The sequence below is a fragment of the Saccopteryx leptura genome, chromosome 4, assembly GCF_036850995.1.
Source record: "Saccopteryx leptura isolate mSacLep1 chromosome 4, mSacLep1_pri_phased_curated, whole genome shotgun sequence".
In the NCBI taxonomy this organism is placed as follows: Eukaryota; Metazoa; Chordata; class Mammalia; order Chiroptera; family Emballonuridae; genus Saccopteryx; species Saccopteryx leptura.
In genome coordinates, this window is record NC_089506.1 from 59,738,052 (window position 1) to 59,810,140 (window position 72,089).

Sequence of the window (72,089 nt, forward strand, 5' to 3'; positions counted from 1 at the left end):
TTCTCAAGTACACCTGGTGAGTTATTGGCCTTGGTTTTTCTCTGAAATACTCTTTCTCCTATTAATTTCAACACATCTGAACTTATTTTGTTCAAAACACGTTTTCGATGAAATCTACCATCTCAATAGTGTTTAAAATTTTAACTTCAAAATTGAATTGCTCACCTCTTGTCTAATTCTTAGATCCACCCTTTTTCACAGCTCATTTTAATAACACATTATTGATCTTTAATAACACAACTTTAGATCTTCTCTATTGTAGTAGACTGGTTATTTTGATTTTCAAGAGTTCATACCAGCAAATTTTATGTCTGAATTAAGCCAAACTAGAAAAAATTATGTATCAAGATTGTAACTTTTAGGATGATTGTTTAAAAACTTATAATTTTCTAAGATATTCTCTAGTACAGTGGTCCCCAATCCCCGGGCCGCGGACTGGTACCGGTCCATAGGCCATTTGGTACCAGTCCGCAGAGAAAGAATAAATAACTTACATTATTTCTGTTTTATTTATATTTAAGTCTGAACGATGTTTTATTTTTAAAAAATGACCAGATTGCATCTGTTACATCCGTCTCAGACTCACACTTAACGCTTGTCTCGGTCACGTGATACACTTATGCATCCCACCCTAAAGGCCGGACATTATATCGGTCCGAGGCCCAAAAAAGGTTGGGGCCACTGCTCTAGTAATTGTACTGTAAGGTGAATTTGAAGAAAGAATTCAATGATACCATTGTGATTTCACTATTTGGATGATTTCCAAGTCAGAGATCATTACATTTTTTATTATGTCTTTTTTATGTGGAATGACACAAATGTTCTCCTTAGTTTCAATACTGTAATTTTCTCTTTTCTCTCAAGTAAGTGATTTTGTTTTGGAATTGTGGTAGTTTGAATAATCTTTTCCAAAGATGTCTAAATCTAATTTCTCAAGCCTGTATATAATACCTGATAAATCAGAGGGGATTTTGAAGCTGTGGTTAAAAATTTTGAGATGGGAAGATCCTGTATTATCCTAGTGAGCCCTAAATATAATCAGATGTGTCCTTATAAGAGATAGAGAGAAACTTAACCACAAAAAAGGAGAAAGAGTCCTAACCACACAAACAAAGGGATACAGAAAGACTTGGAGATTCTCTACCGCTGGCTTTGAAGATCAAAAAAAAAAAAAAAAAAAAAAAAAAAAAGGCTAAGAAAGGAATGACTACAGCTCTGGAAACTGGAAGTTGCAAGGGAACAGATTCTTCCTTAGAGCCTCCAAGAGTAATACAGCCCAATCTTTGGTTTTAGACTAGAGCCCATTTTTGCACTTTTGATCCCTATAACTCTAAGACAATAGCTTTGTATTATTTTTTAAACCATTACGTTTGAGGTCAAGTGTTATATCAGAAATAGAAAAGTAATGAACATGGTAAATCATAACTATCTATGCTAACATTTTTGCTTTTATTTTGAAAGTATTAGAATCAAATCATTATAATTTTAATCAGTATATTTGGTTGGTCTTATTGGCATGCATTTTATTAATAGACATATTTTTTATTTTTTTATTTTTATTTTTTTGTATTTTTCTGAACCTGGAAACGGGGAGGCAGTCAGACAGACTCCAGCATGCGCCCAACCAGGATCCACCAGGCATGCTCACCAGGGAGCGATGCTCTGCCCATCTTGGGGCGTCGCTCTGCCGCAATCAGAGTCATTCTAGCGCCTGAGGCAGAGGCCACAAAGCCATCCTCAGAGCCTGGGCAAACTTTGCTCCAGTGGAGCCTTGGCTGCGGGAGGGGAAGAGAGAGACAGAGAGGAAGGAGAGGGGGAGGGGTGGAGAAGCAGATGGGCTCTTCTCCTGTGTGCCCTGGTGGGGAATCAAACCTGGGATTCCTGCACGCCAGGCCGACGCCCTACCACTGAGCCAACTGGCCAGGGCATTTCCATTTTATCTCATTTTTTTTCCTTTTATTTATTACTTCTTATTTTCTGCATTTACCTGATAGTATTTTGTTGTATTGTGTGCATTATGAAAGGTCAGCCAAAGGCATTCAAAAATTTTATTTGCTTTCTTTGATTTCCTTTCTTATCATTTTCAGTTTAAGTATCTGGAACTTTGTAATGCATTTTCTAAACTATGATAGTTCTTAGTGACCTTTAAAAGTATCACAAAAAGGGGATTTTTATCTCCCTGTGGTCTGAGGCACTGCCTGGTAATAAGTTAAGGACTTAAGAAGATACTCTAAATCATACAATCTCTAGTATCGTTAATGACACTAAAGCCATAGCGCACTAAATATACTGTAATACATTCAGCACAACACAAGCTTCTCAGCAGGTTTCATGATCCATATATTTTCTCCTCCAAAATAATACTGTAGAGAAAGATTATCTAAACACTCATTCATCATGGACTTTTGTACTGTTAAAGAAATATTTCATACTTCTGAAGCATGGCTATGAGCTTGTGCTCATATAAAAGAGATTTAAAAATTCCTCATAAACTTAAAAAAACTTAACACATATCCACAATAAATGTCATAACTATGTGTAAGATTCTTATCTCTATTTTTAGTTTAATCTTAAATAGATGAAATTCAAAACTAAATAAAACTGTTTTCATGCATAATATGGGTATGACACCACATGTACTTCTATCACCCTTATTGCTTTGATTCATTATGTCTCAAACACTTGTAGTCAACACTTTTAAATGAAGTAGAGACCCAATGCTGACAATTTTTCTAAGTTGATGCTATATTAACAAAATCTGAATGAAAATTGAGAAGCCAATATTATATATCTTGAAATTACTGTTTATTAATTACTTAAAAATCATGTTTTCACAATTTTTATCTGTGGGCAGGTACTCATAGATCTAGGAAAAATGCTTAGTGGGGCTATGTACCTGAGAAACTGATGTCAACGGCAAGCACTTGACAGTCTTGCCCAACGTCTGCCTTCTTTGTACAATACAAAGAACCTGAATTTGTTTGAATTTTGTCTTCTTATCCAGTTCTCATGAAAATCATTACTTTTCTTGTCTGTAATGTTTTTTTGCCAAACATTACTAGAAATTCATTTTCTACTTAGAACGTAAATTGTTATTTCCTATTTGTCTTTAAACATGTAGTATTTCATGATATTTGTGCATTGTATTTATTGATATTTTTATTTAGTACTCAGTATTAATCATTCTTTGAGAAAGTAAAAAAAAATTAAAACCTAAAATCCTCATTTTTAATTTGATTAGTCTATCAATGTGTTCATTATTGTCTTCCCTATGCATTGATCCCAGTTACTGGAATTCTCATTTTTGGTCTTCATTACAAAAAATCTCTGGAAAAGCAGTCAATTTTCCAATTGTTTCCCTGAGTTACAACAAAGGTATACTAATTCAATGCCACTGCCAAAACTATCACTTAAGCTAAATAACCATTTTTTTTTAAAAAGTAAAGTTTATTTAACTTCATTTTTTACATAAAAAAAGAAAAATAATATGAATAATTCTACTAGAAAAATAATATTAAATTATTTTGGATATTTCAGTCCCCTATTATCCACTTCATAATTTTTCTTTTAAGAATACTAATTGGCAATGTGATTTCTGTAGATCTGTAATTTACATTTTTTTTTCTCACAATGAGACATTACAACACAGAAAGTAAGAATTACAATGAAGAGTAATTCAGGTTCTAATTAAAAATCAACTTTATGATGGATTGGAAATGAAATAAAACGTTTGGAAAAAAAAAATTGGAAATTTCTTTTAAGCAACAAAAATTGGAAGTTTGTGTTCCACAAACAAAATGCAAATCATGTTTTCCTTAAGGTGTAAAGATTTCTAGCACCTGAACTGTAATGGGTACATAAGAGATGGTCAATAAACATGCAGATTAATTAAATAAATAATCAAACAGGTTTATGACAGAACAGCTGGATGGCTGCCTGAATGAAAGAACTATTCCTTTTAACTCCATAATTTTGATGGCAATTTTAACCTAAATTTCTAAACGGATGAGAGCTTAATACACTCAACAAAATGGTTGAGAATAAAATACAATGGATGTCTACAGATCTTGGTAAATGTAAATGGGACTTACTCTTTCATCTGAAAATAACAAGTTAACCTAAAAAGAAACATTGACAGTTGAAAAAGAAAACAAGAAATCGAAATTGGACAAAGGAAACCAGTTGTGGCCTGACCAGGCTGTGGCGCAATGGTTAGATCGTTGGACTGGTACACAGAGGTCAAAGCCCCGAGGTCACCGGCTTGAGCACGGGCTCATCTGCTTTGAGCAAGGCTCACTAGCTTGAGCCCAAGGTCGCTCATTTGAGCAAGGGGTCACTCAGTCTGCTATAGTCCCCTGGTCAAGGCACATACTAGAAAGCAGTCAATGAACCACTAAGGTGCTGCAACAATGAATTGATGCTTTTCATCTGTCTCCCTTTCTGTCTGTCTATCCTACCTGCCCCTCTCTCTGTCTCTCTCTCTTTCTCTGTCACAAAAAAATAAATAAAAATGAAAATAAAACCAGTGTGCTTTTATAAAACTTTATAATGCACATTAATTGTGGTAAAAGTAGGTTCTGTTAAAAATCACAAAATATTTTCTGATAACATTTACAGTTGACCTTGAACAATGTGGGGCTGAGAGGTGTCAACCCCTTTGTAGTTGAAAATCCATGTATAACTTTTGATTTCTCCAAAACTTATGTTGTCCCTTATTATCCTCATGTCACTGGTTCCAGGACCCAGTGGATACTAAAATCATTTAATTCTCAAGTCTCCTTTATAAAATGGGTTAGATAAATATATACAGTCAAGATTCAACATCCACAGACTCCTAACCATGGATCAAAAATAGTACATGCATTGATTAAAAAAATATATATCACGTTAAGTGTACTTGTACAGTTAAAACCCATTTGTTCATGGGTCAATTGTATTATCTTGATAAAAGTTAGATATTCTGTTTGAAACAAAATTATAATAGGAAAAATATAAAATATGTCTTATTTCTCTAGATAATGTCACCCCAATAAATTCAATAAGGAAAAAAGAAAAGAAAAGGCATTAAATAACAATAAAAACACCATTATAAGTGGAGAAAAAAATATTACAGAAAAATCTAAAAACTTTGTTTTGATGTCTTAAAACACAAAGAAAGATAAATAGAACTATATGAAAATATAAAACACATATGCACATAAAATATGCAAGTGTATATGTCATTTGGTATATACATCCATGCCATAAAGCTGGCAAGATAAAAAAAAATATTTAATATCTAATTAGCATTTCAGAAGACATATGTTTTCCTTAGCATAGTCTTTTTTTTTAATTTTTTTTAATTTATTCATTTTATAGAGGAGAGAGAGAGAGAGAGAGGGAGAGAGAGAGAGAGAGAGAAAGGGGGGAGGAGCAGGAAGCTTCAACTCCCATATGTGCCTTAGACCAGGCAAGTACAGGGTATTGAACCAGCGACCTCAGCATTTCCAGGTTGACTCTTTATCCACTGCACTACCACAGGTCAGGCAGCATAGTCTTTTAAAGGTAAACTTCAAAAGACAACAACCTAGCCTGACCAGGCGGTGGTGCAGTGGATGGAGCATCGGACTGGGATGCGGAGGATTGAGGTTCAAGACTCAGAGGTCACTGACTTGAACTTGGGCTCATCCTGTTTGAGCAAGGCTCACCAGCTTGGACCCAAGGTCACTGGCTTGAGCAAGGGGTCACCCTGTCTGCTGTAGCACCCTGTCAAGGCATATATGAGAAAGCAATCAATGAACAACTAAAGTGCCACAACGGAAAAACTGATAATTGATGTTTCTCATCTCTCTCCGTTCCTGTCTGTCTGTCCCTATCTATCCCTCTCTCTAACTCTCTGTCTCTGAAAAGAAAAAAAAAAAAAAGAAAACAACCCAATCATTAGTTAGTACCAACATGAAGTTATGTAATTTTAAATAGCAGTTATTTACCAGATCCAGTTAAAGAGAAAACTAGATTTCATTGGGTTTGAATTCTAAGTAGGAAAACAGCATATAGCTTTGAAAAAGAATATAATACTTACAGAAAAAGAAATAAAATCTCAATCAATTAACCCTTTGAGTAATGAGTTTTTTTAAACTGTTTAAAATGACTGCTGACATAAAATGATCAGTAAGAAGAGCTATATAAAGCATAAAGAAAAAAACACATAGCAAATAAAAATATAGCGATTAAAAATACAAATACTTTTTTAATATGGGAAGATGGACTGAACTGGCTTTTCTTAATCTCACTAGTTATATTTATATGGTCACATTACATACAAAATGAATATAAGAAGACTCTGCAAGGTAGAGAAAAGAAGTCAGTCTAGCTAGAAACATTAGGATCTGAGGAATGACACTGTGATAAATTTCTTGGGCTTTCTGTTTATCTCATATATCTCAACCTTAGAGCTGAAGGAAATGACAACATGTTAATTCCAACAGCTGTAAATAATAAAAATTCCAACAAAATATTTTTTTATCCAAAAGATTAGAAAAGAAATGGCCTAGAAAAACAACAACAAAAAAATATTTTGATAACTACCACTCTACTCTATCCAAAAACCACAGAAATAACTACTGTTTCACCCCATATCCATACCAGCAGAGGGGATGAAGGAGACAAGACTTCACTCTTTTGATGCTGTAACAAGGTGCTCACACCCTTTGCTGTTCTAACCTCAGAAAAACCTGAGTAGGGACCAAGAATATGTATTGCCAATATAATATGACAAGACAGCATAAGGAGCATGGAATAACACCTTCATCAAGCAGTGCAGAGATACTGCTTCTACTTCCTGTTGGAGTAGAGTCAGAAGAGACCTAGTGGAGAGGCAAGACTTTCACCACTGGCCAATCGAAACAAAGCAACACAAAGTACAATAAAAGTGGAGACCACATAAGGAGTTCAATCTCTTATCTCTGCTCAGCATAACAAGGATTCCTTCTCTTCTTTGGTTTCAACTGAGAAGGAGTAAAGAACCTTTACTGCCTTGACCAGTTAGCTCACTGAGGTAGAGCATCCTCCTGATATCCCAAGGTTGCAGGTTTGATCCCCAGTCAGGGCACACACAAGAGTCAATCAATGAATAGATGGATGGGTGGAATGACAAACTGATGTCTTGCTCGCTCTCTTCCTTTCTCTCTCTAAAAATAAATAAATAAATAATAAATAAAGATATTAGAAACAAAAATAAAATACTTTAAAAAAAACCTGGACTTCTCATTCTTCCCTCTTTCATTGCTGGAGAGAAAATAATAATAAATATTTTTGTTTACTTTTTCCTGAGTAAAACACAGTGACTTACAGTCTCATGTTGTGTCCGTCAGGTATACTCAAGTGGCTTTGGAGACCACAGTTAGAGACAATGGAGATGTTCTATGAATAATTTTGTTGTGGTTTTGGTGAGCAGTACCCAACTTTTACTTAATAACAAATAATTATAAAATGAATTATTGAAAAGTCTGAAAAAGTACATTTGTATGCAAAAATGCCAACAAAAATATTAAGGGTTTAATCTTTTGTTTTTATTTCCATAGCCCTGCATTAGAAAATTGTTACTAAAGCACAGTAAAAATAACAAAGCAGAAATTGAAGCCATGATCAAGTAGTACAGTCTGTACTTTGAGAAGAAATGACTACTTAAGGAAAAGAAGAAAAGCAGTGTATTTACATGTCTTTTAGGAATAAGATTATCATATTCTACATGAATATGAATTAAACACAAGCAATGTGTACATGATCCAACACAATACAGATGATTAAAACTGAATAAAGTTAAGTCCGCAGTTTTCCAACTTCATAAAAATTAACATACTAAACAGGAAATTTAAGGAGAAATTAATTATACATAAAAATGATTTCCTCAATGTTTACTAAACATGGGCTGCTATATTAAAATAGTATAGACTGGGTGGTTTAAACAACAGAAGGCTGGAAGTTCAAGGTCAAGGTACTAAAAAAAGAAGATAAAGGTATTGACAGATTTGGTTCTTGGTGAGAACTCAGTTTCCGGCTTGCACAGTCGCAGTCTTTCCTGACTATATTTTCTGTTGTAGTGGGACTCTGAATTTTCTTCCTCTCCTTATATGGACATCAATGCCATCATCAGGGGACTCCCAACCATATGAACTTATCTAAACCTCATTACATCCCAACTGCCTCACCTCCAAACAGTGTCTCATTGGGGTTAGAAGATTAACACATGGATTTGGAGGTCACCCAAATATTGAGTTCATAACATTTAGAAAGCACTTGTAAAAACTAAAGTGTAAGGATATGATCACAAAATAGTTAATATCACTTAAAAAAAACCCAATAATGACTAAAGAAAGAAAAAATTAATTTTATTTCTTTACCATAAACTTTTTGCTGAGTTTGAAATACAAATGATTATGTTATTTCTGTTTGTATATTTTGTTTTCCCTAGTAGAAAATATCACAACGTGTTCATGATTATCAAAATACCAGAGCGTAAGGGTGTGTTTTGTTTTACATATTTTTTGTTTTTGTTTGCCTTCTAAATTACTGCAACAAATGTGGTATATATAACCACAATATGTATATTATGCAATTTTAGACATACATAATTTGCATAGTAAGTATTTCTTTGTTTTTTATATTTAATTTATATTCTTAGTATTTACTTTCATAATATTAACTATCTTGCTTTATTACTGCAGTATTTACATTTTTAGTTTGCTTATATTTTAGAATGTCTAGGGTAATGTTTTTCCTGAGTGCAACAATTTTTAAATTAATCAAATTGAGATTATAAAAATTCTTGACTCCTAAATTCCAGACTCCACTATAGTAACAATATCAATATTTTCACTGATTTAGATTAAATGTCAGAATCACAGGACAATAGGGCTAGGAAGATAATGTATAGGATTTTGGATCTAAGTAACACAATTTTCTTCCCTTGTTGTTAACTTCCTTTCTAATTCAATTAAAAACTGCCTATTCCAGCATGGTTGGAACCAAAAGATATTGCATAACAAAAATATTTTCTTTCAAATGCACTAAGTAGTATTCATTTGGGGACTTCTAAGAAAGGTAATATAAAGAATCAGTTTTTAGCCCTGGCCGGTTGGCTCAGTGGTAGAGCATCGGCCTGGCGTGCAGAAGTCCCGGGTTCGATTCCCAGCCAGGGCACACAGGAGAACTGCCCATCTGCTTCTCTACCCCTCTCCCTCTCCTTCCTCTCTGTCTCTCTCTTCCCCTCCCACAGCCAAGGCTCCACTAGAGCAAAGATGGCCTAGGCGCTGGGGATGGCTCCTTGGCCTCTGCCTCAAGTGCTAGAGTGGCTCTGGTCGCAACAGAGCAATGCCCCAGAGGGGCAGAGCATCGCCCCCTGATGGGCAGAGCCTCGCCCCCTGGTGGGCGTGCCGGGTGGATCCCGGTCGGGTGCATGCGGGAGTCTGTCTGACTGTCTCTCCCTGTTTCCAGCTTCAGAAAAATAAATAAATAAATAAATAAATAAATAAATAAATAATAAAAAATAAATAAATAAATAAAGTATCAGTTTTTAAGCAAATGCATAATTTTTATTCTTGTCATTGCATTAGGAAAGACCAAAAATATTCTTAAACATTTTATCTTTGGAATTTATAATTCTTAACAGATAAGGTTGTTCATACAACTTACATGGAATTTATCACATATGTTTATCTTCAGTGTCCATATATGAAAAGACATTCTCCTGTCTTAAAATAACAAAAATTCTTTCATTAATTTGTTAAATTTTCATGTTTTTGTTATTCAAAATGTATTTTAATTTTCCATCAATACTGCTATAATTTAGAACTTCTCTAAGTCACACTCCATTTTGTTCTTCTCTAATTTATTGCTACAGTTAGTTTCTTTGTTTTTATTCTTGCCATCTTGCACTACCATACTGTTGTCTTTCAGCTTTAATAAAGCATTACTACCTTGAGGGCAGAAACAAGAGTCTTTAGATACATGAATGCTGAAGGTATCAATGAAAATTAGGTGCAGCCTAAATAAAATAATTAGTGCCCAGAATGGAAGTTGGGAATAAAACAAACCAAACAAATGAACAACAACAGTGAAAGGAAAACCCATTGGCCACCCATTTGTTATTAGCCTCCAAGTCTAATGATGCTGATAAAAGCTATAGATGCAACTTTTTAGAAGACATTTCATTGAGTAACCCATTCAATTAGTGATGTACAGATAGCTAAAACAGTAAATTGAATACAACTTATATTGTGTTCGTAAAGTCATGGTGCACTTTTGACCGGTCACAGGAAAGCAACAAAAGATGATAGAAATGTAAAATCTGCACCAAATAAAAGGAAAACTCTCCCAGTTTTATACCTATTCAGTGCAGTTCGGTGTGGGCTCATGCGCAGATTTTTTAGGGCTCCTTAGGTAGCTATCCTGTATAGCCTCTACAGACTCATCACTGACTAATGGCCTTCCAGAACAGGGTTTCTCCACCAAACTGCCGGTTTCCTTCAACTGCTTATCCCACTGAGTAATGTTATTCCTATGTGGTGGCGCTTTGTTATAAATGCGCTGATATTCACGTTGCACTTTGGTCATGGATTTAAATTTAGTGAGCCACAGAACACACTGAACTTTCCTCTGTACCGTCCACATCTCGACTGGCATGGCCGTGGGCTGCTTCGCTGTATACATGATGTTATGTCATCATCTGCTCATGCACACATGCTGCTCATCATCCTACAGAAACTAGGAGGGTTTTCCTTTTATTTGGTGCAGATTTCACATTTCTATAGTCTTTTATTGCTTTCCTGTGACCAGTCAAAAGTGCACCATGACTTTACGGACACATTGTATATTTCATCTAAAAACTCAACTCATTACTGAACAGCTCCCAAATGATAGGATTTGTATAGTAATTAAGAGAGAAATTATAAAGAATATGGATAAATATTAATAAATTTAGCACAGAAACGTCAATAAGCAAGCTGATTCAATGCAAAATACCAGTATCAGAAATTGGGATGCAATTTCTGAAAGTATAAGAAAAAAATATTGTTAAAATTCTGTTTAAAAAGCAGTTATTCTTCCATATCTTATTGCCATTCCTCATAACTAATTATCTTATCTCAACCAGGCAGAAGATTTGAAATTAATTTCTCACAGAGAGTGAATTAAGAAGGACCCAGAACAGGTGGAATTAAGGCAAAGCTGAAAGTGTTTTTTTGGAGAAAGGAATTAAGTGAAACATTGAACTCCTTAAGTCCTCTCCTCTCACTCAAATCCTAGAATCCTGAAAAGTATGGCTACAATCTTAAAATCTCTAATCAGAAAACTAGAAGAGGCAGCTTAAGTCTAAACTACAAGTAATAGCAAATAGAGAAAAAAGGTAAACAAATTCTTAAATATAAGTATCAGAGTGTTATTTAGGACTATACACAATGGATGAAAACTGCCTTTTACCAAGGAATGTGATGACATTTCTGAAAATTGGGGATATAAAAAAATTCCTATAAAGATCCAACAAAAAATAGTTTAAAAAGAAAATAAATGGTAATGAAAGGTACAAGTTACTTAAATAGTGCTTGAGAAGGAGGGAGGGAGGGAGAGAGAGAGAATTTTTATAACAGCAGTAATGATTGCAAAAACAGTGACTGTAAATAAAAACTATTTACACTGAAGTATTTTTAAATGTGCAGCTGTGCAGTTTCTTGTTTAGACAAAGTACTTGATATTATTTGGTGTTGCTTAATATATCCAGAATTCAATTGTTTTAAACTATATTTGCAATCACGCTTTCTTCACTTAGAAAGACTCAAATTAAAATGGACACAGGGCCATGTATAGTAACATAAGATTACCCTTGTAAATTTATCTTTAAATTGCAGATATGGCTCTAGTAGCTCCGCATCGAGATGAAATTGTTCCCTGCTAAAACCACCTGAGGATGAAATTAAACACATGTTAACTGGGTTATGCCTGTGGGAAGTCTCTGAAGAGCCTGTTTGTGTTGGAAATGTATGAATTGCTTTTCTACCTCCTGAGGTGCAACATGATGACTGACCTCCACAGAAGAAATACAAAGTGCTTTATAACTTCCCCAGAAAAAAGGGAGTACCTAATAAAGTAAAATAAATAAAAACTCACCTTTCAAAGAAGAAATTTCTTAAATAAATAATTTTTCAGTTATTTAAGCCATTAACTATTAATAAGAAGGCATGTTTTTTATAGAAAGGTTTGTCCCTGTTTCCACATTTATTTTTCCCCAGAATTTTTAAATCTTGGAAGACATTTGCCTAACCCATACAGCTTTGAACAATAATACATCAAATTGTTAAATAAGAAAAACATACCACAGATGAAAGGCAAAAGTTAATCAAAAATGTTTGTTTACAGTGAGAAAAATATTAAACAAAAATAACAAAATATAGTATGCTAAAGCTCATAATGCTCACTATATAAAATTTTCAATTTTGTTTGGGTGCTAAAATGGTATATTCTCCTTTATGTAATTCATAGAAGTACTGGGTATATTACTTTTAAACTAAATCCTGTTATAGAAAAATCAAGAAAAAAATTAATCAAATGAATAGTTCCAGCACTTTATCTCCCTAGTTCATCTGAATATCACATTATTTATATAATAAATATTGGGAGCATAATTCATCATAATGGACTAAAAATTAATAGAAAAGCCTAATGAATACTTAATGACTATAATCATATATAATATTTTGAGTTACAGATTTTTACATAATTGGTGATAAAATTATATTAAATTTGGACTTAAAAATTCAAAGAACCAAAAGATTTTAAAAATTACAAGAATTGATCTTTGACTACTGCCCAAATTAAATGATATATGATGAAAAAACACAGTACATTTTCCATGTGGGCCATGGTCAAAACATTGGAAGAAACTAAAAGAGAATGAAAAAACAGACTAACAATGTACTTCACCTGAAAACTTAAAAATGATGACAGGACATTTGAATTGCACTGTGTTCAGTTATCAGAAGATAACACACCTTTATGTATATCTTTACTGTTACAAACATCATATAATGTCCATGATGGCAGAGGCAGCCTTTTTCACTGCTATACCTCCAGAACTAAGAACGATGCTAAGAAGTAACTATGTACTCAAAACTTTATTTATTGGAAGAATGAATGATATAGACTATAAACTTTAGCCATATCAACACAAAATAGTTGAGACTAACAGAGGCATCTGACAATTTAAGAATAAAACCCAGAGTCAAGAAAGATTTGACAAATGTCAAAAACTTAAGACTAAAACTGACTATGAAAGATTTAAGCAAGAGTGACACCTGATTCTTAGAAGTAAGAGTTCAAGTCCATGGTGAATCAAGAAGCAAGGTTGACTTAGTAGTTAATTAACTACCAGGAACACTTATAATAATGTAATTAAAATTAAAAAGTTTAAATGCAGTCCAAAGACCTTGTAATAGTTATATAGATGCTTCAGCAGAAATGTGATTCATGATTCTAAGTAGATCGCATGTTTTCCAAAAGCTTTACAAAGGGGCACATGATGCCTTTTATTGGTGAAGATCAGCAACTTACATTCTCCTTGACAGAATGGGAGGACTTCTAGCTGGACTCAAAAAAGGTGAAACCCAGGTTAAATACTAATGGAGAGTAGAGGACTAAGGTTTTCTGAGAGAAATAAAATTTGTTTTCCAGTAAGATAAAATTTTGTGAGGAAGCTAAAAATATTGGAAAGTATAAAGCATATTCAACATCAGAGACTAAAGTACCAGATTAGAGGAGATAAAGAAGTTATATATTTTTAAATCATTCATTGATCTTTCAAGCCCCCAAATTCAGCAAAATTTTATTAAGCCAAGTTTGAAAATCTCACGGAAAAGGAAGACGGAACAACTACTGACCTGTTTTTACCCATAATTCTGAGTATCTGTCTTCTCCAAAGCTACTTATTTGAAATAAAACTTTTAATTAAAAAAAGTCCAGGAGTGTTTTTTCTATCATAATAAAATAATTCTCTACTAAATCAAGAAGCATTTTATAAGTTATTTTAATACTTGTTTCTATGCAGATTGGTAAAGCATTTTTATGACAATTTAGACTGTCAGAATATAAAAATTTTGGAAAAACCATAGAACTCTGAATGGATCTATCATATTTTAAAAGACAAAGGCTGATATATAAATAGATTGCATTGTTGAATAAACCTAGCTTTATATACTCAAGGATATTTCACAACACAAAATTATAATATTAGTGTATTTAAATTGTTTTCTTTAATTATGTAATATATTATAAAACAAAAATAAAACCATAATTACACAAGGTCTTTTGCTGAATGTCTATTTTAAAAGCTACAGAGGTTTTTGTATGTTTTAATCAGAACAAATAAAATTACAGTTTTCATGTAAATTTACACTTATACAAAAAAATGTATTTGCTTGAGACACTATTTTGTCACATTTCAGTACTAAGTCCTGTTTGAGCAACATAGAGAGATTTAAAAAAAATAGAAAGCACTTTCACCCAAACACCCACCCACAGGATCTGGGGAGAAAAAAGGGAATAGATCTCTATATCAAAAGTTAACATTTTTTTAAAGGGCCTGATAATTTTGATTCTTTGTGTTATATGGTCTCTGTAACATCTACTTGACTGTGTTATTTTAATATAAGAACTACCATAGGCAATATGTCAAAAATACATGTGGCTTAGAGGGTATAGTTTATGTTAAATATTTTTATAACACATACACAAAACAAAATAAAAGATGCAGAAGGAAACTCTGTGAGGTGATGAATATGATACAGTCTTGATGGTGATGATGGTTTCACAGGTGCATACTTGTTCCTAAACTCACTTACATTAAATATATACAGGTCTTACATGTTAATCATATTTTAATAAAGAAGTTGAAAAAGTATAGTAAGTTAGGTGTGGCTCTGTTCCAATAAAACATTATTTACAAAAGCAGACAATGGGTTGGATTTTATCTATGGTCTGTAGTTTATTGACTCCAGATCTATATGAGTATGTCAAATAGATTGAATATTCACTAAGTAGTACTTAGTATTTTGTAAAGGAAAACAGCATTATTAATAGAATAGTAAAGGTAGGTTTCAATTTGATGATGAGATGGACCAAAGCTTTAAAAATGGGGAGCATTTGGTTAGGAAAAGAAGAGGAGAAAGAGTTAGGTCATGAGACAAACTAACAAAAAGGTGGTGATAAGGATCAAACCACACAATCTGGCCCAGCTGCCAATGAAAATTTGATGAAGAATAAGGGATATAAGAGTCAGTTTTGATTATTTCTTTCTACTGGAAAGAATGAAATGTGTCATCTCTGCCATAATGAATTTCTGGAACTTTAACAGTAACACTGCTTTTTAGAGTTCTTTCTCCCTCATCTCAATAACATTTCCTCTGGAAACTACAGCCCACATTACAGTGTCAATTGCAGTCTAAACAGGAAGAGGGACTGCCCCAATCATGGCGGAAGGCTTAGTGGCTGGCTTCTCAGGGGCTATCACGGCATCATTAATAATTTATTTTATTCTCAGGTCTTAATCTGGAATTCTATCTTTATAGAAAAAGGAAAAAAAAGATAACAAACCTCTACAGCAAAGACAAAAGAGTGTTTGTTTGGCTCATGTAACAGAAAAGAGCTGGCTAGAATACAATCTTCACATTAGATCAGCAACAAACAGAGCTATTGCAGCCCAGTCAGACCAGGGAAAAGTCACTCCCGGGTAATAAACGACTGACAACAATGTAATTTTTGGAGGAAGTAAACTTTTCTAATACAGTTGAGAAAATTCTTATCCTTAAAATCTAAGCAACTGCAGAGACATGATAATGGTAAACAGTAAATTCTCTGAAACAAGAAGCTGGCATGACCAAGTCTTGAACTGTGTTAAGAATTTTGTGAAAAGCACAGGAATGATCAGCAGAAAAATGGATGAAGAGGACAATCTGGAAAAGACCAAAAGGAGACAGTTTTCTTAATCATATGGGTCTTTGGGGTTTCACAAGGCCCTGATCAAGACAGCCTTAACATTTCCTTCAGCATGATTAAATTTAGACAGGCTTTTTCCTGATTCTAGGCCCTGATTTCCCTTTTCTTAGTGTATTGTCTTTGCTAAACTTGTAAATTCTTTTCCTTCTTTGAGCTGTAAATTCTTTTAAAATTACCTTGCCAGTTTTAGAATCCAGGATGTATTTCTCAAGGACCTGGGAGTCATTTCTTAGAAATGTAAACAAGAAAGAAGATATAATCCTTATCTTCCAACTTCTAAAACTACCTCCTATCATGAAGGCAGAAGAAAGTTTACTTTTCCATTGGGAAAAGCCAGCAGCACAAACAGATGGTCTATGACTTTGTAGCCTAGTTCTTTATATCTCTCTCACCAACTTTGTTAGAGCAAGTTGAGTTTGGACTGTGTCTGGTCTCCATTTATGTCCTACTGCCATAACCTCAAAAAAGTCTTCCTTAACTGTATAACATTGTCTAGTAAAATTTTCTTTGATAGTCCTTTGTAAGAAGTAAAAAAAAAAAAGGCTGTCAGTCCTCTTTATATTAAATAGTAATAATAATTCAACCAGAAAAATTGTTGAGGTAATAACTGATGTATAATTACTGCAGGTTTTTTTCCTTATTTATCCCAGTCTCCCAGGATGGAAATTGCTGGCTCCACCACCTAAGAAAGAATTAATGCTGAATGCCCCAATGCAGAATTCACATGAAAAACAAACTCTTCTTATCTTTTGTTTTCTCAAACCCTGAACTATCCAAGAAGGTTTAACTAGGAGTAAAGTGTGGGGAGAGGGTAGGGGAATGAATTCACTTGAGAGGAGAAGCAGAAGTAGAGAAGGAAAGAAAGGAAGGTTGAAGGTTCCCCCACAGCAGGGAAAAATGCAGTTCTGAGTCTGAGTAAGAATGATGAGTAGACCTGGGGAATTCTCCTGTCCCCCAAGAAAGTGACAAGATCCAGCATGCTATGGACAGATGGAAGACCAATGAAAAAACAACACAAAAAACCTTTTCACTCCAGAATGCCTAGTAATGCCAAATAATCTTGTGAGCCCAACCCAGTACAGAAGCAAGAGAGCACAGACATCTTCCAGGCAGTATATGACCTTACACAATGCACATTTTTGGTATAAAAATAAGTACCAACAATCAAAGAAAACAATTTCTATTTATTTTTCTTCCTAAGATGTTTGCACAGTACTAAAAAATGGAAGAAGCCTCAATCCCTAAAGTTGTATTTTTCACATTCCTGGCAGAATAATGGTTCAGATTTAGATTTAATATTAATTTTTTAAAAATATGAAGTAAAATAACATGTCTATACAACTCAGTTCCTGAATTCAGGTGTATACTCACTATGATGATAATAGTTTCAACATATTGAAATTTTACTTTAAGCTCACTTTTATGTAAATTAATATGTCTAATCTCTACCAGAAAGTTGAAGTAAGTAATACTATACAGATTTTACAAATAATGAAAATGAGGAATAGAAAAGTTAACTGACTTGTTTGTCCACTGACACACAAATTACTATATACAACGGTATTTAATCTATGAATGACTGTCATTTTATCCCACAGGCTTAGGTTTTCATACTTAAATATGAATTGCTTTTATTAAAAATACCAAGATAAGACCACAAATAAGAATACATTTATATGCCTCTATATTTTTATTCACACACACACACACACACACAGCTACACAGTCTGTAGCTCTAGATAGGAAATATCCATTACACTAATGAAGAGATTCAGAGCAAAAAGGAGGGAGAAATAGAGCTGTCAATATTCCAGAATATATATCACAAACACTCTACTTTAGGTATAACAATAATTAAGAAAGAAAATGAGAGGGAGGATAAGAGAAAGCAAGGGAGTAAAGAAAGAAATGAGAGAGATGAAGTACACTATAACATAAGTCATGTCCTTTCTTCATTCTTTCCACTTCTCTTCTGTTGAGCTAAAAAAGGAGTCAATGAAAAATGGCAACAAATTCTGGCACCAGGCTGGATCTGTTCGGGTATCCTTTGCTTTCAGAGCATAGAATGGTAGAAGAGAGTATGAAGATGTGTTTTATATTCTGAGAGGTTCAGCTTCCAAAAGCATCTCAGTTTCTTAGAGCCCCAAATTGCCCATAACCAACAGCCAAAGATTTGTCATCTAGGTAATAGTGAGATGACTATATATCGTGAGCTAGCTGAACTAGGGAATGTTTCAATGCCTGATTCAGAATAAATAATATAGACTAGATATACAATGTAGACATCAAAATTGTTAAAGATTTTGCTTACCTCGGTTCAGTCATCCATTCAAATAACAGACTGCAGCCAAAAAATCAAGCAAAGGCTTAGAATAAGAACAGCAGCAATTGAAGAATTAGTAAAGATCTTCAAGACAAAAGATAAGTCATTAGTGACCACAGCTAAAAGCATCCATACCTTCATACTCCTAACTACTGTGTACATATGCGAAAATTGAATAGTAAAGAAGGTTATAGGAAAAAAAAAGATTTATTTTAAATAAAAAATGTGTTAGAGAAGCACCCAATGGATAACCTGGACTACCAGAAAAATGAACAAGTGGGTCCTGGAGCAAATGAAACCTGAAACATCAATGGAAGCAAAAATGGCAAAACTGAATCTGAATCTGCCTTACTTCAGGCACAACATGAGAAGGCAGAGTTCTTTGAAAAAGGCAATAATACTAGAAAAAATAGAAGACAGCAGAAAAAGAAGACCAAATATGAGATAGATTAACTCAATAAAAGACTCATAAGTATGAGTCTTTAGGAGCTGATCAGAGTGTTGAGGATAGGACATGATGTACATCACTCATACAAAAAGTCACCAGGAGTCAGAGTCAACTCAGCAGCATGTAACACACATAACAGATAAATCTCAGATCAGAAATCCCCCTCAGTTACATAATACTGAGGATCAAGAATGAGATGTATCCTGACCAGGCGGTGGTTCAGTGGAGAAAGCGCTAATCTGGGATGTTTAAGATCCAGGTTTGAAAACCCGAGGTTGCTGGTGTGATCATGGCTCAACCAGCTTGAGGATCGTGCCACCAGCTTGAGCAGGAAGTTGCCAACTTGAGGGTCAGATCACAGGCATGATCCCACAGTAGCTGTCTTGAGCCCAAAGGTTGTTTAAGCAAGGTGTTGCTGACTCAACTGGAGCCACTTACCCCATATCAAGGCACATATGAGAAACCAGTCAATGAACAACTAAGGTGCCACAACAAAGAGTTGATGCTTTTCATATCTTTTCCTTCTTGTCTGTCTGTTCCTGTCTGTCCCTCTCTCTCTGTTTCTCTTCTCTCACTCTTGCTCAAAATAAGTAAATAAATAAATAAAAAAGAAGATGCACTCTAACAAAAAATGATTTTATTTATTCTCTATCTTCTGCAAAAGTCAGAAGTGACTTGCTAAAGCTAAAATTAGTGAGGCTGTGTTTTCTGCCCAGACTGTCCATCAAATTCCAGGGATTAAAACTAAATTATATATAGTCATGTTTCCCAGAAAATAAACTGATAGCTCTTAATCAAGTGAAAATAGCCTTGATAAAATTTTCTGGGGTCAAAGATTGGGAAATGCTTAAAAATACATATCACCTTTTTAAATTATGGCCTTCCAATAAATTAAAATTAAATGAAGAAAAGTGGAAAAGGTGCCCTTTAGAATTTTATTGCATTTATTTAAGATATTTACATAAAAAACATTTACTACATTTAATTTATCTGATATACTTGGTCTTATTTAAATGTAGTTTTTCAGAGGTAATTTTATTTGCAAACCTATCAAGGCATCAGAATATTAGAGGGGAAAAAAAGAAAAATATGGGACTTAAAAAATTATTAATGTAAGATTATTATATCATTGCCCAAGTTATTTTTTAAGTAAAATAGCTGGTATTCAAGGAATAGAAATAGAATAATTTCTAAAATATTTTCCTACATTTTTCACTGTATGAATATGCTATGAAAATATGCAGAATTAGGATGACAATTAGAGACAGAGAAGTGCCCTATGGTAAGAGCCCTAAGCAAATGAAAGTCCAGGGGCCTCTCTGACCGGCTACTGGAAACAGCACATGCTGAAAACAACACAACAGCAGTATAAGATTTAGTAACAAGAACTGTTTAGGCTGTCAGAACACAGTTTAGGAGTAAGCATGTTCCTGATTCTTTACTTTTCCCCCTGAAAACTTCTGCTGTCTGTTTCTTTGAGTTATTTGTACTTGCTAATAAATATCTGAGTAAGACAGGGGATGGGGCTTCAGTCCTTCGATATGCTGTCCATGACTCTTGCCTCCTCTCGGCCCCTTAGAGCATGTCATCTGGTCTCTGAGTAGTTCATTGTCACTGCAGCATTTCACTGTTTCAAAATTATTCTTGTAATAATTACATCTATGCAACATATAAATAACTATATATTATGTGAGTGTATGTTTGTGTGAATGTGTACAAGGTAAATGGTTATTGTTAATATTTTAACTTAAAATATGTTTAAAATGTGAAAAGTAAAGTTAAAATCATCTAATTTTTTATTTAGCATAACTTGCAGAGATTTTAACACATGTATTGAAAAATAATTCTGATTTGAGTAACAGTAAAAATATGAAATATTAAGGCAGGGAGATTCAGATCAGATTCACTCTAGCAACAAATATTGCTTCACAGGGAACATGGAGAGATCACCCTCCTATACAAAAACACTTGCTAGTTATTTCAAGATAAGAATATGGTTATCATTTTATGCATCTTCTAAGTATAAGACCATTGAATAAAAGCTACATTTATTAATGATGGAGTCTGGGTTAACATATAATTAAATATGATAAATACAGTATATTTAATTATAAAAAATATAAATATATGAAATGTGCAATTTCTGTAAATAGGAGGATAACTTAAATACAAAAAGACAGAAATTCTAAATTAACCTCAATCTATTCTTTGGATAATTCTGAGGAGTAAATCAAGTGACTTAAAAGTGATTTTTATCAAGCCTAATTTTACGAGGCCAGTATGTTACCTTGATATGAAAATCAAATAAAGACAGAAAAACTAAAACTACAGACCAGTATCTCTCATGAATTTAGATGGAAAAATCCTTTCACAAAATTTTAGCCGTTGAGTCCAAGAACACCATACATACTGTACATCCTAATTGTGCTATTTTTAGGCATATACCCCAGAGTAGGGGGGGGGCATATTTTCAGACAAAACCTTGTATATGAACACTCACAGCAACTTTATCCATAACACCCAAAACTTCAATATTTGAATGGTTAAACACAATGTGATGTACGCATACAATGGACTATGACTCAACAATATCATTGAGAAACAATCTGTTGATAGAAACAAAAACTTACATTGACCTTAAAGGACATTTGTTGAGTGAATAAAAGCCTATCTCAAAAGGACATATAGTGCATAAGTATTTATACATAGAACATTCAGTAGATAACTAATATGTTGTAATGGACAACATATTAGTGGTTGTTAGAAGTAAGAGATGTAGAGGGTTAGTAAAGCCAAGTCTGACAGTGATGGTACAGTGCTGAGTTTGATTCCGGTGGCAGTTACAGTGATAAAGTTGCATAGAAATACATATACACGCAGAATGCACACACAAAGTGCATACATAGCTGCTGAAATCTGAACAATATTTATATCAAGGTTAATTTGGTGGTTTTGATATTGTACTATCATAACACAAGATACTAGAACTGAAAGAGACTCTGTGAAGGGTGCACCGAGTCTCTCTTCAATTCCTTACACCTTCCTATGAATGCATAATTCTTCCAAATAAAATGATTTTTAATCAATTTTAAGTAATACAAACACAGAGTAAATTTCAACATATTTATCTTTATATAGTTGTTTGGTCATAGTAAAATATATTTTTTAAAATGCTTTAGTATGAATAAATAAAATATACTATCTACAGACATGTCAGTATTTGTAAACATTTCTAAACTGATGACAGCCTCCCACATGCAATAAGCATCAATAGGAGGATTATTTTATCAGACAATGGACTCACTACATATCTTATATATCAGTTTTTCATTAAAAAATTGTGTTTCTTTAGTCTTAATGAGAATTATTTAAGAAGTAGTAAAGAATTATAATTTTATAGAAAATATGGTTTTTGGTGTATATGTGGAGGAGAGTAAGAAATATGTGAATACAGAACTGGTATTATTAAATTTAAAGTATAATGTCAATAGTGGCAATGTATAAATATTATTCAATTTCTTTAATGAAATCTCATGTATGAAAAATGTGTTAAAAAGCTACATATTTCATTGACTGCTGTATGTTAAAAAAAATGCCTGAAGCTGACCCAGTGACTAAAATATTTTATTCTTTTAAAAGAATAAACATCACATGAGTTATTGCAACATATTTCCTTCTTCTGTTGCTAATAAAAGTATTCGTTTTTGTTTTAGCAGCACCAAGAAAATATTTAATTGGTTATTGAGATATTTTAATTAAATAAATTCTGTATCCAAAGAATGTGCAAAAAGTAAATGATTATTTTATGTATCAAAATGAGTACAAATGTATATGTGTACACTCAATTAGTACTCTATTGTCCTATAAGTATGAAATGTCTATCTAAGTTGCAATAAATAATAAGAATTGTGAACAATTTTCTTAGGGTAGAAAAACTTAATTGAATCTATAGCCTAGCACCATAATAGATAATTTCTTAGTTTTTTACTTGCAGATCTGGTCTAATGGAATATGTCTGAGATTAACAGTTTCTTCACATGCTGATTAAAATTAAACAAGAAAACAATGCTTTGGCCATTGCTTTATGTTTCTAGATTTTAAAAAAAATCTTTTAAATTCAGTTGGACCCTCAATGTTTCATTATAATTTTTCTACCACTCTATGAAAAACAAACAAACAAATCTTTGAGTCTAGTGACATAATTTAATGTTACTTCTATCTGTAGTTATCTTGCTCTTCATGTTGATATCAGAAAGATCAAGCCAACTTTCTCAAGACAATAGAATTACATATAAACTACTGTATTAGGTAGAAATTAGTGGTTCAGTGTCTGAAGATGCACTGTCTGGCTCTCCATCCTAGTTCTGCCATTGATCAAATCTGAGGTGGCATTAATTACTCATGCTCTCTACCTCATTTTCTTATCTGACTAGTAATATTTTCTATTTGCATATCATGACCAATGCATTGAGTTTTGACATTATTAACAAAAATTTAAGGTTTCTATAAAACCCTATGTTAAAGGACAGATGAAAATTCATACTTCCCTGTATTTAAATAACCACAGAAGATTAAGGATACCACTTCAATCTGAGTCTTCTTTTCTGTTGAAGTTTTCTGTCCATTTTTCTTCTATTTATATATATTTTTTCTCCTTCACTTACAGATGTCTGTGACATGGAACAAAATGCTGAAGCATTTTGAGAAAGGTATACATTAGTGCACTCACTAAACATTTTTATCTCAATGTGCTATATTTGACAAGGAACTGAAGAAAAGACATCAAAAAAGAACTGGTCACTTAATTAGCAAAAATCAAAGGGACAGAGACAGGCCAAGAATTCTATAACTTCAAGTGTTGGAAGAGATAACTCTGTCATCTTTCTCATCCCTAACAAGCTAAAAATGAAGCAGAAAAAAACCCTTTAATAAAAACAGATACAGATTAAAACCCATCTTTCTGTTGAGAATTAAGTCAAGAGAATGATAAATATACTCGACATCAAAAGCTATAAGATGGCTTAAAGAAAAAGTCTATCAAGTGTGGGAAATCAAGTAAATCATTTTAATTGGACCAAATTGTGTAGTGAAAGTCAACAAGGTGAGGCTATGCAAGAAAGCCAGGTAAATTTAAAGTAGCTTCAATTAATTTGAGAACAAATAAATATTATTAGATTAAGTTTACAGTTTCAGGAAGGAATAGATCTAATATTCAATGACAGGTAGTTTGAATCTTGTGAAGTTTCGAAAGAAGAAAACATAACATGCTAATAGAAAAGAAAAAGAGAATTGTGTTTTACCTAATTTCTCATCAACAACACAATATTACAAAATAACATAATAAATACAAAATTCTGAGCAAAATAAATTCTGGGTCTAGAAATTGGTACTGCATCATAATATGCAATTATAGGATAAAATAAAGATATTTTCAGCTATAGAAAGGCAAAGAAAGTTTATTTAATCATCTTAGTTGCCACTTTAGGAAACTTAAAAAAATTGGGGAAATTAAATCTAAAGTATGCAGAAAAAATAAATAATAAGTATAGCAAAAATGAATGAAATTTAAATAGGAAGTCAATAAAGAAAATTAGTAAAACCAAAATATGGTTCTTTGCAAAACAGTAAATTAGATAAGTTTTTAGTCAGGCTAACTAAGAAAAAAAGAAAGAGGATACAAATTATTAATACCAGAAATCAAAGAGCAAACATCACTGGATATTCTATAGACATTAAAAGGATAATAAAGGAACCTGACCTGTGGTGGTGCAGTGGAAAAAGCGTCAACCTGGAATGCTGAGGTCGCCAATTTGAACCCCTGAGCTTGCCCAGTCAAGGCACATATAGGAAGCAACTACTACTAGTTGATGCTTTCTGCTTCTCCCCACCCCCCTCCCTAAAAATAAATAAATAAATAAATAAATAAATAAATAAAATCTATTAAAAAAAGACAATAAAAGAATATTCTGACAATAATATGGCCACAAATTTAATAACCTTAAAGAAATAGATCATTTTTTTAGAAGACACAATTTGCCAAAATTCACACTAGAAAGAAACAGATAATCTGAGTCGGCCCATTTATCTCGATGAAATAAATGGAATCAATAATTAACCTTCCAAAAATAGAATATACCAGGCCTACTCTGTTTACTGGTGAATTCTACTGAATATTTAATGATGAAATTATACCATTCTCTTTATATTTTTTTCAGAATGTAGAAGAAAATACTAATTCATTCTATCTGGCCAGAATTACACCTAACATCAAAACCAGACAAAAATATTACAAGAAAAATAACCTACATATTAATATGTTTTATGAATATAGAGGCAATAATATTCAACAAAATATTCAATAAAATTGGACCAAACAATGCATAAAAAGGAATTAAACACCAAAACTCAGGTAAATATCTAAAACAGTAGCAGCATTTCAGCAGGAGTCCCATAGATATGACACATCTAAGTAAGAATAAATTCATGACACTGTACTACTTTCTCAATGCGCGAAAAAATAATATTTTCACACTTAAATTAAGAACACATTAGGCTACCAGATAAATATACATACACGTGTATATTTTTGAATCAGAGACACTATGTTTTTCACCTTATAGTGATCAAAAACTTTTCCTAACTCAGTATTCTGTATTTTATTTTTGAATGAGTGAATATGAGTGAGTAAATAAGAAGAAAAAATTTTAATTTCTACTTAATATTTGATCTCTCATTTGGAGCAAAATGACAGTATCAATATTTCTTTTGGTTAATTTAAGCATGTCTGCAGTTAAGTCTAAACAAAATAATTCATTGAAAATCTTAAATTTGATGCAATATGGTAAATTATGCTGAAAAAATTTAAACCTTTAATAATGTTGAAATATAAATTTATTTAATTAGAATATATCATAACAATAGATAGAGTTTAAAGTTTATGATAAATGGTAACAAGTTTTTATTTATTTTTATTTATAAAACTAAAAGTACAGACCTTTTGAATAAGTAAAATTAATTTGAGTTAAAGTGATAATTCTATAAATAAACAACTAAAGCAATTAATTATGTACCCCACTAAAGGTGCCTTATGAAAGTGAACTAAAAATATGAAAGCATAAAAATGTTTATAGTTAAACCACAATAACCTTATAAAATACACATTGATAATGAAAAATTAACATCTGCTTTGTAAATTTTAATATGGATCATATATGTATATTTGTATTATACTTTAAATTTTAACATGTTATCAAAACATATTTTAAAAATTGTTTCTTATAAGATATATATTAGTAATTATGTAAAAAACAAAAGAAACACTGCAGAAACTTATTTTAGAAGATTTATACCATAATTTTAAATTCTTTCATTTCTGATTCTAATTTAAACTCTCTGTAAAGAATAAGTTAATTAGTAATAAAAATCTCAAAGTGAAACATTTTTTTTTTCTAAGTAAGTGGAAGGGAGAGAGAGAGACAGACTCCCACATGCTGCCTGACTGGGTTCCACCGAACAACCCCTTTCTGAGGCTACTCTCTGCCCATCTAGGCCCATGCTGCAATTAAGTTATTTTTAGTGTCTGAGGTGGAGGCTTCATGGAGCCATCCTCAGGACTTGGGCCAATGTGCTGAAACTAATTGAGCCAGGTCTGTGGGAGACAAAGAGAGAGAGAGAGATGAGGGAGTGGGAGGAGTGGAGCAGCAAATGGTTGTTTCTCCTTTGTGCCTTGACTGGGAATCGAACCTGGGATATCCATGCTGAGCTGACACTCTACCACTGAACCAACTGGCCAGGGCCCAAAGTAAAACATTTCAAATTCCACAGGACACAATTTAATTTTACTTTGATATTCTAGTTATCACTGTTTTCAATATAACAAAAGATATTTTTGAAAGAATTATCTAAATGTAATTATAAAATCTCATTTTTTGTTTTAAAAAATGTCAGAATTTGAAGTATTTCTTTCTTATCATTCTTTATTTCTCCAGATTAAAATAACATTGAATTTATTGGGGTGACATTTGTTAATAAAATTATACAGGTTTCAGGTGCACAATTCCATAATACATTATCTGTGTATTGTTTTGTATGTTCACCACCTCAAGTCAAGTCTCCCTCCATTACATCTATCCCCTCTTTACCTTCTTCCACCCTCTGGTCCCTTTTCCCTTCTGCAATCCCCACACTTCTCTGTGTCTATCGGTTTCTTTTTTTCTTTACTTTATTTACCTTTCATCAATGCTTTCAATTAATCCTTTTCTCCAGACAACAACAATAGTATGCCTCACTGTATTCCTAGAAACATGCCCACATACCTAAGGAGAAAACTTTTTCTGTTTACTTATCATGATCAGTGCATTGAATTATGACATTTATAACAATTTAAGATTCATATACAATCCTTGTTATAGGACAGATCAAAACTCTGTACTTCCTTGTAGTCAAACACAAAATATCAGGAACACTATTTAGAGTCTTCTTTTCTTTTGAATGTTTTTTATTCATTTTAATAATAACTAATTTAGTTCAAATTATACTCTTATTTTACATATATTTTGCACTGAAAGCCCCCTTTTTTTCCCCAAAAGACCATTTCAAAACTTAAGAAAAGGAAGCTAAGTAGATGATACATACCCATCTCCTTTCCTCATTGGCTTAATGAAATCCAGTACTTAAATCTGTCCCCAGCCTATTTTTCAATGTGGAAATCCATTCCAAAATACCATATATGGTCTGACCATTTATATTTTTCTCATAGGATGGATTGCAGTACAGGGATATATTTACTGTCTTATAGAGTCATTATATGTATTGTTGATAAAAATACTTCTAAACCTGAATTTAGTCATCAAAAAACTGTCAACCTTATGTTCTATTTAGTGAGTTTATTTTCAAATTATTTCACACTGGCAACTGTTCGTATTATTTACAGAATAGGGACATATGTTTTTATCTGTTTTGCTTAATCCATTATAAAAAATAACCATTATTCAAAAGAGAGATATCTAATTTAAAGAACTACTTCATCTATCATTTTAACTTGTATTCTCACCATCTTATTTTATAATTCCAGATCCACAGTACAGAGACACACGATAGTATATGCCACCTTCTAAACATAGGATGTGTTTTCAAGAGCCTATATATCTTTTCTGTTATTTCTTTCCCTTTCCCCACCTGGTAAAACAAATCTAATGTGATAGACTGAACATGTCCCCCTCAAAATTTATGAGTTGAAATTCTAACTTCCAATATGATAGTATTTGGAGGTGGTGCTTTTGGGATAATGATTAGGGTATAAGGGTGGGACCTTTAGTAATAAGATTTTTGTAAGAAGAGGCATGAAGGGGTTCTCTCTCTCTCTACTCTCCACCATAAAAAGATACAAGGAAAAGGCTATCTGAATATCAGAAAATGGGGTCTCAGACACCAGATCTGCAAACACCTTTATCTTAAACTTTCCATCTTCTAGAACTGTAATAAATGTTTGCTGTTTAAAATACCTATTTTAGGATAATTTATTATAGACCTTAAACTAAGACACCTAGTCTTCAAATCTCATGTGAAAATTTCTGAGTTTATTATATTTCTTCTGTGAAATTTTATAAATTTGTAAATTTATTTTAATCTTTGAAATAAAACTACTCAGTAAGTATACATATCTCCTACTTTACAGACAAGAAAATAAAATTATAGAAATTATAAAACTTTCTCAATGTCATTTACTTAAAAAGTATGATATATATTAAAGGCTGTTTTTAAAGTGGTTTTAGTAAAAACTCTGAGCTCTTTACATTATCTTACACTGCTATGTTATCAGTTCTCCTCCCAACCCATATTTGTGTTTAATGGATTGCTTTCTAGTTACATGCCTGTATATCTTTCTCAATAACTAACTGGTGTGCTATTTGAGGTAAGAAAATATGCTTTGCATAATCTGTAGATCCAGCACTCAACAAACTTTCTGGCACACAGTAGGTGTCAAATGAAAATTTATTCATCTGACCTGGAAAAGACTATTGGTTAAGAAGCACTGTCTTATTTACTTTTGAATGCACACATTATCGCACTTTGGCATGCCTGGAAGGATTTTTGAAGTCCTGTAACAAATATAATCAAGATACTGGTAAGGCTCAAGAAAGCATTTGGTAACCTTAATTTAGCTAATTTATATGAACTAATAGGTTTAATAGTTCTGTCAGAATGCCTAGGTTCTTTCTGACAAATGCTAATGGAATTTCTGCATATCGACAGCAATAGATACTTATTACTGTTTCTGTGGTGTCTTAAGAAGTCTGATCTACAACAATTCTATCAGTCATTGTGTTCAGAAGTTATTCCTGTGTGAATGGAAAATTTAAAAAAAGCATCGCTGGGTTTACCTGAACTCCAGTTAGCTACATACCAAGTCATTTACACTTTTTGGCAGCTTCCTGGAGTATAACAATGTTGTTTCCTACCATTAACAGATGGAATCTCAATGTGAGAACTGCTACTGTAAAACCTGCAATATGTCAGGTTAAAGATTAAGTGAAATCAACATTAGAGATGCTACCATGCTATATATACAATTCTATATACTATGTCAATTATAAGGTTCATGAATTTACTTACTAAAGATCAAGATTTATGACAAAAACTTCAGTACAGATAAGATGATCTATGGAAATAAACTTATGTCTCCGATGTGAGTGACAGATGTTATGGAAGCTGCAGAACAACATGCTTCTCTGCTTTCCAAATTAAAGATGTACAAAACAAGAACATTTTTATAGGTTGCTGTTAAAGTTGATAGACCAAGATGTTGACAGCTTCTAAAACGTTTTTAGTTCATATAATTGTGTGTAATGGTATCAACATTTTCCTCTTTTTTTCTAGATAAATGGTTTAATCTCAAATAGCATTATTTGAAAACTCAAAAAATTTATTGAGCAAGTTGTTTAAAATTTATGGGCCTGAATTACCAATATTTTATTTGCATTTAAATGCAAATGTTTTTATAACAATGCAAAGAATTAGACAGTCAAATTAGAGTCAAACAAATCGCATATCTTGCCCATTATCAAGCTTTACTAATATTTCTAATGGTCAAATCAATAAAGAGTTATAAGTGAAACAGAAATACTTGAGACGTTTCTTCCTTCACATATTAGACTTGGCATCTATGGCTTAGGGTAATGAATTGGTCACTAATAAGGTATACATATTATAAAAGTTCATGAAGTAGAGAGCACATAGGTTATAAAACAACTGTATTTTATATCTTAGATGCTATATAGTTTATATGATATTCTACAGAAAGCTATACATCCCAAATCCCTTGATCCCAGGTTTGTTTGACATAAGAAATGCTAAACCAAGGACAACTTGTTTATAGCCCTTTATAATAACGCTTCTTTCTTTTCTTTTCTTTTTTGTGTGACAGAGACAAGTGAGGGACAGATAGGAACAGAAAGACAGGAAGGGAGAGAGATGAGAAGCATCAATTCTTCTTTGCAGCATCTTAGTTGTTCATTGATTGCTTTTTCATATGCGCCTTGACTGGGGGGCTACAGCAGACCAAGTGACTCCTTGCTCAAGCCAATGACCTTGGGCTCAAGCTGGTGAGCATTGCTTAAACCAGATGAGCCCGAGCTCAAGCCAGCGACCTGGGTTCTCCACGTCCCAGTTTGATGCTCTATTTGTTCCACCACTGCCTGGCCAGGCTATAACAATGCTTCTTTATTTAAAAAAAAAAATTGAGGGCCCTAGCCAGTTGGCTCAGTGGTAGAGCGTCGGCATGGTGTGCAGGAGTCCTGGGTTTGATTCCCGGCCAGGGCACACAGGAGAGGCACCCATCTGCTTCTCCACCCCCTTCCTCTTCTTCCTCTCTGTCTCTTTCTTCCTCTCCCCCAACCAAGGCTCCATTGGAGCAAAGTTGGCCTGGGTGCTGAGGATGGCTCCATGGCCTCTGTCTCAGGTGCTAGAATGGCCCTGGTTGCAACAGAGCAATGCCCCAGATGGGCAGAGCATCGCTCCCTGGTGGGCATGCTGGGTGGATCCCAGTTGGGTGTATGCGGGAGTCTGTCTGACTGCCTCCCTGTTTCCAACTTCAGAAAAATACAAAAAAATTGATATGTTTTGTCTATTTATAGGATGATAATCATAGCAAGTTTGCAAAGAAATTAGGTTGTCATTTGTCTCCTTCATTCCAGGAAGCATCCTCCCTCTCCCAGAGTAATCAGGAGAGAAATGAATCAAAGACCATGTCAGCGGTCCTATTTCTTCTTTGTCAGTAAGTCTAATTTTAAAGAATTTCAGGATCATGGAAAAAAGAAAGTTACCATCTCTGATAAATGCTCTCATGCTATATGTATTTAGGAAACAGAAACAAAGAAAGAAATAATGTATAAAAGCACATTAAATACCTGTTAAATTTAAATGCAATAAAATGATTCTAGACCATATAAATACTTAACAAATTTGTCAACATACACGATGCAAACCTATGTATATGGAATAATACCATATACTTATAAAATCTTCATAATTACAATAAGAAAAAAAATCAATATACAGAACATTTCTGCCATTGAGTCAGATATTTTAAGGAATGGTTCTGTTTCTCTCAAAGAAAAAATATTACCCAGTACAAGATAAACAATTTATAGAAACAAAGAGTTAATCAGACTTCATAGTCTAATTTATATGCCATAGAACTTAAATGTGTGCAGTTTTCATTCTTTAATAAATACTAGTAAATTGTTTCCATTACTTTGTTGCTGTACAGAGCCAGCAACATGCATATGCCACCAGTACAGTCAAACAAAACCCCACTTGGAAAAAGTTTAATGCTTTGCAGTTGCCATCTTGAAATGCAAAAAATAAAAAATAAAAAATAAATTGTCTTTGAGTTTGTGTCAATTATGTCAAGATTGGACAATAATACATATGCCTAGGGATTGAAGTTTTGACTCACATGTAAACCTGTTCCTTACTGTTTCACTACTTTCCTGGGTCTGGTTGTCAGTTGATTATTTCCTGACACCTGGTGCTCCAATTCTTGGACAACTCCCACTCCCCATCAGTACCCTTGACTCTGCCACTTTCTGCCGCAATGGGAGTCTAGCATGGCCTAGAGAAGGTTGGGGTGTGTACAGTGATGCAGCTCAGGGAGGGGCAATGGAGTGTCTGGAAGAACCATGTCACATTTGGCAGAATAGGTGGGTACCCAGATTTAATCCAGCTACCAACTGTGTTTATATGTACAGTTGTTATTTACAATTTTTAAATTGTAAATTATTATTATTATTATTTTCTCTTTACTTTCCACTTTGGAAAGTTTCTCTTGATGTATCTTCTGGCTCACTGATTTGTTCCTTAGTCATGTCAGGTCTACTGATGCACTCATTTAAAAAGTCTTCATTTCTGTTATATTTCTGACTTCTAGGTTTTCATTTACATTGTTACAGTTTTTTTAGAATGTCTGTCTTTTTGCTTATATTACACAAGTATATTACAACCTTAACCCCTTTTTCAATTAGATGCCTTAGCAGAATAATCACAGTTGCTTTAAATTATATGTATGTTAATTTCAATATCTGTGTCATAACTAAATGTCACACTTGCTTTTTCTCTTCAGATTGTGTTTCTTATTTGCTTTTTAACATGCCTTGCAACTTTTGGTTAAAAGCTGGACATGATGTATTGGATAATAGAAACTGAGGTAAAATGGCTTTCATCATAAAATTTTACGTTAATCTGGGTAGGAGCTGGGTTCTGTTTAAAAATTTTCCTAGCTACAGATGTAGAGTCTTCAAATTCCTTTGGTCCTCGTTGTTTTGCTCTCCTCTCTGAACTTTGACTTCCTAAGTATTCCTCCTCAGATTTTGTATCTTTCAGCTCTTTATTTGTTATCCACTGTTACTACACAGGAGCTTTGTTGGTGTTGGTAAGGTGTAGGGAAGGGTGGGGGTAAGGAATGACTATAATCTTATGATTAAGTCTCAGTATTTTAGCAGCCCCATATCATTTCACACATATTTCTCTAGTTGTATCATTTACTGCCTTCTTTTGATCCCTCTTCTATTCCCTCACTCAGTATTCCCAAACTACCTCCTTTAAATTCTGACCTCATTGTACTGATTCCTTCACTTTTCACAAAAATAGCTACAAAATGTTGTGCATTTGACAATATAATACAAGATATTGTAAGAGATACAGAACCATCTAATAAATTATTTTTTTCTATTAAAGAGCTGCTTAATTTTTTTTTTACTAGAACATAAATTTCACCATTCCTCAGCAACCCAAGTCAAGGTGGCACAAAAGGGCTCTCCTGAATGTACTTGGTCTGTTTTTCAATGACCAGATGTGTGTGAATACATGATAGCTAATTATTATGAGCATTTATCTAATAATGACTTAGCAGGTGTCCAACATTCTTAAGTTATTATTTTTTATTACTATTGCATGAATAATAAACTTGAACTCAGTGTGCTAGTTTCTAGAGGTCTCAATGACCTTTCAGAATCAATGTTGTGATGTCTTGTTCATCAGGAAAGAATCATCACTATTTTTAAGAAGCCCACCTTTTTACAGTACTTACCTTGTAACTCAATACTAAATATCAAATAAAAATGTGACTCTGCTGTAAAGAACAAATAATTCATACCAATTCTACTCAAAATTACATTATCTTCAATATCTTCTCATTCTTTATTCATCAGTGCATTAGTTGAAGACATGATTTAGAGATATATTTTAAATTCTGTGGCAAAGGATATATCAGCTCATATCTTTGTATTGTAAATAATAATTTAACAAATCAGGTTATATGAGAAAGATACTGAGATTACATATGTCCCATTTAAATTAAGGGTTATTGTTGTTGAATAAGGTGCTTGGATCTTCCAAAGTCAATTTAACAAGATAACATAATCCCATAACATTTTTAACCATGTCTATTTGATACTGTCCTTAACATATCACAGTACTGTGTCATTTTCATTTCATTTAGAAACTTTCTCTTTTATTTATATTATAAAGATATCAGAGGCTTTAGCAAATCAGAAAGTTCATCTATAACCCACTCACAAAGAAAAACTTTTGTTGGATGGGTGGGATCAGGTTTTTTTAAAGCAATCAGTATTTTATTTTTTAGTCTTTTCAATAGTAGTCTTTAGTAGTCACTCTGGAATTTTTTATTTCTTTTTTTTTTTTTTTTGTATTTTTCTGAAGTTGGAAATGGGAGGCAGTCAGACAGACTTCTGCACGCGCCTGACCGGGATCCACCCAGCATGCCCACCAGTAGGCAATGCTCTGCCCATCTGGGGCATCGCTCTGTTGCAACCAGAGCCATTCTAGCGCCTGAGGCAGAGGCCACAGAGCCATCCTCAGCGCCTGGGCAAACTTTGCTCCAATGGAGCCTTGGCTGTGGGAGGGGAAGAGAGAAATAGAGAGGAAGGAGAAGGGGAGGGGTAGAGAAGCAGATGGGTATTTCTCCTGTGTGTCCTGGCCAGGAATCAAACCCGGGACTCCTGCACACCAGGCCGACACTCTACCACTGAGCCAACTGGCCAGGGCCTGGAATTATTTTAAGTCTCTTTTTGTAAGTGCTCACTGGATCATAGTAAACTTATCAGATTCCAGTGTTGGGTTAAACCAGCATGAAGAGTGAAGAGGCACAGTCAGTAGATTTTGATACTGTTTTATCTAAGGCTGAAGGCAATTTACACTCACAGCGTTAGAAGGTATGCTAAATTTTTTTCTGAGATGATAGATTTCAGTCAATTTGCTGCAGACACTGAAAATCAGGCTGCTATGCAGCCTCACATAGCCTTGCTGACCAGATTGTAGCTGCTCACATGTTCTGGACTCTCCTGAGAGGAACAGAGCATGAATAACAGCCAAATTCTATTCTCTTTCATTCAGTCACAAATACAGAATCTCTGGGAAAGAGTTTCTGTTGGCAAGAAGCTTAACCTTACGCAAAACTTAATTTGACCCCACAAGGAAGTGATTTACTCTATATTCAATGTCATAAGGTTTTGCCAAGAGACTATACATTGTTTGAACTCCCCATTCAAGCATCAACATGATTTCATTTTCTCCTTTCTTGTCCAGTTGAAATTTACCAATCAGAGGTCACAATTCAATACAAGGTCAAATGTATCCTTAGACAAATAATTTAGCCACATAAACCTTGACTACCCAATTTAACATAGAAAATAGACAAATATATGTATCTGTGACCACTAGGACTTGTATTACTAGTGAGCATTAATGTCTTTTCAATCCCTTAATCAATCATCTTTCTTTATGTTAATATATTTTTTTATCTTGGGATTCTGGGTACATTTACATCAAATGCCATTGGAAGAAAAGGAGTAAAATTAAGGTATGATAAGTTGAGTTTGTGTATTCCCAGTTATTTCTTATTCATAGTTTGTTCATTTAGATAATCGGGCAAGAAATATGGTTGAAGTATTTCTGTCCCATCATAAATTTCCCCCGTACTGTGGCAATAAGTTCTTTCAACTAGAGTACCCATTAAGTTAATTGAATTGGCTGAAGAATGTATACTTTTCCATTCTTCCCAGCCTGGAATGCTCTTTCTCATAAACTGGCCTTCAGATACATTTTTTTAAATCTAGTGTAAGATTAATTTTAATTTGCTTGATAAACTGAATGTTGTAGAACATTTAAAAAATTCCATGTATTTTTGTGAAATGAGATTTAAAAAAAAATCCAGGTCACCACAATACATTTAATAATAATAAAAAAAAGAAATAAAAAAACAAAAGACAAACTAACAAACGAAAGATGTGGTACATTTATATATAAAATGGAATACTAGTCAGCCATAAGATGAAATACTACTATTTGCAACAACATGGTTAGATCTTGAAATATCATGCTAAGTAAAATAAGTCAGACAGAAAAAGTTAAGAATCATATATATGACTTCACTCGTGTGCGAGAGATAAAGCTGAAAGCAACAAAAGGAACAAACAAACAAAAAAGAAGCAAACATGTCCTGGCCGGTTAGCTCAGTGGCAGAGCGTCGGCCTGGCGTGCAGGAGTCCTGGGTTCAATTCCCGGCCAGGGCACACAGGAGAAGCGCCCATCTGCTTCTCCACCCTTCCCCCTCTCCTTCCTCTCTGTCTCTCTCTTCCCTTCCCACAGCCAAGGCTCCACTGGAGCAAAGTTTGCCCGGGCGCTGAGGATGGCTCTGTGGCCTCTGCCTCAGGCGCTAGAATGGCTCTGATTGCTGCAGAGCGAGGCCCCAGATGGGCAGAGCATCTCCCCCTGGTGGACGTACCGGGTGGATCCCGGTCGGGAACATGCGGGAGTCTGTCTGACTGCCTCCCTGTTTCCAACTTCAGAAAAATACAAAAAAAAAATTAAAAAAAAAAAACAACAACAAGCAAACAAAAACTCAGACAGGGACAACAGTATGGTGGTTGCCATGGGTAAGAGGAACAGTGGGATAGTAAATGGTAAAAGGGGTTAGTAAAGGATAAAGTGGGTCAAATATATGGTAGTGAAAGCACACAATGAAATATGAAGTTTATTTATCACAGAGCTGTGCATTTAAAATTCATACCATCTTATTTACCAACATCACCCCAATAAGTTTAATTGAGCAGGTAAAAAATTTTATATGAAAAATATTTAAAAACTGAAAGCAAACAGTAATACACTGAAGAAAATTGTGGCTTACCTCTAATGCAAAGTGCTAAGGAGCTGTTTCGCAAATCTACATAGTAAGACACTTCAACTTCCCAAAGTATAGCAAGCAGTTAATGTGAAAGAAGGAATACTCCTAAATATCTCAACTGGGTTCCTTCTACTAGCTATTAAAAATATAATATATCACAGTCAGGCTTAATAGTGTAACGGAGAGTCCATTGGACTACTGAAAGTTGTATCACATTGTTAAGAACATTTGTTTAATAATCATTCAAGGTCAAACAGATAAACTTCTTATTCTATAATATTTTTTTACATTGCACAGATATGCAGCTGCATTGCATCGCACTGTCCTCAGGAGAATAGTTAGCATATTACTTCTCCACTATTGTTAGGTGATCTAGGTCTTGTTATTATAATGAGATCCTAGATGAGGGATAGGTAAGAGGCAAGTGAAGAATTCTGCCTAAACACCTGGCTTGTGCAATTTCATGAAGACTTTTGTCATTCCTGCAGATAAGAAACCTGGGATATATTTGGAGGGAATAAAAAACATGGAGTGTTTCATATATGTAGGCTCTGAAGGGAAGTGTACAAAGATAAATAGTTAATAAGTAAGTGGCTATAGTAGTGTAGTTTTAAAGACGAATGTCTATGGGAACAATGTTTGTTGGGAGTTAGGACTGGGAAGAGAAGCATGAAAAATTCCAGAGACTGTTGAAATTATTCTATATGTTGATTTTGGTGATGATGACATGACTAGCTATAACTGTTAAAATTCACAGAACTATGCACTGTAACAGGGTGTCTTCTGCAACATTGAAACTATACCTTAATATTTTTAAATTTAAAAGAGAAAAAAGGAAAAATTATGTAACCTGTTGATTTTAAGTTACTTTTAATATTTTATCACCTTTAGTATCTGTAAAAATAGTTATTTTTATATTCATTTTATTAATTATATTCCAAATTTATAACCCCTCGTTTTTTGAGAGTCAGTTTGAATTATGTAACATCAATGACACTTGAACATCATGAGGGCAATGATGTATATTCAAAAGCTATAAAGTTGCCTGACTATATTTGCCCGTTTTGGAAGCTTTAAAAAAAGAAAATGGCAACTATTAAGCCATAGAACACTCTAAAATTCAGAAGAGTTCCTAGTAACATTTGAGAAAACTCAAAACCCCTGCAGCCTCAGGAGAGTTTGTGCTGCAAGTCAGCCCAGTATCAAATGTAAGAATAAGAAAATTGAATAGGACACTGAATATTCAGCCATGATAGATATCTTATGCCAAAGACAGTGTGATGATTGGTAAGAATACCCTTATTCTGACATGAGAAAATTTGGACAGTTGAGTCTGAGAACTACTGGTTTTTTTGTTTGTCTATTTGATTGTTTGTTTGTTTTTTATTTATTTTTATTTTTTATTTTTTTTGTACTTTTCTGAAGCTGGAAACGGGGAGAGACAGTCAGACAGACTCCCGCATGCGCCCGACCGGGATCCACCCGGCACGCCCACCAGGGGCGATGCTCTGCCCCTTTGGGGCGTCGCTCTGCTGCGACCAGAGCCACTCTAGCGCCTGGGGCAGAGGCCAAGGAGCCATCCCCAGCGCCCGGGCCATCTTTGCTCCAATGGAGCTTTGGCTGCGGGAGGGGAAGAGAGAGACAGAGAAGAAGGGGGGGGTGGAGAAGCAAATGGGTGCCTCTCCTATGTGCCCTGGCCAGGAATCGAACCCGGGTCCCCTGCACGCCAAGCCGACGCTCTACCGCTGAGCCAACTGGCCAGGGCCTGTTTGTTTGTTTTTTAAAAGCAAGTTCTCCTGTTATTAAAACTTTTCAATGACCACATCTACAGAGTGACAAAATGATATTTGAATTCTTTATTCATCTCTGCCTTTTCTAATTGACTCCAGATAGTAATTTATGTTTTCCTTAACTCAATCTCAGTGGGGAGAGTTCCTATCATATAATATATAGCTTAACATTCAGAATTTCAAGACATTACATATATATATGTATATATAATCCATTAAGCAGTATGGCTTTTTTTTATGACATTGGTCCTAGGATTGTAGAATATAATTTAAGTGTAATTTAAGTTCATTCTTTATTGGCACATAATTTAATTTCCTAGGAAGAATGTCTAGAGTTGTCCTAATATGCTACTGGAATGATATCTTTAAGTATGAATTTGATGATGACCTATAGTAAATGAGGTGGATTTGCCTTGGTGTAGTATTATAAAGGGTTGAGAAACGAAAGAGGTGGAGATATTAACCAACTTGTATGTAAGACCAAAGAAGCAATCATCTGACTGTGGTTCATTGGAATGGACCAGACGACACCGCCATTTGAAAAACTATATGATTTAGCCTATTTCCTCCTTTAAGCCAGCTGCCATGGCTAGCTTACTCATGAACATCTGTGTCAGTACTATAAAGGGAGGCTGCTCCATTCAGTAGAGCCCTATTCTTTTGGCTGTTATGTTCCTCTTTTTAAGTAAATATCCGAGTATCTTTTCAAGAGCAAAAAAGCCTGCATTCAGGTTATCTCATGTGTTTTTTGCTCAGAAATGTGTTTAAAGACTCTAACATCCAAAAAATCCAAAATCACAGACTCCTTTCCATTTTGATTTTAAGGACTCTTCCTCTACCCTTGTCAGCAGTTTCTGTTTCATTCTGCCAATCCTTGTTTATTTTATTTTTATAGATCTAACTCTGAAATTCTGCATAATCTCCCCTTCATAACCTTTAAGAGTTACAGTAGAATAAGAGTAATATGTCATTTTTTAAATTTTCTTTATAACTCACCGTGTTTCATCAGTATATGACACTGCTCTTAATTTAATCAACAAAGTATGATACACAGGGAACATTTAGATTTGTTCCTCTCATTTTATATATATATATTTAATTAAGTGAGAGGCAGGGGGGCAGAGAGACAGGCTACTGAATGAGCTCTGACATGGATCCACCTAGCAAGCCCTGTACCAGGGAATGCTCTGACTATTTGGGGTTGCTGTTCCATTGTTTGGCAACTAAGCTATTTCAGTGCCTGAAGCTAGGTAATGGAGCCATCTTCAGAACTTGGGGCCAGTTTGTTCAAACCAATCAACTCCTAGCTGCAGAAGGGGAAGAGAAAGAAAGAGAAAGAGAAATAGGGGACATACGGGGTGGAGAAGTAGATGGTCACTTCTCCTGTGTGTCCTGACTGGGAATCAAACTGGGGACATCCACATGCTAGGATGACACTCTACCTCTACCACTGAGCCAGCCAGCCAGAATTTTATATTCAATTCTTTATGACTCTACATCTAAATATCTCTCAAACTCATCCTGATCTAACTGGCTTTACTGCAACTACCTTAACATAAACTGCTATTATTTTTCCTTTACCAAACTCGCTGCCTCCAGCCTCAACTCCTTTCAAACAATTGTCTAATCTTTTAAGAGAGCAATATTTCTAAAATGTACATCTTGCCTTAACACCACTTGCTCCATTCCCACCTATAAAACCCCTCATTGAATCTTGTAAAAAAAGGTTTTTAATTTTTCCTCCACCTGGTATTTACATAATCACTTAGTTAATGATAACTGCTATGTACAGTCTTTATATCCCTTATCTCTTTTATCTACAATTCCTTGTGACATCTATTACCTTATTCTAATATAAGAAAGCTGGGCTTGATGAAATTGCTCAAGTTACCTCCTTTGTCACTAAAAGAGCTAGGGTTCATGCTTGTCTCTTGTAGTCACTTATCATCCATCTATGGATCTTCCCTGTTTCTTTATATCCTTGCCAATGCCTGTCATACCACCTATATTCTAGTCAAACCAAAGTACCTTTTTGTTTCTCCTACAAAAGCCTGTCATAACTTCATTTTTAAAATGTATTCTTCATTCTACCTGCAACAGTAATGGTGCATTCTTTTTTTTAGCCCCATTCAACTGATGCTTAGGACAGTGTAAGTATCACCATCTCCAGAGAACCTTCACTGATGCTCAGTGTCTGTATCAAGTCTCTTTATACCATGTATATCACCATCAAAAAATTTATCCCTGACTTTTGTCATTGTTTCTCTTGCTGAATATTTTCTGTAGTACAAAGTGAACTCCTTGAGAATGAGTCTTGTCGCTTTCATATTTTTACAGCACCAGAAAGATGACAAATGGTGCCAGACATCTGGATACAAATGAGACACATTACTGAGTAAATGAAAAAATGAGTGAGTTAAATATATTTTACTGTTCAGACCATACTGAGTTCTTATTCCCGAGTTACCAGGTAGACTAGGGGGAACATCCATCATGGTCCAGTGATATGTGTTTGGATCATAAGGCTCTTTTTCTAAAGGCCTCATTACTTTTGAGTTTTGGTATACATTGTAAAACTCTAGAGATGCAGATAGTTTATATATTTTTTCTTTAGAGTCTCAATTCTACACTCTCCTTCTCAGCTACTTTATATACTTCTGATTTTATAAGAATTACTGCTGCCCTAATACTTTAGTATTATTTTCTTAATTCTACTCAAGAATTATTCATCTTCATTGATAAACTGAATAAATGTGATTAAAAAATTTTTTTTTCAGTCAAGGAAAGTATTTTTTTGACAGCGTAGCTCCCCACGACCAACAGAATTCTTTACTATTCCTGCCCCCTGACTGGGAATGCACGCTCTGTACATCTCCCTCTGCTTGATGTGGGCAGGGCCTCTAAATATGATGGGGAACACATCCCTGTGGTTACGTTGTACAAGACTCCATCTATCATAGCAGACTAAAGGAGATTCTTCTGCTGGATTTACAGAAGCAAGTTTCCATGTTGCTAGAGGGGAGCATGGCTTGGACCTAAAGGTTAATCTCTGGGGGCTGAGATCAGCCCCTGACCAAAGACAACAAAGGAAACAGGGACCTCAGTTCTACAGCCAAAAGGAACTAAATTTTGTCAAAAAAAAAGTGAACATAGAAGTACCCTGCATTTCACATGAGATGGTAGTCTCTGCTAACATTTTGCATTGGATTGCTATGACCTTGAACAAAAGTTCCAGCTAACCTATATCTGGACTCCTGAACAATGAAACTGTCAGATAATAAATGTACGTGTTCTGTGCTGTTATGTTTGTGGTAGGCTGTTATATCACAATAGAAAACAAATGCACTGGTTCTCATTCCTCTCAGTAACCCTAAAGATATTGCTTGTATAGTACCTTACTTCCACATTTTTTTGTTAAAAGTGGAACACATTTTAGAGTATTGTATGGTCTCTTTCTTTTTCTTATGAATACTAACCTCAAAATTGCCTACATGCTGTTTATACTGGTCTTCATGATATCTCAGAGTTTTTGCTTAATAATGCTTTCCTCTGCTTCAGTGACTAGATACAATACCGTCTGCTTTTAACAAATTACCGCCATTTATCAGCAATTAACAGCAGCTGAAAATAGAAGAGAAAGAAACCACCAAGGATTACAGAGGAAAACTTCACATTTTGACCTTCCAATCTGTGTGTAAAAGGGGAAGTTTGGTGTTTGTATGTTCCTGGAGTATTATTAAGTGGAGTCCTTAATTTGTATAATACAAATTTCTATTTGCATAGTAATTTGACCATTAGTCTTCATAATACAATTGTGAGAACTTATGGGATATATTACTATCTTCATTTTATCACTTATTTGATTTCACCAAGGTTATTTAGAGGGTGTAAGTCCAGTAGTCGCGGCCATTGCTGCCATTCACATGCAGGTTCACATTGGATTCAAGCAGACAGTAAAGAAACAGTGGGGCCAAAGAACAGTGGGCCATTTCTTTATTAAAGTCTCGCACCAGCTGACAAGCAACACACAGGGAAAACACTTCCCTTTCACTCGGGTCTCCCAAAGCCACTGACACATTCTCCAGTTCCACAACCAGGAGAATCTTCTCTGGTTTCTCCCAGAATCAAAGGCCCACCAGTCCCAACGGAGCTCGCAAAACCCCTCACCTCTGGTTCCCCATCTGCACACCTTCTCCCTTCTCTGTCAGTATGGCTTCTTCCTTCAGCACTGTGCATTCTCTCTGCTCTAACTCTGCAAACATGGCTTCTTTCTCCTTCTTCTCTTTTCTTTTTTCAAAACTTGCGAAAACCTCTCCTCCAGCATCCATTAGCAAAACAATAGCCCTTCCCAAGCAGAAAGGTAATTTGTCTTTTCACAGACCACAACTACCTGGTGCTGGGCAGCTCCCAATGCAAACTATAAGTGAGCAAACATAAAAATCATATTTTATAACTTATTTGACCAACAGAGGGTAATTTTAAAACTGATTCTGGAGTTGGCCTCTTTTTATATAATATCCCTACACGTGCTGCTTATCTGTCTGCATTGATTACTAAAAAAAATATAAATATTCATTTATGTTTTTTTATTTCAAACTTCATAATATTCATAAAATTCTTATTAAACTAGCTTTTTAATATCTTTCTTTTTTTCAAATATTTTATGGAAAATTTTAAGAATATTTTATTAACATTTTGCTATACTTCATTTTTTACACATAGATCCATGCTTCTAGCCATCCACCCATCACTCCAACTTCTTTTTGGTATATTATAAATTAAATGCAGGTGTTAGTCTAGTTTTCTAAAAATAGCAAGTGTTGGGCAGATAAAATGTATTATGCTCACTTTGTTAAAAACGGTGCTGCCCACGTGAGGACGTTGCCCAGGTGATATTAATGTGTGTTGAGAATCCTTGTAGCCTGGGGCTTGGTTTTGGGATTAATCCTTTCCTACCCTTTTTGATGTGGGGTGGTACAATCCAATCATGCCTCAGAGAAGTGACTTTGTATATTGGATTAGAGGTTGTGAAGCTACAGTATAAAGTGGGGGCAAAACGGGAGTTTGCCCTCTTGGTTCCTGAGATTATCATTAGAAGAGAGAGCAGAGGAGAGCAGAGAAAGGCCACATGGAGGAGGCCAGGAGAAGCAGCCAAGATGGTGGAGTGCTGAGTGAGATGCCAGTTTGTGTAGAGTTTGTATTTGGGATAAGGAAGGAGATGGGGAACAGAGGTGAATAAGTCTGGTGAGCTAGAAACCTTTGATTCTAGGAAACTCGGATAAGTCAGTAGCTTTGTGAGCACTGAATGTGACTGGGTTTTGGAGCCCAGTGTGTATTTTTACTTGCCTGCCGGGTGCAAGCTAGAATTAAAGACTATGGCCCATCAGTTTTTGGCTCCGCTGTTTCTTTACCGACTGTGCGAATCCAATGCGAACCTGCATGGGCCAGGCGGCTGCTGCGATAGTGGCTCTGGCCACTGGCTTTACAGCAAGCATATTATAAGGGTTCATTATTTAAAGTACTTTTTTCTTCTGATATAAGTTTGCATGGAACTGAAGGCACAGATCTTAAGCATACATTGCCGAAGTTTTGGCAAAGGCACTCACCTATTTAAGATACCCAGAACACACTGGCAACTTGTTTCATTCTATAAAGATTAAGACCTTTTATGTAAGCTCTACATCAACATGCTCCTACCCTAAAGTACTTGTTCTAACCAAAATTTGCTTACACTGTCGGTTTTTCTCATTAATCCTGAACCTGCAGAATATACTTCCCCAGCCTTGCTTACCTGTAGACCATTTATCTTTGACAACTGATTTGCCTAGCACATCACATTCTTGTTTCCTTGTTTCTTTTACTACAGATCAACCTGCTTCCCTGAGTTATATAAAACGTTTGCTTACTGCCAGAGGCAAGGGAGTCTCACTTTCACAATGACCCTCCTGCTAGAGGTGAATAACGACTTTCTCTTTGTGATTCCAAGCTGCAAGACTTCATTCCAAGGCATTTTGACAAGTAAGCATAAAACTCTTTGCTTGCTTTTTTTTTTAAGAGGATGAGTGAGAAGAACAGACAGACAGGGAGAGAGAGAGATGAGTAGCATCAACTCATAGCTGTGGTGCCTTAGTTGTTCATTAATTGCTGTCTTATATGTGCTTTGGGGGGGGGGGGGCTCCAGCCAAGACAGTGACCCCTTGCTCAAGCCAGAGACACCACACTCAAGCTGTTAAGCTCCCACTCAAACCAGATAAGTCTGCACTCAAGCCAGTGAACTCAGGGTTTTGAACCTGGGTCTTCAGTGTCCCAGCCCAATGCTCTATCCACTGCGCCACTGACTGGTCAGGCAAAACTTTTGTTTTATGTCACAGAATAGTACTGAATTATTGTAATGGCATTTCTAATTTATAAAAACATACATAGGTGATAGATAGATAAATAGATAGAGCCTTGTTTTGGCATTTTTCTGTTTTATATTATCTCTCCTATTTAATTTTTTTAACACAAGCAAGAAAAAATATAGAAGAACATAGCATCATTTGTAAGTGATAGAAGCTTGTTAAAATTAAACTTGATACACACCCTCAATTAGAAATTAAACTAATTCTCAATTAGATATTTGAAGGTAAAAATAATTGTGTTGGGCAGATAAAATATATTATGCTCACTTTGTTAAAGATGGCACTGCCAACATGGAAGCCCGTCGCCCAGGTGATATTAATGAGTGTTGGGGGTGGGCTGTGAGCAGGCAGGATCCTTGTAGCCTGGGGCTTGGTTTTAGGACTAAGCCTTTCCCACCCTTTTTGATGTGGAGTGGTACAATCTCATCATGCCTCATATAGGTGATTTTGTATTAGAGACTTGCCCTATTTTGTATATTGGATTAAAGGTTTTTGAATCTACACTATAAAATGGGGGCAGACCGGGAGCTTGCTCTCTCTCCATTCCTGAGATTAGCATTAGAGGAGAGAGCAGAGAGGAGAGCAGAGAAAGGCCACGTGGAGGAGGCCAGAGGAAGCAGCCAAGATGGCAGAGTGTTGAAGGAGAAGCCAGTTTGTGCAGAGTTTGTGCAGAGACAAGGAGATGGAGAACAGAGGTGAATAAGGCTAGTAAGGTTAGAAACCTTTGATTCTAGGAAACTCGGATAAGTCAGTAGCTTTGTGAGCACTGAATGAGTGGGTTTTGGAGCCCAGTGTATGTTTTTACTTGCCCACCGGGTGCAAGCTAGGATTAAAGCTAATGGCCCTGTAAAGCCAGCAGGCAGGGCCGGGGCCACTAACACAGCAGCCCGGCCCATGCAGGTTCGCATTTGATTCGGACAGTCGGTAAAGAAACCATGGAGCCAAAAACTGGTGGGCCATAGCCTTTAATCCTACCTTGCAGCCGGCGGGCAAGTAAAAACATACACTGGGCTCCAAAACCCAGTCACACTCAGTGCTCACAAAGCCACTGACTTATCCAAGTTTCCTAGAATCAAAGGTTTCTAGCTCACCAGCCTTCTTCTCCTCAGTTCCCCATCTCCTGCCTTATCCCAGATACAAACTCTGTACAAACTGGCATCTCACTCAGCACTCCACCATCTTGGCTGCTTTTCCTGGCCTCCTCCACGTGGCCGCCTTCCGCTGCTGGCTCTACTTTCTCTGCTCTCTCATGCTAGTCTCAGGAACCAAGAGCCCAAACTCTCGTTCCGTCCCCATTTTATAGTGTAGAAATCCAAACCCTTAATCCAATATACATAACAGGGAAGTCTCTAATACAAAGTCACTTCTCTGAGGCATGATTGGATTGTACCACCCCACATCAAGACGGGTGGGAGAGGCTTAATCCCAAAACCAAGCCCCAGGCTACAATGATCCTGTCTGCCTCCAACACACATTAATATCACCTGGGCGATGGCATCTTTAACAAAGTGAGCATAATACATTTTATCTGCCCAACAGGCCCACCAATTCTTGGCTCAATTGTTTCATTACCATCTGTCCAAATCCAATGTGAACCTGCATGGGCCAGGTGGCTGTGATGATGGCCACGGCCACTAGCTTCACAAATTGCAAATGAGAAATAAAAACTATATGAACATATGTGAATCAAGCTCTTTTTTCACCCCTGGATCAGTCAATATTCAATTCATATAAAATCAAAACTCTAGTTTTTGTTTCTGTTTTTTGACAATACTAGTCATTTTAACTAGTAAGAGATTTATTGCAAGGAGCTTGATGCTTAGAATAGTTATGAAAAGTTTGAAGGACCGATCCTGGGTAGAGCCTTGTTGGTCAAATAAGTTTTTAAATATGATATATGTTTACTAGCTTATAGTTTGCATTGGGTGTGGGAGACAGGCTGCAAGCTGGCAGGGTAGTTATAGCCTAAGGCTTAGTTTTAAGATTAAGCTTTTCCCCACACCCTTGACTGATTGCATGATGTGGGGTGGTGCACTCTCATGAGGAATCCCATTATGCTTCAGATAAGTGACTTTGTATCAGAGACTTCCTTGTTTGTATATTGGATTAAAGGTTTTATTTTCTACAGTATGGGAGCTTGCTCTCTCTCTTGGTTCCTAAGATTAGCATTAGAGAAGAGTGATTATGTTCTAGAAGGAGCCCAGGCTAGAGGAGAGCAGAGAAAGTCCATGTGGAGGAGAGGAAAAGTAGCCAAGATGACAGAATGCTGAAGGAGAAGCCAGTTTGTGTAGGGTTTGTGCAGAGACAAGGAGATGGAAAACAGAGGTGAATAAGACTGGTGAGGTAGATATCTTTGATTCTAGGAGACTCAGATAAGTCAGTGGCTTTGGGAGCCCTGAATGGAAAGGGAAGTGTTTTCTCATTATGTGTATTTCTTGCCCGCTGAGTGCAAGCTAGAATTAAAGGTGATGGTTCACCAGTTTTTGACTCCATTGTTTCATTACCAACTGTCCTAATCGAATGTGAACCTGCATTGGTCAGGCAGCTGTGATGGTGGCTGTGGCTACTGGTTTTACAAGCTTCAAGAAATATTTCTCAAAATACTCAGAACTGACTCTACTTCACCCTGGGTGATATACTGCGATCAAGAGGTCACCATGGCCCCTAACACTATCAAAGCAACCACTTCTATTTAGAGAATGGACAACATAGATCTAATGCAGTGGTTCTCAACCTTTCTAATGCCGTGACCCCACAATACAGTTCCTCATGTTGTGGTGACCTCAAACCAAAAAATAACTTTGGTGGCTACTTCATAACTGTAATTTTGCTACAGTTACGATTCGGAATATAAATACCTGATATGCATTATGTGTTTTCCAATGGCTTTAGGCCACCCCGCCAGGGTCGCGACCCACAGGTTGAGAACCGCTGATCTAATGTAAGAATTAAAAGGTTGTGGTGAAGAAGTTGCCACTGTAACTACTTCTGCCATTGGTGCTGTCACTTTTCAGCACCCCAAAAAAGCACAGAAATTCTGTTTTTCCAAACTCATTTAGAAAAAATGAAGAGGAATAACAGCCAACTTCTGTGGAATGTAATCTAATAACAAAAACAGATTTTACTTAAAACTGAAAATGGAATTGCAAAGTAGTGTAGGAAATATAGTTCTTAGACCACAAATATCTCCAACTAGAAAACTGCTTTGATTGGATTTGAGTGATCCAATCTATATTACTATAGATGCTGTGACCTAGTTAAGACAAATAGTTTATTGTATGGTTAAAGTTGTATACAGAAATATTCTATTTTTTAATTAAGAAAAATGTATCCTTCACAGATCAGTGTTCTCATTCTGAACAAATCATGTTCACATAATGTAAATGAATCTGAAATTAAATTGGAGAAAAAAGGTGGCAAGGCATTGATGTAGAATTAAACTGCTCCTTTTGAAGTGAAAAAAATATATAAATTAAAATGTTTCCAACAAATTGGTGGAACGAGAGCTTAACTAGTGCATAGAGGCAAAAAAACACAGTTTCCAGTAATTAATTTTTTTAAATAAAAGAAATTGCATGCAATAACAGAACAAAAATGACCACACATTTCCCCAGGAGTTTTCTCAGTTACATTCTTTGAAATCAGGTCGTAAGTGATTCTACGAGTGTATTCCTTCATAGAACTAGTTGATGCCATTTAGCAGGGACTGAGAACAAAGGGGTTAATCCAATTTCAAGTTTGTCTTTAATGCACTCCTAAATTTCCTCTTGTGAGAAATTAAAGTGAATTGCTTTAAGTGGCAAAAGAGTAGAAAAGAGCAGAATAGTCTATCTCTGACCTTGATAAGAGAATCCCTTAACTTATTTCTTCCTTAGGACAATGTGTCTGTTTGATTGTCAGTACCTGTTAAAAACAAAAGACCTACAAACCTCTGAGGCAAATTCATCTTTTGACAAGTACAGTCTTCTCCAAGGAATATCACTAATGAAAGATCATATGTTAATCACAATGGCAAAAAGATTTTATGTTTTCCAGAGAGTGTTCTTGCAATTTATTGTTTCCTGTTTCATGTGCTTCTTTATTTACTGCTAACAGAGGCTAAAAAAGACAACAAAATTGGAAAATTAAATTAGTTATATCAAATTATACGTGAAAAACATCCAAAAATATTTCACAGTAGAAAGAAAACTGTTTTGTTTTTGAAAGTGATAAATATTGAATTTTTCATAAAAATAGCTTCCTATTAAGTATGATTGAAAGCATACAGAATATTCATATGGTACCCAAAGTTTATTACCACAATTTATTTCAAATATGACCTCTTTATTTGAAAAAATGGTTTGCTTGCACAACATGGGCAGGTTACTATTTTCAGCAGGGCGTGTTTTGATGCCACCTACCATGATGAGGATTATGTCACATTTCTGCTCCATGAAGTCACTATCATATTGACTATTTTCTCATATTTCCCACATAGCAAATAACTTCAAAAGCATGAAAAAATTGGAGAAATAGTAGTAGCATCAACTACTTTTTATTGAAAATGCTAAATTACATACCAATTTTTTTGAGTTTGGGGAATAGATATCTAGTAGAGAGATTGCTGGATCATATAGAGTTCTATTCTTAATTTTTTGAGGAACCACCATACTTTCTTCCATAATGATTGTATTAATTTGCATTCTTATCAGCAGTCAGTGAGGGTTCCTTTTTCTCCACAGCCTCTCCAACACTTGTTATTACCTGTGTTGTTGATAACTGCCAGTCTAACAAGTGTGAGGTGGTATCTCATTGAAGTTTTTGATTTGTATCATATTTCTCTAATATAGCGGTTCTCAACCTGTGGGTCGTGACCAAAATACAGGGATCGCCTAAAGCCATTGGAAATACATATTTTATTTAAAAATGTATTGTACAATAAATATGTATTTTCCGATGGCTTTAGGTAACCCCTGTGTTTTGGTCATTCGACCCCTGCCGGGGTCGCGACCCACAGGTTCAGAACCGCTGCTCTGATAGCTAGTGAAAATGAGCATTTTTTTTATATATCTGTTGGTTATTTGTATGTCTTCTTGAGAAAAATGTCTGTTCAGGTCCTCTCCCCATTTTTTTATTGAATCGCTTGTTTGTTTGTTTCTGAGCTTTGTGAGTTCTTTATGTCTTTTAGATATTAACCTATTATCAGAGCTGTTGTTTGCAAATATCACCTCCCATTTTGTTGATAATTTGTTTTCTTCTCAGTTTCTTTTGCTACGCAAAAGCTTGTTAGTAGTTTAATGTGGTCCCATTCCTTAATTTTTGCCTTGCTTCCCTTGCCTTTGGTGTCAAAATCATAAATTGTTCTCTATGGCCAACATCTACAAGGTTAGTGTCTGTTTTGTTGTATATAATTTATCATTTCAGATTTTATATTTAGGTCTTTGATCCATTTTGAGTTGAATTTTGTGCTGAGGGACAAACTGTAGTCAAGTTTTATTCTTTTTGCATGTGGCTTTCCAATTTTCCAGCACCATTTATTGAAGAGGCTTTCTTTTCTCCATTGTGTGTTTTTTGCACCTTTGTTGAGGATGATTTGTCCATATATATGTAGTTTTATTTTGGGGCTCTCAATTTTGTTCCATTGTTCGGTGTGTCTAATTTTCTGCCAATACTATGTTGTTTTTATTATTGTGGCTCTGTAGTATAATTTGAAGTCAGGTATTGTAATATCTCTGGCTTTGTTTTCTTTTCTCAGGAGTGCTTTGGTTATTTGAGATTTTTTTATGGTTCCACACAAACCTGGTGATTTATTCTATTTCTTTAAAAATAACATCAGAATTTTGATGGAATTGCATTAAATTTGTATATTGTTTTGGATAATATGGCCATTTTAACTATGTTGATCCTTCACATCCTTGTACATCTATTATTTTTCCATTTTATTGTGTTTTTTTTCAATTTCCTTTAATAATGCTTTGTAGTTTTCAATATATAAATCTTTTACATTCTTTGTTAATTTTATTTCTAGGTATTTTATTTTTTGTTTTTGTACCTGTTAAATGGATTATTTTTTTGAGTTGATTTTTAAAGTTTCATTGTTGGCATATATGAAAGCAATAGACTTCTGTATATTGATTTTGTATCCTGTGACCTTACTGTATTGGTTTAGCCCCATGTTAATTGCAGCATTGTTCACAGTGGTCAAGACATGGAAACAACCAAAGTGCCCCTCAACAGAAGCTTGGATAAAGAAGATGAGATAAATACACACACACACACACACACACACACACACACACACACACACAATGGAATACTACTCAACCATAAGAAATGACAATATATTGTCATTTTATGACAACATGAATGGACCTTGAAAACATTATACTGAGTGAAATAAATAAATCAGAAAAGCTAAAAACTCTGACTTCACACATAGTAGGATACAAAACTGAGACCCATGGATACAGATAAGAGTGTAGTGGGTACCAGGAGGAAAGAGATATGAAGGAAGGGGATAGGAGAGGATGTTGGTGGAAGGGTGTAAAGAGGGTCAAAGATAAGGTGACAGAAAATGATTTGACTTTGGACAATGACAGATATATAACATAATAGACTATTCAAATGATGTAATAATGTTTACCTGAAATCTATGTACACTTGTTGATCAATGTCACCATGTTAAATTTAATTTTCTAAATTAAAAAAAATAAACAGCCTGACCTGTGGTGGCCTAGTGGATCAAGCGTTGACCTGGAATGCTGAGGTTGCCGGTTCAAAATCCTGGGCCTGCCCGGTCAAGGCACATATGGGACTTGATGCTTCTTGCTCCTCCCCTCTTCTCTCTCTCTCTCTCTCTCTCTCTCTCTCTTTCTCTCTTCTCTAAAATAAATAAATAAATAAATAAAAATAATTTAAAAAACAAACAAGAAAATGTTTAATTAAAGACTTTTAAAAGTGAAAAAAGGAGGGTAGCTAATGCATCTCTCAACATTTCTTCAAAATATATATTAACCTAAAGGCCTACAAATAAAATTTACAACTAAACTAGAGAACAAGCATCCCCATGAAGTCTAATACATGAGCAAAATGTTGAAAAAGGATTAGCAGTTACAAATTCCACATGGCAGCAGCATTTGTTTAGGAGGACACACAGTCAAGACAACTGGGCTTAATTTCCATGCTTTAAAGTATGTTTAAATCTAAGAGATATTAATTATACATACTTTTTTCAACCTTGAGTAAAGTTACATATTTTTATAATTGAATAAAGTTGATTAGAACCAACTTGTTATTTTCAATATTAATAAATAAATGACCAAAATCTAGAATCTATTTTGCCTACCTTATATGAACTGTACTTCATAAAACTACATGGTTGATATGAAATATTTCAACTTTTATATACTGTCCATCTAAAAATAGAAAAGCAGGATGGAATTATACTATCATCATCTTGCAACCAGAAATAAAAAAAAAAAAAACCTATTTATCATTACTGTTTAAAAAACATTTCAGAAAGAAAAACATTATTTGCTACCTGCAATGTGTAATGTTACCTATAGAGAAATCTGTTTCAGGCTGAACATTTTATTCTGAGGCCCACAAGTGTTTTAAAATCTGACAACATAATATGGAAATTATCAGAAAAGAAGCATATATTTTGTGCTATGAAGGTACTAATGATAAAGGTTGAAATGTGCTGGAGCTGTAAAGTAGATGCAAAGGTGGTGAGTGATACCATTAAACAATTTTCAGTGGAAATAACAAAAGCAACCTTGGCTTTTATAAGACTGCAATTGTCCTGAGTTTATGGCTCAATAACAAATGTGTTTCCAATAGGAAATTAAAATATGAAATTGTATGGCCAGTGGCCACTGCTGTTGTGGCCATGCAGGTTCTCACTGAATTTAGACAGATAGTAAAGGAACAGTGGAGCCAAAAAATGGTAGGCTGTTCCTTTATTAAAAGTCTTGCACTGGCTGAGAAGAATTCAGGCAGGGAAAACACTTCCCTTGTTGTAAAGTACCATATCCCAGATGCTGAAAAGTACTGTACCTCACTTCTGTGGGTTTATGTAGAGACACCAAGTCCAGATGAATTTTGAAGAGTTTTATTAAAGGAGGAGATTTATTAAATATGCCGGCTGCATATGGCTGACATGAGGCAGTTGCAAACCCAAATCATGTACGTGCCCAAAATACCAATCAGGGGCTGGTTATATACCCTTGATCACACATGAGTGGGGGAGAGCATGACATCATGGCACAATGTAAAGCCAGTAGCCAAGGCCACGATCACAGCAGCCCGGCCCATGCAGGTTCGCATTGGATTCAGACAGTTGGTAAAGAAACAATGGAGCCAAGAACTGGTGAGCCATTAGCTTTAATCCTAGCTTGCACCCGGCGGGCAAGTAAAAACACACACTGGGCTCCAAAACCCACTCACATTCAGTGCTCACAAAACTACTGACTTATCCGAGTTTCCTAGAATCAAAAGTTTCTAGCTCACCAGACTTATTCACCTCTGTTCCCCATCTCCTTCCTTCTCCCTGCACAAACTCTGCACAAACTGGCTTCTCACTCAACACTCTGCCATCTTGGCTGCTTCTCCTGGCCTCTTCCATGTGGCCTTTCTCTGCTCTCTGCTCTCTAATGCTAATCTCAGGAACCAAGAGCGCAAGCTCCTGTTCTGCCCACATTTTATAGTGTAGAAATCAAAACCTTTAATCCAATATACAAAATAGGGAAGTCTCTAATACAAAGTCACTCATCTGAGGCATGATGGGATTGTACCACCCCACATCAAAAAGGGTGGGAAAGGCTTAATCCCAAAACCAAGCCCCAGGCTACAATGATCCTGCCTGCCCACAGCCTGCCCCCAACACACATTAATATCACCTGGGCGACGGCCTCCATGTGGGCAGCGCACACATCTTTAACAAAGTGAGCATAATATATTTTATCTGCCCAACAATTGGAACAGAGGTGAATAAGTCTGGTGAGCTAGAAACCTTTGATTCTAGGAAACTTGGATAAGTTAGTAGCTTTGTGAGCACTGAATGTGAGTGGGTTTTGGAGCCCAGTGTGTGTTTTTACTTGCCCGCCGGGTGCAAGGTAAGATTAAAGATGTTGGCCCATCAGTTTTTGGCTCCGTTGTTTCTTTACCAACTGTCCGAATGCAATGTGAACCTGCATGGGCCTGGCTGCTGTGATGGTGGCCATGTATACTGGCTTTACACACATCCACATTAAAACAAAGAGGATTCATTTTAAAAATATACATGAATTAGAAAATATTGGCACAAGAAACAATCAAGAGTACACAACTAAATGGAACTATGTAAAACATGTTGACTCTTCTCTCTCTCCCTTCCTCTCTCCCCTTTTCTCTCTCTCAAATCAATGAGGAAAAATTAGTTTTTTAAAAAATAAGATATTGGCTTTGGCCAGTTAGCTCAGTGGTAGAACATCTGCCCAACGTGTGGATGTCCTCGGTTTGATTATCAGTCAGAGCACACAGGTGAAGTGACCATCTACTTGTCCACCTCTCCTCTTTCTCTCTCTCTCTATCTTTCTTCCCCTCCCGCAGCCATGGATCAATTGGAGTTGACCTCAGGCACTGAAGATGGTTTTGTGGCCTCTGCTTCAGGCACTAAAAAATGTCTCAGTTGCTGAGCCACAGAGCAACAGACCCAGATGGGCAGAGCATTTCTCCTTAGTGGGCTTGCCAGGTGGATCCCGGTTGGAGCACATGTGGGAGTCTATCTCTCTGCTTCTCCTTCTCTCACTAAAAAATAATAATAATAAAAATAAGCTATTGATAGTTAAAATAACCTTTTGTTCAGGAGTCACAATTTTGTGAAGTTTATTTATACTAGCTCTGGGTATCAAATTTTGATTAAGTCTATTATGTTTTAACTGGTCTTTGTACATTTTTCCCATAACCACAATATATTATAAATAGAAGATTCATATCTTTAGAAATGGCTGGGTTTAAATAGTACCACATTAAGGCATTAACACTGAAATATTATTTCTTATAGTTCCTCTTTATTTATTCCTAAATACAAACCAGATTCTTGTTTTGTTTTCTTAGACTTCAGAGAAACACTAGTTTTAAAAGAAATGTGGTGCAAAGGTCTATTAAATTGGTTTTTGTTGATTTGAAGGCTTTTCTGATAGATTTTTTTCTTACATGTATTTCTACTTAGTGCTTTTCATTTAAAATATATATCCTATAATAATTGAAAATTAAAATATATGATTTTTTATATAGTAAGAGAGATACCACACTTTTCAATTATATCTGATATTAACTCACAAGAGCTCACAGATCTCTACTAAAAATTTAAAACTGATCAAGCATTATCAAGTGTATTATTAATATAATGATTCTATTAAAATATCAATAAGAACAAACTGCACTAAAATATTCAAATAACTATTTGGCAGCTTTGTTTAAAATGATTTTGGATTAACATTACTAAGTTCTATTATCAAAAACTCTCTTAATATGAAATAGATTTTATGATCTTACTAACTTTGAATTTTAAAAATTATTCACTTTAGGTATCCTATTGGGACATGGGAAGAAAGGAATAAAGAAAATATGAAGAACCATAGGAGAGGAATTTTTTTTATTTTTGAAGGCTTATATAAAATATTTACCCACAAATAAATATGATGAAAACATCACAGAGTTACAATACTCAGATCCTTCAGTTGCCAATCTCCATCAGAGTTGCCCTTAGCCTCTCAACAGAAAGTCACACATCAAAAAAGGTGATAAAGTTCTCATCAAACAGTTAAAAACCCCTGCAACTCTCTTTGACTTTCTTTTCTCAAGATGGTTTAAAAGTGAAGTAGGTAACATTCTGTCAAAACAGTGTTATGTGAAGAGAATTTCTGAAGAAAATCAGCTGTTACACATAATTTTTTCTACATAGTTTCCATCAGCCATTGAACATAGCATTATTTATTCAAGTAAAATTTATTGAAATATGAACATGCTAAATTGGCAATGTTCCCTGTGAGTTATAATTAAGAAACTATAGTAGTTTTCATTAAAAATTTTTCTGAATTAAACCAAGCTCCTGTTGAATTTTGGACTGTTTAAAATATGTAATTTTTACCTGAGCAGGCACTGGCTCAGTGGATAGAACATCACCTGAGATTCTGAGGACCCAGGTTCAAAACCCCGAGGCCGTCAGCTTGAGCAAGATCGTCACCTTGAGTGCAGGCTTGCTGGCTTTAGCCCAAGGTCACTGGCTTGAGCAAGGGGTCAATGGCTCTTCTGGAGCCTCTCTCCCTTCAAGGTACATATAAGAAAGCAATCAGTGAACAATTAAAGTGCTGCAACAAAAAATTGATGATTCTCATCTTTCGCCTTTCCTGTTTGTCCCTTTCTGTCTGTCTGTCTGTCTCTCTCTTTTGCTAAAAAAAAAATATATATATATATATGTAAATTTTAATCACTGTCAGGTTATTATTGTGCATTATTTGCCTGTAAGAGTATAGAATTATGAAAAAAAATATTTTGCCATTTCAAGTTTAATTTTTTATACTTTTAGAAGGCTAAATAATAATGTACATTATATAGTTGACTAGCCATTTTATTCAAACACTCAAGAAAAATACTTCACGGCTTTTTATCATGTACACTTTTTCTACTAGTTTAGATAAGTTGGAGAAATTTTTTCTGTGCAAAGAGGTACCAGCAAACTTTTGATTATGATGAAAATCTATTTGTATGGAAAATAGGATAATATTCTTATTCAAAAATCTTTTTCTTCCTCATCTCAAGCTAAGAAATTATTTCTAAGGTAGGAGTATTGTTGCTTTTGATTTTGGAATAAAAGAAGCTGTAAGAAACCTAGAACTTTACTGATTTACAGAATCTTCACCTTTGTAATTCTTTGAGCCTAGTTATGGTACTCTCCCTACTCCTTAAATAAGAGAAGCAAAACAACCTACCAGTCACAATCCTGCAATGTATTTTTACAAACATATTAGTTTAGTTATTAGCATATCCAATACTCTAGCACCATCTTTTATAATAAACACCTTTATTAATATTGTGGCTCTAGAACAAAAATACATATACCTGTATTTTAGAATAAAATTTGAAATTATATTCAGAATTACCTGGTGTTGAACAACACATATCAATATACACCCAGCTAGCCCATGATGGGGGAAATGCTTCTTTGAGAAGTAGGTTTTCATGACAGTAAACACGTTTTTTATTTCAAAAAACTGTGAAATCTGAAAATGCAGATTTTATTGTCATTCAGGAACAGATAAATCAAAACTTAAAATTTAATTTCTGAAATCAATAGGGGTGTGAGAAGTAAAAATAATTACACACTGTTTTAAGAAGATGCAGTCTCAGTCAATAATGAATTCAATTCTCTCAGCCGCCTCCAGAGGCACTGACAAGGTTGCTACTAGGAAACCAGGGAAATAAAAGTGTACTTCCACTCAAGAGATTCACTTGACTGATGCGGAGATTGTGTAGGCAGTGTTGGCAGCTATTAAAAGCAGGGTTTGTTTTGTTTTGTTTTTCTGTATGTTGAAATTCAATGTGTTACCTGGGTCATGTGTTGCTAGTCAATGGTTGTTAGAGGTTTGAAAATGTCTTGTACACTGGAAGCAAAAAAGCAGATGGTTAAGTAAAACAAAGTTGGTCCTTCAATAAAAACTATAAAGCTTTTTTTTTTAATACTGCCACTAGTGTTCCCTTTTAGTGCTATTTATATACACTGTGGTTTCCTGTTCTCTCCCTTTCCCTGACCCGGGTGAGTGCCTGGATTAATTAATTGCAAGCTAGAGAACCTCATCTAATGTTTTATAAAAGAAGCATTTTTTATTATTACATAGGCTGTCTTTTTTCATTTTTCTTCTCTTGTGTGCATGTTCTCTCTTTCCTGTTCAGTCTTCGTTACTTTTACATACTTTTCTCTATACCAGGCTTTCTACGATAATCTTAACTCCTGTTCTTTCATAACTATGTTCTCAGATAGTTATGAACTTTCATATCTTCAAACATAGTTTTAAATTTATTGAGCACTAATGATATTATTTAAGTCTCCCATACCACCTAAAACTCCAGGGTAGCTCTTCTTTAGGAACTAACAGTCAGCTAATGTCTTGGTAACTCTTTCCCGAGGACAATGAGTACCTGAAACACTCCCTTAGCTTAATATATTAAGTATAAACTCCACAATGCCTCACTTCTTTCTCTATTGAAGTCCTCACCAGAAATTCAACTTCTCAAGTCCTCTCACATCAACCAGTTGTAATGCTCACAATACTTTGTAAATACAAGTCTGAAACATATGGATTTCAAAAGCAATTCCCCTTAAGCTTTATTAGCTCTCTAAATATTCATATTCTTTCACTAATTATAGACATCAGTTTGCAGTTTTCTCAAATGATGACTCTCCACCCTGTCCTCTCCTTCTCCTGTATCTCTTCTCTCTCTCTCTCTTTCTCTCTCTCTCTTCCCCTGTCCCTCTTCCTAACTTATATTACTCAGGTTTTAAGGAAGACATATGGATTCATTCTTCTCTATTACTATTTCCAAATAATTTTTCTATCCTGATCCTGCAAAACTCACAGGTCATTTGACACTGATATTAAATGATTATACTGTCCAATATTTCTCTATGTAGTTGTTATCTACCTCCTCGTTACTGTCCTTCATTTTTTAAGCTAGTCCTCCTTTTATCATTAATCTAAATGATTTTTATTATTTTCACATGAAAGATCTATCTAAAAACCTTTCTTTTTAGTTCCTAATATCTTAGATCCAATAACATTTTTTAAACTCACCTCAGGCATGAACTGCTATTGTAACCTTATTGTTAAGAACTGTACCAAATCCAACATTTCAAGTTTTTGCTCATTTTCTGACTACAGTACTACCACCCTACAACTCTGCAACATCTCCCAAATTAGCAAACCTTCAATCTGACCTCTTTCTTAACTTTTTGAATAAATTATTTTTTGTTTCTTTAAGAAAGCACAGGTATATAATTTCCAAGTAAAAATTTATAAGCTTCCCCTTAAATAAAGTTTTGATTTATTTACCTATTCTCTTTTCATTCTTTGTTATTAATGTTATTATTTTTTGTTTCTATTTTAGGTATGATATATAGAAGTACATAATCACAAGATTCTTAATCTGTTGTTAGTCTCTTCCCATGGTCTGGAAAATTACCTCTACTTTATTTCCCAGCACTCTTATTGTATTTGACCCATGCCTCTAAACAGTGATTTTATACTTACAGTGATAATACTTTATGCTCAATTGCTAGGCTTAAAAACTGAAAAGTATTTATTTTTCCCTCAGAAATTAGATTTGTATAGAGAGGACCTAATAGATAATATGTAGACAGATCATTGTCAGCCCCTAAATGATACTTTGCATATATATGTTAATATGTTGAAGGACTTAATGGATGGTCAGATGTAACTTCGCATTTGGGCTCACATGCCATCATAGCAAATGCAGATTAGGAGGCATCCTTTCTATGTCTTCTCACACTTACTTATATTTTAAGTTATATTATTGTATTTAATGTTATTATAGATTTTCTTTAAAAATAATTTTATTATTTTTTCTGGAACTTACTTTCTTCATTTAACAATTTGTACTGATCATCTTTCCTTCTCACCACACTATTTATTTTTAACACTTCATGATATTCCTTAATAGAGATATAACTATTTTTTGAAAGTCATAAGGATCTTTATATATATGGGGGGTTCAAATTTTTATTATCATTATTATTATTAATTTTAATGGGGTGACATTGGTAAATCAGGGTACATATGTTCAGAGAAAACATCTCCAGGTTATTTTGACACTTGATTATGTTGCATACCCATCACCCAAAGTCAAATTGTCTTCTGTCACCTTCTATCTGGTTTTCTTAGTGCTCCTCTCCCACTGCCCCCGTAACCACCACCCTCTTGTCCATGTCTCTGAGTCTCATTTTTATGTCCCACCTATGTATAGAATCATATAGTTCTTAGTTTTTTCTGATTTACTTATTTCACTCAGTATAATGTTATCAAGGTCCATCCATGTTGTTGTAAATGATTCGATGTCATCTTTTCTTATGGCTAAGTAGTATTAAAAATAATTTTAGAATTTAAAAGCAATCATAGTTAACAAGAACTTTCATCAATATTTTGAATTTGATATTAGAATTTTAAAATATATGTGTTTTGACATATAGATGTATTTGTTATAAGGAAATAGATCAACATGCTATGATGCACACGATTTTACAGATGTAAAAAAATCTCTTAAATTCAAATCACTGTAATAAAATTGTATATTTCTCATGTATTTTTCAGGTATTCCATACGTAATTTATCTAAATATCCAAAAATTTCATGCTATGATCTATATTTAGCCATTTCAGATCTCTAGTAATTAACAAAACTACAGAACAAACTATACTAGTGAGACAGCAGTATTAGTCAGACAGAAGCACAACTGGTGATGTTTAAACTTAAGGTTAGTCTTAGAACTTTACTTCTCTAGCTCAGTGTCACAGTATCTCAAAGTCAGCAGTATTGCAGACAGTATAGAGATTTGACCTTCTCTGGAGCTCTCTTAAAAACACCACATCCAGTACACAGTTAATATTTTGTCCTAACTTGTACCTTCCTACAAAATATTCTTAGAATGTGGTGACTTTTAAAAATTTAGCACAGATTGGATGAGAATAAAGTATTCAACAGTAATAGTTGGAGATTTTAGTACTTTAATTTCAATAATGGAATGAGTAACTTGGTAGAAGATGAAGTGAAGAGAAAACAGGCAATATTACACACCATGTAGAGCTTACAGACATTTATAGAACACTCCAACCTTCCACAGTAAAATACACATTTTTCTCAAGCACACATAACTTGCTTTCCAGGATAGACCATATGCTTGGCCTTAAAATATCAAATAAATAAATTAATTAAATAGATGGAAATCATAGAAATGTACTCTAATCTACAATAATCAAGGCTTTATGGCACTGGTATAAGAACAGACATGTAAATTAATAAAATAGAATTAAGTTTCAAAAAATAAACCTTTCTATTTATGGTTAACTAGTATTTAATGAGAATGTCAAGACAATTCAATGGAGAAAAAAATGCTCTTTTCTCACATAGTGACAGGAAAACTGAATATCACATTCACAAGCATGAATTTGCTTCTTTATTCAAATCATACACAAAAATTAACTTAAAAATGGGAAAATAAACCTCAACCTGAGGGTTAAAATAAAATCCATAGAAAAAAACATTTGATTTTTTTTATGACCTTGAGTTAGGTAATAAAAAATACCATACCATAACACACAAATGGTAACAGAAATAAAATACACAATTTAAACTTAAAATTTAAAACTTTTTTTCATCAAAGGTCAACATTGAGAAAATGAAAAGTCAACCCAAAAAATGAGAGAAAATTTTTGTGAATTATATATCTGACAAAGTCCTTTTATCCAGAATATACACAATCTTACAAATCAGCAATAATCAGTCAACTAACCAAATGGGTAAAGAAATTTGATTTTAATCTACCCCCAAAATAGCCAATTAACATATGAAAAAGATGCTCAACCTCAGTATTCATTAAGAAAAATGGCCTGACCAGGTGGTGGCGCAGTGGATAGAGCATCAGACTGGGATGCAGAGGACCCAAGTTCGAGACCCTGAGGTCACCAGCTTGAGCATGAGCTCATCTGGTTTGAAAAAAAAGCTCACCAGCTTGGACCCAAGGTCACCGGCTTGAGCAAGGGGTTACTTGGTCTGCTGAGGGCCTGTGCTCAAGGCACATATAAGAAAGCAATCAATGAACAACTAAGGTGTTGCAACAAAAAACTGATAATTGGTGCTTCTCATCTCTCTCTGTTCTTGTCTGTCTGTCCCTCTCTATCCCTCTCTCTGACTCTCTCTCTGTCTCTGTAAAAAAAAGAAAATGAAAAATGAAACTCAGAACTGTGAGATACCAATTTGCATGCACAAAGATGCCTAAAATAAAAGAGATAGACAATAATGAATATTGATGAAATTGTGGAGAAATTGGAACCATAGACATTACTGGTACATACACAACAACTTTGGAAAATTGTTTGACAGTTCCTTAAAAAGTTAAACAGAGCTATATAATCCAGCAATTCCACACAAAACTTTGTAAATAAACTTCACAGGAGCATTATTCACAGTCAAAATGTAGAAACAACCAAAAATGCCCATTATTTATTAAGGATTAACTGAAAGGTCTGGGACACAGCAGGAGTCACATCAACCACACAGAGCCCAAAGTGTGGAAAAGAGGATTTATTGCAAACACCTGGGTGCAAGTGGGCTGAGTCTGATAAGAGAATCAACCCTGAGCAAGGTTGAGAGGGTTAGTTTTATACTCTGCTGCCGCCTTCTGGCAAATTCTGTTGATGCTGGTTACCAGGCCGCAGGCCTAGGCTTGTGGACTTCTGATTCTCTTCTTGCCTCCACTGGTCCTGCATCTGTTGGTAACAAGCTCCTATGGTAACAGACTTCTGTGTGGTCAACTTAAAGGTTAAGTACAGTTCATCACATACTGACTGAGGAAGGGTTGGGAGGGGGCAGTTCTGAGCCCTGAGGATACATTTTTGCCCTAACGTTAACATATTCTGTTATATCCATACAACAAAATAATACTTGTCAATTAAAAAAATTAATGATGTACTAATACATGCTAAAATAAGGATGAACCTTGAAAACATTATGCTAAGTGAAAGAAACCAATCACAAAGACCATGTATTGATTGATCCTATTTATGTGAAATCTCAGATAAAGCAAATCAGAAGACAGAAATCATATTAGTCATTGTCTAGGGCTGAGGTGGGCAGTAGGGTATAGGCGAGGAGGGTGTAGGGTAGGAAGGTAGAATGAGGTGTGGCTGTTAATATGCATGAGACTTTGGAGGAGATGATAAAATACTTTAAAATTAAATTGTGATGATGGTTGCAAACTTTGAAAATAATAATAACCACTCAACTATACATTTTAAATTGGTGAATTTTAGTGTGTATGTGTATACAATAAAGCTATGAAATAAAACATTTATTAAGCATCTAATTGGGTATACTTTCACATTTATTTAGCAAATTAAAATTAAAAGGAGTATCTTCTCCTTGGATAAAATGTAGTATTAGTAGTGAAGTAAAAGACAACCTGAGAACTGCCACACTTAGAGATTATATATAATTTTTTGGAAAACTAAATCTTATTTTGTTAAAACTGACGGTGCACTCATAACTCATACTTAGCACAATATCTTACACATAATAGATGTTTCATAAATTTCTTTGACAAATAAGTAATTTTTGGATGGATTGATAATTATTTGTTTCACCTTAAATTAACTTTACTTAGAGTGACGAACATACAATACAATAAACAGATGAACTATATACCTGAAATTTATATAATTTTATTAACCAATGTTACTCCAATAAATTCAGTAAAAAGAACAGCTATGTAATAATGTAAACATTCAAGTTAAACTGACTTAAAAGCCAAAAAATAAATAAAATATTTTTAAAAGTACATTAATTCTAATGTTGAACTTGACATAGTTGTAACTCCATAAGCTCATTTATTTTTCAGTATGCTTATTTTTTTATTTGACTTGATTTTGTTTATGATATTATTTTATCAGACTGTTAACAATAATTGTTATTAAGCCTTATTTTATTAGTATTAAACATTGAACATAAAAAAATTTCAAATTGACATAACAAAGAAACCAACTTAAGAACAGTGATCAAATCACATGCATCTATCCCTTTGTACTTTGCAGGGAACAAAATTTTTCATTTTGTTATGTGATTTTTATATGCATCATACCTTAGGTATCTTTCTTTTTTACTAAATATGAAAGAAATATTTCTATACTTTTGTACTTTCTTAGTTTTTTTAATATCTGGAACAGGATTATATCAATGCTCAGAGTATATTGTATAATATCCATTGTCTTCTTCCTGTATTAAATTACTCCCTAAACTCTACATTTTGTTATCTATATAAATACTTATTCTTCCAGAAAAATCTGAACATAAGAGTTTCAGGTTATAACTGCACTGTTTTCCCTCCTTCCAGCCTGATTGATTCTATGTGAGATTTTTGATCTACTCTTCCTTCTAGTCAATCTATGTAATCAATACACTTAATTTTAGAAAAAAATTCTAAAATCCCATTTATCTGAAAGGCAGTTCTGTCACTTTCCCTTTAGGTTTAGTGTGTAACTGCGGGGCAGTCAATGCCTTTCAAGGTCACATTCCCTTACCACTAGCCATGTACCTGTGTTCTAAGTGCTAAGTTTGAAGGAAATCTTGCTTTTGGTTAACTGGTAGGCACTGCTTTATTCTTTCAAATTAGCATAAATAAAAATACTTCCTGTATGCTATTTAAAATATTCAAAGCACTGTACTGAATTTTAAGTAGAAAATAATAACAGTATTGGGATTTTTTCCCCACTAATAATTTTATACTTATGAGAATTTATAAATGTTTTTTAGAACCTTGGATAAATGCAATCCAAAATAATAATACAACTAAATCAGATTCAGATAAAATAGATATAAAATAATAATCATATTATCATAACAAAAACCAGTAATAATTATTAAAGAATATACACTGTTTTTAAATCTTAAAAAATGTTAGTGATAATGAATTACATTTAAAAAAAACTCATTTTAAATACATAATTGTTTTTGAAAGATTACTATTTTTTTTAATTTATTAATTTTAGAGAAGAGACAAAGAGAGAGTGAGAGAGAAGGGGAGAGCAGGAAGCATCTACTCCCATATGTGCCTTGACCAGGCAAGCCCCGGGGTTTGAACCAGCAACCTCAGCATTCCAGGTCGATACTTGATCCACTGCACCACCACAGGTCAGGCTACAAATTTTTTGTTAATTTTTTTGGAGGGGTAATTTACTTCAATCAGACTAAAAGATATCAGTTTAGAATAATTTGATTCAAGAAGACTCACCAGAAACATTCATATTTACAACAGATTTCAAATGTATATAATTAAGGTCTTTTAATTCTTTTTTATTTCAAAATTAAAATAGTTTGTCTTTTTATTTTCCTTTTTCTTTTTTTAATCCCTTTACCTTTTCTCCGAGTACCCCTACCCCCACTCTTATGTCAGACTAAAACAGTTTGTTTCGAACATAATGGCTATTCAAAAAAAATTCAGTTTATATCTTTAAAATAAGCTATATTTTTTCATGTGTTTAAAATATACACTGCTTAAGCAGAAATATTTTCACTTCTAAAAATGGAAGCGTAATGATAATTCCTAAAAAAAATATTTTTATTCATTTCTAGTGGATTTTTTTTAATTTATTGTGTTCACATAGTTTCTAATGTCACCCGTGTTCCCCAGTACATTCCCCCTGTCTCTCTCCCTGTAATGCCCTCCCCACTTCCCTCCAGGATTTGCTTTTCTGCTCTCATCTTATCCTATCACCCTATCATCCCTTTTCCCTCTGTCCACTTTCCTTCTGGATCCTTTGATCCTGCCTCTATCTCTATTCTGCTCCTCAGTTCATATTGTTTGTCGGATTCCTCATATGAGTGAGGTCATATGATATTTTTCTTTCTCTGCCTGGCTTATTTCACTTAACATAATAGTTTCCAGGTCTATCCATGTTGTCACAAAAAATAATATTTCCTTCTTTTTCATGGCCCCATAATATTCCATTATGTATATGTCCCACAGCTTTTTAATCCAATCATCCACTGACAGACACTTGGGCTGTTTCCAGGTCTTGGCTATTGTGAACAATGCTGCCACAAACATGGGGGTGCATTTCTCCTTTTCAAACTGTGCTATGGTATTCTTGGGGTATATTCCTAAAAGTGGGATAGCTGGATTCAAAGGCAGTTTGATTTTTAATTTTTTGAGGAATCTCCATACTATTTTCCACAGTGGCTGTACCAGTCTGCATTCCCACCAGCAGTGCAGGAGGGTTCCCTTTTCTCCACATTCTTGCCAGCACTTATTCTGTGTTTTGTTGATGAGCACCATTCTGACTGGTGTGAGGTGATATCTCATTGTGGTTTTATTTTACATTTCTCTAATGATTAGTGATGTTGAGCATTTTTTCATTTGACTACTGGCCATCTGTATGTCTTCTTTGGAGAAATGTCTATTCATGTCTTTTGCCCATTTTTGGATTGGATTGTTTATCTTCCTGGTGTTGAGTTTTACAAGTTCTTTATAAATTTTGATTATTAACCCCTTGTCAGATGTATTGTCGAATATATTCTCCCATTGTGTGGTTTGCCTTTTTATTTTGTTCATATTAACTTTAGCTGTGCAAAAGTTTTTAGTTTGTTATAGTCCCATTTGTTTATCCTGTCCTTTATTTCCCTTGTGTGTGTAATGAATCAGCAAATATATTGTTACAAGTGATATTGGAGAGCCTATCGCCTATATTTTCCTCTAGGCTGCTTATGGTTTCATGACTTACATTTAAGTCTTTTATTCATTTTGAGTTTATTTTTGTGAATGGTGTAAGTTGGTCTAGTTTTGTTTTTTTGCAGGTAGCTGACCAATTTTCAGAACACCATTTGTTAAAGAGACTGTCTTTACTCCATGTATGCTATTATCACCCTTGTCAAATATCAATTGTTCGTAAAGGTGCGGGTTTATTTCGGGGTTCTCTGTTTTGTTCCATTGATCTATATTCCCGTTCTTATGCCAATACCAAGCTGTTTTGAGTACAATGGCATTATAGTATAACTTGATATCAGGAAGTGTTATACCTTCCACTTTATTCTTCTTTTTCAAGATTGCTGAGGCTATTCGTGTTCTTTTTTTGGTTCTATATGAATTTTTGGAATATTTGTCCTATATCTTTGAAGTATGTCCTTGGTATTTTAATAGGAATTGCATTAAATTTATAAATTGCTTTGGGTAATATGGACATTTTAATGATGTTTTTTCTTTCTAGCCATGAACGTAGTATATGCTTCCACTTGTTTGTATCTTCCTTGATTTCTTTTATCAATGTTTTATAATTTTCCGAGTAGAAGTTTTTAACCTCCTTGGCTAAATTTACTCCTAGGTATTTTATTTTATTTTTTTGTTGTTGCAATAGTGAAGGGGATTGTTTACTTAATTTCTGTTTCATATAGATCATTGTTGATGTATAAGAATGCTTCTGATTTTTGAGTATTAATTTTATATCCTGCCACATTGCTGAATTCATTTATCAGTAGTTTTCTGACTGCGACTTTAGGGTTTTCTAGGTACAGTATCATATCATCAGCAAATAATGATAGTTTTACTTCTTCTTTTCCATTTTTGATGCCTTTTATTTTTTCTTCTTGTTTGATTGCTGTGGCTAGGACTTCCAGAACTATATTGAATAAGAGTGGTGAAAGGGGGCACCTCTGCCTTGTTCCTGATCTTAAGGGGATTCCTTTAAACTTTTGCCTATTGATTATGATGATGGCTGTGGTTTGTCAAAGATGGCCTTTATCATGTTGAGGTATGTTCCCTGAAGTCCCACTTTGCTGAGAGTTTTGATCATAAATGGGTGCTGGATTTTATCAAATGCTTTTTCTGCATCGATTGATATTATCATGTGATTTTTGTCCTTCCTTTTGTTTATGTGATGAATTACATTGATTGATTTGCAAATATTGTACCAGCCTTGCCTCCCCAAAGTAAATTCCACTTGATCATGGAGTATGATTTTTTTCATGTATTCCTGGATCCGGTTTGCTAATATTTTGTTGAGAATTTTAGCATTTAAATTCATCAGGGATATTGGCCTATAGTTTTGGGTTTTTTCCTTTGTGTTGTCTTTGCCTGGTTTTGGAATCAGAATTATGCTTGCCTCATAAAAGGAGCTTGGAAGTGTTCCCTCCTCTTGAATTTTTTGAAATAGCTTGAGAAGAATAGGCATTAGTTCTTCTTTGAATGTTTGGTAGAATTTACCTGTGAAGCCATCTGGCCCAGGGCTTTTGTATGTTGGGAGTTTATTGATAACTGTTTCAATCTCATTTGTTGTAATCGGTCTATTTAGGTTTTCTGATTCTTTCAGATTGATTTTTGAAAGATTACATTTTTCAAGAAATTTGTCCATTTACCTAGGTTGTCTAATTTTTTAGCATACACTTCTTCACAGTATTTTCTTACAATCCTTTGTATTTCTGCTGTGTCTGTTGTTACTTCTCCACTCTCATTTCTGATTTTATTTATTTGAGTCCTTTCTCTTTTATTCTTAGTGAGTCTGGCTAAGGGTTCATCAATCTTGTCTACTTTTTCAGAGAACCAGCTCTTGGTTTCATTGATCCTCTGCATTGCTTTTTTAGTCTCTATGTCATTTATTTCTGCTCTGATTTTTATTATTTTCTTCCTTCTACTTCCTCTAGACTTAGTTGCTGTTCTTTTCTAGCTCTTTTAGTTGCAGGATTAAGTTGTTTATTTTTGAGCTTTTTCTAGCTTCTTAAGGTATGCCAGTAATGCTATGAACTTTCCTCTCAGGACTGTGTTAGCTGTGTCCCTCAGATTTTGAGTTGTTTTATGCTCATTTGTTTCAAGGAAATTTTTTATTTCTTCCTTGATCTCATTGTTGACCCATTCATTGTTTAATAACATGCTGTTTAGTTTCCAAGTGTTTGAGTGTTTTCAGTTTTCCTATTGTAGTTGATTTCTAATTTCATGCCATTGTCGTCAGTGAAGATGCTTGATATAGTTTCAATCTTCTCTAATTTGTTGAGACTCGTTTTCTGCCCTAATATGTGGTCTATCCTAGAAAATGTACCATGAGCACTTGAAAAGAATGTATATTCTGCTGCTTTAGGGTGGAAGGTCCTGAAGATATCTACTAAATCCAGTTGATAATGTATCTTAATTCTGTTGTTTCTTTGTTAATGTTCTTTCTTGAGGCTCTATCCATTGATGTTACTGGGGTATTGAAATTCCCTACTATTATAGTATTGCTGTTGATCTCTTTCTTTATGGCCATCAAAATCTGCTTTATATATTTAGGTGCTCCTATATTAGGTACATAGATGTTTATAATGGTTATCTCTTCCTGTTGGATTGCTCTCTTTATTATTATGTAGTGACCTTCTTTATCCCTTACTATAGTCTTTGTTTTAAAGTGTATTTTGTCAGATACAAGTATTGCTACCCCAGCTTTTTTTTCTATTTCCATTTGCATGAAATATTTTTTTCTCATTCTTTTACTTTTAATCTATATGTATCTTTTGTTTTGAGATGTGTCTCCTGTAGACAGCATATGTATGGGTCCTGTTTTCTTATTCATTCAGCTACCATATGTCTTTTGATTGGAGCATTTATTCCATTTACATGTAAGGTTATTATTGATATGTAGTTGTTTATTGCCACTTTATTCTTTAAAGTTATATTCCTCTCCTACTTTATTCTTTTCCCCCTTTGTTCTGTTTACAATAGGCCCCTTAACATTTCTTGCAGCACTGGTTTGGTTGTACTGAATTATTTGAGTTTTTTGTTTTTGTTTTTGTTTTATCTGGGACGCTTTCTATTTCTCCTCCAATTTTAAATGATAGCCTTGTTGAATAAAGAAGTCTTGGTTGTAGGGTGTTGTTCTGCATTACTTTAAATATGTCTTGCCATTTTCTTCTGGCCTAAAATATTTCTGTTGAGAAGTCATCCTTATGGGGGCTCCTTTGTAGGTGATAGCCTTTGTAGGAAGATGTCATCCTTATGGGGGCTCCTTTGTAGGTGATAGCCTTATTTTCTCTAGCAGCTTTTAATATTTTCTCTTTATCTCTTACCTTTGGTATTTTAATTATGATGTATCTTGGTATAGATTCTTTGGGGGTTTCTCTTTAATGCAATTCTCTCTGCTTCTTGAACTTGCGTGACTTCTTCCTGCATCAATTTAGGGAAGTTTTCAGCTATGATTTCATTAAACAAGGTTTTTCAACATTTGTTCTTTCTCTTATTCTTCAGGAACTCCTATGATGTGGATCTTGTTTCTCTTTAGGTTGTCACAGAGCTCTCTTAGAGTTTCCTCAGATTTTTTCAATCTCTTTTCCTTTTGCTGGTCCATTTCCATACTTTTACTTATCTAGTCCTGTAGGTCACTGATTCAATCCTCTGCTTCATCCAGCCTGCTTTTAATTTCTTCCAGTGTAGTCTTCATTTCTGATATTATGTTTGTCATTTCTGTCTGGTTCTTCTTTATGATTTCCATTTCCTTTTTGATGCCTTCAATTTCTTTATTGAAGTGTTCATTAACTCCATCCATTGTAACTTTGAGATCTTTAAGTATCCTAAAAATCATTAGTTTATACTCTGCATCCGGTAATTTGATTACTTCTGATTTGTTCAAGACTTTATCAGAGAATTTATCTTGTTTAAACATATGATTTATGCTTCTCTGCCTACCCATTATTCTTCATGATTTGTAGGCTTCTTCCAGCTGTGATCTTCTTACCTGGTAAAGCCACTTTGAAGTCTTAATTTGCCTATTTTCTTTTTAGTTTTCTTACCTCAGTGATAGTCTTGTTACTGATCTAAGTAGGGGGCTTATTTGAAGCTGTATCCAGGCATGCAGTGGGTGTAACCTGAGATTCTGAAGGCCAGATCTGCCAGCTTCTCTTTGGGAGAGGGGTGCTTTCTCCATTTCAGTCGAGGGAGGTGTGTCTCAGATCTCCAGGAGACCTGAGCTACTGCCCCTTCTCCCCACTTCCTGTTTTCAGCTGTGTCTTGTTGCTCTGATTGGAGCTGGAGAGCTTTCTGGAGGTGAGTCACCCGAAACCAATTTAGGCTTGTACTTTGTTGAGGTTTGAACTCCTACCCCAGCTATGGCAGCCTTCACACTGGATGAGTCAGCTTCTCAGGTCATCCCATGCATTTCCCTGTCCATCACTATCTGTCTTTCTCTCCCCACTTTCCTTTTAGAAGACAAGCCAGCCCTCTCGGCACACCTCATTCCCAGGTCCCCAGGCAACTGGCTGTGAGCAATATTTTCTGCTCTTCTCCTTGTAATGAGAGCCCTTCTGGGCTCTCATTTTCACCCCACCTTCACTCCTGGAAGCAGGGGAGCCCCCCCCCATGACTCGGAGCTCCCTACCAGGCTCAGTGTGGCTTCTTCTTTGCTCCTTAGTTTTTGAGACCTGTTTTTTAAATCCAAAGTTGGTTTTCCATGATGATTGTTTCTAAATTAATTTGTAATCCAGTTTGGTAGTGTGAGCTGGGAGTCTGTGCATCTGCCTACTCCACTGCCATCTTGGTTCTCCCTAGTGGAATTTTGAACAATCTTATTACAGTTTTTTATTTTAATTTTTTAGTCATACTAAAGAAAGTAACAAACTCTTAGGCAGATGTTAGAGTCAAAACATCATGCAAATATTTTAATTGTAAATAGAAAAGATGTTGAACATGTGATATATTCTCTGCTGGATATATTTATTTATTAGTGGACAACATTCATTTATTGGTGTACAGAGAATGTTGCCAGACTTGGAAACAAACAAAATTATCCCCCGAAAAACTTTATTGAATTTATAATATTGATATTAAAGAAAAATTTTTCATAATATATATCACTTAACATATGTTTATATAATATGACATTAGTTTAATAAATTTTGAAACGTTAATATTCTTTATTAATGATAAAACTTTTTGATTCTAAAGTCTAATTTAGGTAAGCATATAATAAATGTTTTAAAAGATTTCAATTTTTTCCAAAAGGACTTACCATTATTCCTTCATCTATAAAATTAGGCTATTGTCATCATTTATTACTAGGGCTCAGTCAAAGTTACTACCTTTTCTTGATATACCTTCTTAAATTTAGGTCATTTTTTTTCTTTTCTTCATTATTTTTTGTATGTGTCTATTATGTGTTTACCAATCATCAGGAAAGATAAAGAACAACTGTAACAGTTCTTCCTCTAAAAATGTACTTATAGCTCAAGAAGAGCTTTGGGAGATTATTGATCTTGTCCATTTATGGATAAGCTGATATCAGTGAAGGTCACCCAGCAAATCCATGTTGAGGCTGAGATTGGAGGAGCAGTGTTTTGACAAGCCTGTGTTCTCTCCAGTCTTCCAAGCTTCAGCATATTTTGGGGTGATGCCAGAGCTTTTTTCTTTCCAGCCTAAAGGAAAAAAAATATTTTATAATCTCCTTAATTATCATTTATAAAACCATTGGGCAAACAGCCAGAAAATAAGTCAATGTAGTCAAACTTTTTAAGATGTGAAAGGAAAAAGCTTAACTCCTTATAAGTATGTTATCTCATCTATTTAAGTATAAAAAAGAATTTTCATTTAATATAGCCCAAGTGTCTCTTCCAAAATAAAGTTTTTACTGATATTGTAGTTTATGTATTATATT